Genomic DNA, 64,371 nt, shown 5'->3' with positions numbered 1-64,371 from the left:
CCTGGCTGTCTTGGCCCACCTGGAGGTGGCTTTGGGGGCTATTTTAGACCCAGACTCTCTGTGAGTCTGCCGAGGTTGGTTGGGCCTGCGTGACAGCTTGACTTCTCCCTGCCTGTTTATACTTGCCATCTCACTTCTACAGGTATTGGTACCATGGGGAACTCTGTAGTCAACATCCTGCATGCTAAACTCTATCTCAGAATGTGCTTCCGGGACAACTAAACTACTGTGGACAAGAAACTGATTTGCCCCACCGGAAATCCTGGAGTTTTTCTGATGGTGGTGGTGGTGGCTGACAAAGGGGACACTCAGCGGTGGGGCAAAGGAGGCACTCAGGGCAGACTTGGAGCAGCTCTGGAAGAGCCCTCAGGAGAAAGAGAAGTGGGGATGATATGTAGCCCATTCAGAAAATGTACATGCCCTGGAACCACACTGCCTTGGTTAAAAAACTGAGTCGGGTGACTCAGTCAATTAAGCTCAACTTTAGCTCAGTTCAGTATCTCACAGTTCATGAGATCGAGCCCTGCATCAGGCTCTCTGCTATCAGGGCAGAGTCTACTTCTGATTCTCTGTCCCCCACTGTCTCTGCCCCTCCCTTGCTCTCTCTCTCAAAAAATAAATAAACATTAAAAACAAAACAAAACAAAAAAAACTGGCTCTGTGACTTACTAGTCTGGTTAATGGGCAAGTTTCTTAACCTCTCAGTGTCTCAATTTCCTTATTAGCACGATGGATAATAATGACGATGATATGAGACTTATATGACTTAATATAAAAGGCTTATAGAGGTTCTTTATACATAGTAAGTGATAAGGAAAAGTCTGCCAATAATTAGGCTGTTATTTTTCTGTAAGTGTTCACACTGGGAAGAGTTCCACAGGAGAGCAATTTCTAGGAGGTAGCTGAGACTTGAGCTTTTTTCCTTGCTTTTCCAAATCACTTACAAATGTTACCATTGTTATTTAAATCAGTAAACTTTTAAAACACCTTTTGAGGATGGGGGTTGATAACTTTGATATTTTCCTCAAATGCTACCTCTTAGTTATTGATGGTGTTTTTATGTTGAGTTAACCAGTAACCTGGGCTAGAAAAAGGAAAATCAATAAATGAAAATAGTGTATTTTACTCCTGATTCACTTAGGCTCATTTCAAAGGATTCCAGAGACTTGTGAATGTACATTGTTTTCTTTCTTTAAGCTGAAATCCATATTTTAATCAGACTTCCTTAGTTTGTAGCCTGTGTCTTTTTTGTGTTCTAGGATCCCATCCAGGATATCATGTTACATTTAGTCATTATGTCTCCTTAGGCTCTTCTTGGCTGTGACAGTTTCTCAGACTTATCTTGTTTTGGATGACTTTGAGTTTGGAGTACTCAAGCCTTTTGTAGACCAGCCGTCAATTGAGATTTGTCTCATGTTTGTCTTATAAATCGATTGGGGTTACAGGTTTTGGGAAAGAAGATTATCAAGGTAAAGTACCATTTTCAACACATCATCTCTCAGAGCATCATCTCAAAGATGTATACTATCAATATGACTCATCACTATTGATATTGACCTTGATCACCTAGCTGAGGGAGTGTTTGTCAGCTTTTTCCACTGTCATGTTATTCTTTTTTTGCCCACTTTCCAAACTGTACTCTTTGGAAGGAAGTTACTATGTATACCCCACAACTTAAGATGTGCAGAGTTATGCTTCATCTCCTCGTGGACCGGATATCTACACAATTTGTTTGGAAAGTTTCTGCATAGGAGATTTGTCTCTTCTCTCTCATTTATTTAATCATTTATTTATATCAATACAGACCCATGGATATCTGTTTTACATTTTGGATTATAATCTAGTGTTACGTCATTTATTTTGTTGCCCAAATTCATTTTCTTTTTTGATTTTAAGACAAAGATGTTTAAGTGGAACCAAGATGATTTGTTTTCTGTGTGACTTATGGGTCTTAAAGAACTTAGATAAAGATAGAGAAGGAAGTAATGCATATTGGTGAGTTTTTGTTTTTGTTTTTGTTTTTGTTTTTTAGAGAGAGCATGTGAGCAGCAGGGGAGAACAAAGGGAGAGAGAGAGGGAACCTCAAGCAGGCTCCATGTTCAGTGCAGAGCCCAACACAGGGCTAGATCGCTAGACCCTGGATCATGACCTGAGCCAAAATCGAGAGTTGGATGTTCAACCAACCAAGCCACCCAGGCTCCCTAGACAACTAGCATTTTTAAATAAAGAAGATAGCTTCTTTTAATTGATAATATTTCTTACTGAATTAGAAACTATTTGTATTTTCTCTGTATAGCTCCAAGGTTTGGCCTGTTTGATTTGAATTGTATTTGAAAGTAGCTTTCTTGGTGTGCAGACATTTTTATTGTTTGGAAGAATTAAGTAGCTTAGGCTTTAGTAAATATTAGGGTAATAATTATGAAGTAGTATGATTGAGTCAGTTATCACCCAGGGGTGACTTAAAGTTAAATGTTAAGAGGGATGCTTATGAATTTGATTATGCTTAGTACAATTAACTGGTTTCAGCAGCTACTTTAGAAAGTGTATTATGAACACGTAATTCTAGTCACAGTAGTGCTACAGTTCTGACACAGTCCATGTGCTTGAACATTTGTGTATTGATAATGCAGAAGATATGCATATTTATAAGTGACCCAGGTGGACGCATTGCCACTTTATCAATATCAGTTTTCACACATGCACAAGATTTGTGGAACACCCTGCAATGCTGGTTTTTAATAAAATGTTTTGCACATGGCAGACATATATTCAAGGGTATTTAAGATGAAAAGATATATTCATGAGCATTTAAAATTAAACATGAATGTCTGTTTCTATGAGGAGATAAAGCAAAGCTCAGTTCTGGTGGTTTAGATAAACACAGCTCACTAGCATTATTTGGAAATTATCCATAACTCTGAGTGGATGAACCTCTTTTGGTTTTATAGATATTGAAGTAGTTACAAGATTTCAGTGCCCCCAAACATTAATGGTAATGACAATAACATTTACTTTTGTTTTTGAGTGTCTTAAGATGTGTTAGGGACTCCTGAGGGCATTTGCAAATGAAATCCCCAATGATAATTCTGCAAAATTGGCATTATTGCTATTTTCATCTCACATCTGAAGACAGTTGTCACTCAGAGAAAAACGCCGCGGCTTTATTTATTTTCTTTAAACACACCAAACTGGTTTCAACTGAGGACCACTGTGCTGTTCTCTTTGCTTTGAATAATCTGCTCCCTCCCAGCCTTTACATGCCTGGCCCTCCGTGTCATTCAGGTCTCACCTGGGGCATCGTCTGCCCTTTGAGGTCTTCACTAACCACCTAAACATATTTCCCACTCCAGCCTCCCTCCACTCACTCTCTGCGGACTTAAGGTTATTTGAAATTATTTTCTTCCTTTATTTGGTTATTTCCTTCTCTCCACTAGAGGGAATTTAACCTAGAGAAGTTAGCCTTAACAAAATAGGGACTTTGGTCTCATTGCCACCACCGTATCTGCAGCCCAGGGTAGCTGTATGATACATATTTGTTGGCTGAATTAACCGATAAATCCTGTAGACCTAGTGAAGGATGAAGCTGGATTTGAATCCAAATCTGTTTGGCTTCAGAGTCTATCCACTTCCCACTCTAGCACGTTGTTTTCCAGCTGGGCCTAGTGTTTAATATCTGAATAGATAGCAAATATCCAGGCTTGATGCAAGATATTTGATTAAAAACACATTTAAGTTTTGGCAAATAATTGATTCTACTAAAAATAAAAGCGGATTGCTTCAAAGATTCCATAATATTGTGCTTCTCTTTGCCAGTGAATAAGTGACCCCAGTTAACAGTCAACTGTCATGCTAATGCTAAATATTTGTTATATTTTTATAGACTTACCAGATATTTCACTGACTTGGAGCACTTCAAAAAGTGATTCTTTGTTAGGTTAATTTGAATTGTTGTAGATATATAATAGTAGGAAAAACAAGTACTTTGTTTTTAAAGAAATCTTTCACAGTCCAGCGTTTTCCCAAATTTGCATTATCTTTCCCAACGCTTAGATGGAATTATTGAGGCTTCACTGACTTTTTAAACTTTTTCTCACCAACAGATGTGTACAGTTGTCTCTTTTTTGGGGGTATGTAAGCCATCATGATTTCAGGAAACAAGGCCATGGTTGAGACATTTGAAGGAAAACAAAGTGTTGAAGAGCAGCTGACTGCATAACTAAGAAATCAATCATTGCCCAGGCTGCTTTATTGGCATAATTGGCAATGATTTATAGAATGATGGCAGGAGTCCAAATGGGCATGTGTATCCTTAATACCATTATAGCACTCTGGCATGGATCTTATTCAACACGACATAACTGGACTGGGGACGAAGTTTTAGAGACACCTATTTAAATTAGCTAATAACCAAGAAGAAGATATTGCCCATGAGTTTATTTTGTCTAATAGTGTGAAAATTTGTGAGATATTTTAATGGAATCCTGACCCTGAACTGCGCTTAAAGCAAATCAGTCAGAAAATATCTCTTGAATGCTTGTGTAATATCTAGTGTTTTGCATATATCTAGTGTGATATTGCTTTATTAATCAACATTGCCACATGAAAAAAAGTTATGTCCAGGAAATAATTATGGCTGTTGAGCGCCGAGGACACAGGAAGGGATTTAGAGGCAGTGAGTATGCAATTGGCCAACTGATAGATTTGGTTCATTTAAAAGGAGTAATGGAAGGTTTATCTACTGTGCTGCATCTTGTAACTTACTTGTTAAATTTATTCAGGAAAGATGGCTTTAGTGATTTTTCTGGAAACTAACTAGTGGGTTGTGAGAGATAATTAACAAAACTTCCTGTTTCTTCTCTTGGAACAGATGGATATTTTTGAAATGCAGCAGAACACTGAGCTCAGTTTGAGGGCATGCATAGTTGAGTTGCTTCTATTTGTATAATGAGGTGCTACTTGCCTGTATTCCAGAGGTCTACAGCCTTTTATCTGCAGAGTCATACAACTGGTTTCCACGGAACTAAGCAGCTAAATGTAGCAGCCAACATTGGCTTCAGAACCTGACTTTTAAGGACACTGCCCCAAAGCAGCTTTTTTCCCCCTGTTGTTTTTTTCTACCTGATAAAACACATCTCGTCTACCTTATTATCCTAGCTATATGGGTGCCAGCATTTGAAAATGGCCTAGCTCTCTGGATGGAACTTATTGAAAGGGCATATATGAGGCAAACGTTCATTGCTAAAGTGTCAAGGTGTGGAATCTAGAATCAGTAAAATTGTTAAAATATGAGGTGGGGGGAGAGAGAGAGAGAGAAAGGACAGGCTGTGCACAAAAATTTCCCTGTTGATTCAATATTCAGGTGAAAACTGCTCCCTGTGATAAGTCAAGGTTTTGGCAAATGTGGATGATGATAGCAGAAAGCAGGGGATTTTAATGGAGTTTTCATGTTTCTGATAGATTTCTTACACCCAATGTAGGCACACATTTGGTTAATAACTCTTAAAGTACATTGCATGTTTATATATTTGTCCTTCCTGAGAGGAGAATTTGCCACGAAGCTAATAAAGCTTGGCCCTTTATTTGTGAGGATCCCTTCCAACTTCTTACAAGGAGGAAAGCTAGGAATCTGTATATAATTTTGTATTCTGTTTTCTTAAAGAGTCCCTTTCCTCTCCCAAATGAATGAAGTTCATGTCCAAACAAACTGAATCAGCTCCTGTTTGTAAGAAGGAGGTAGAAAGAGTTTCTGGTTTTTAGAAGATAGTGATGTCTCAGTAGTTTCCCTGGGAGAAGGAATGCGGGTCAACTTAACCCACTGTCTTTAACTTAGCTTGTTCATTAAATAAGAAGCCCAGAGGAAAGGATGGAGAGATGTACAGCCATGGGATTACCATGAAATTTGATGGCTATTCCATTTCACTGTCATTGAACAGTAGAGAAAAATATGATGGGGGCTTATGAAAACTGCTTTGGGTCGTAACTTTGGACTACGAGCTCCTTGAGGGCAAGTTGAAATGAATGTTCCATTTGTATTTGGAGGGGTGGTGTCCAGCATCAATATTTAAAACAAGCCATTGTGGCTCGTTTAGGTAGCCTAGGTCCTTAATTAACTAAAAGAGAAGTAGAGTTTAAATTGCTTCAAGCCAAGTGATATATTTTCCGACTTGTGCACTGTAATAAAGAGGAGGAATACACATTTTGGGTAAAACGCACACAGAGTCCATTTTCTTGTTCCGAAAACTTGGATAGCATATTTATTATTTAAAGTCCAAGTCCTTACTATGATATAAGCTGTAACATAACTTTTCAGTTTTTTTTTTTAATTTTTAAAAAAAGTTTATTTATTTGAGAGAGAGAGCAAGCACATGAGCAGGGTAAGGGCAGAGACAGAGGGAGAGAGTGAATCCCAAGCAGTCTTGATGCTGTCAGCACAGAGCCCAATGCCAGGGCTCCATCCCACGAACAGTGAGATCATGACCCGAGCTGAAATCAAGAGTCAGACACTTACCCTACTGAGCCTCAGAGGTGCCCCTGTAACTTTTCAGTTTTATCTTCTGCCACCCAGCACTCCTGCTACCCAGGTTCCCTTCTTACCAGGATACACAGCAGTTCCAAATATTCTGCTCTGTTTTCACACTGATTCCTGAGGCTGAATGCTATTACCTCCTACCGGCCAAGTACAGTATCTTGCACGCAGTGAACCTGTAATGGAAGTTTGTGACATTATTATTTCACCTATGAAAAAAAAAATCAGAACTTGCTCAAAGCGAGTATGAAGGATTTGCTTCTATACTGAGCATAGTTTTTTTTAATGCTTGTTTCAGAAGGAAGTCCACATTCTTAGATATGGAATACTGGAAATAGTTTTGAATCTAGTCTTTGCTTCCTTCTCCAGTTCCATTTCTTACCATCTTTGCTTGTTGCTCACTGCTCCTGGCCTTCACACGCATTGTTCTGAACACCTGGAATGTTCCTTTTATCCCATCTATCTCAACTTCCTTCCCTTTGCTAATTTGTGCTGGTCCTTTGAGGATCACTCAGCTCAGGAGTCACCTCCTCAGGAAGCTATCTATCACCTAGATTCCCCCTCTGCCTCCATGGGGTTCACTGTTCCATTTATATGCTTTAATGGCATCTTATGGTTACTCTACAATAGCAATGGTGACTTTTTTTTTTTTTGAAATTTACTGTTTACTTAATTGTATTTCTTCATTAAACACAATAGTTCCTGAAGGGCGTGATGTCTTACTTACTGTGGTATCCCTGGACAAAATATGGTGTTCAGCTCTAATATTTATTGAATAAATATATTTCAGTTATCTATAAACAACTAGTTATGAGAGTTATAGAGAAATATGTTTTGCCTACATATCCTTGAGTTCATCAGAAGAAGCTTGCTAAAGTGGAGAAGTGTTACTATAGAGCACTTATGCTGCCAAAAGTATAAGTTAGATGTCAAGAAAATTCTCATACAAAGTGTAGGCACACATCCCTTCTATGTCTCCTGAGGAAGAAAAAAGCTGTCTCCTGCTGTTGCAACTCTTATAGTAATACGTTAATATCGCAGTGGGTAACATGTCTTAAAAGAATCAGAAATTGGTCCAAGGACACAGGGAAAATTGCTACTGAAAATCATTTAAGTTTTTGTACAGAGAAGCTTTTATGATATCACCTAAATGAAAAAAAAATGTTTTTAAAGCTATATATCAAGAGCTGCATTCTACATGAAAATGAAAAATAACAACAGAAGAAGAAGAATAGCACTCTGTTCAGTTTTTTTTCAAAGAAAAGAAAACCTGGGTGTATTTTGCCCTTTGTATCCTGTTTTATAGTGATAAAATACTTGAATACTTAAACTTGTGCTTTGGTGTTACTTACGTTGTACAACATATTCTTATATTTAAAAATAGTACTGCTGAGAGTATGGTGCAGCAGTTTAATTTCAACTGTGTTACCCAAGGTAAACTTCAAGTTTTCTAGCAAGATGGCAGACTGAACACACAGGTCTGAAAATAAAATATAGTAAACACAAAAGAATAAACCAAAAGAAAAGGAGGGATGCCATCTGTAGATGAGTTATTTCAACAAATTTCTAAAAGATGAAAGGAGAATAGAAGGCTGTTGATGGCTTTTTTTTTCTTTTCCTTTTTTCTTTTTGAGAGAGAGAGGAGCAGAGAGAGAGGGAGAGAGGGAGAGAGAGAATCTTAAGCAGGCACCATGCCCAGTGCAGAGCCCGACACAGGGCTCAATCCCACAACCCTGGGAATATGACCTGAGCAGAAATCAGGAGTTGGCTTAACTGGTTGAGCCATCCAGGTACCCCCTTTTTCTTTTTTTAATTGAGAAAATACCAACCCAGGACACTTAAGCAGGGACTGTGACAATGGAAAGAACTGACTTGCCAGGAAAAACTCTAAAGGAACTTCAGTTCAGAGTTAGCAAATACAGTGCACCTGTCTAGTTATTTAACCTTAACTAATGGGTGTTTTTGAAAGACAGAACAGAGGGAAGGAAATTAACCAAACATTAGAAGAAAAATATCCAGAGCTGAATATTTGGTCTTGAAGAATCCCACCCAGGGGCACCTGGGTGGCTCAGTTGGCTAAGCATCTGACCCTTGATCTCAGCTCAGGTCATGATCTCGTGGTTCTTGAGTTTGAGCCCCACCTCAGGCTCTATGCTGACAGCGTGGAGCCTGATTGGAATTTTCTCTTTCTCTCTCTGCCCTAAAAAAAAAAAAAAAAAAAAAAAGAAAGAAAGAAAGAAAGATCCCACCCAATGTTGAGATGATTGCAAAAAGAACTACCTGTCTAAACATAGCATCATGACACTTCAGATATCAGAAATAACCAGTATGTCCGAGAAGCTTCCAGAAAGAAAATATAGGTCAAAAACAAAGGAAGAGGAATAAGGCTGATAGGTGGCAATCCCAAATGTATGGGGTCTTGAAGACAATAGAGCAATACAAAGCCTGCAATGTTCTGAGAAAAAAAAAATTAGAACCAATCAAAGTATGAAGAGAAAACAGACTTCTTCAAACATCTAGGGGCCTGGAACATTTACTTCCAGGCACTCTTCTTGCTTAGAAAATTATGGTGTACTCTAGAAAAATGAGGGTAAATATCCATGAAAGAGAAAAATGGTCATAAAAGAAACTGTGGCATTAAACCAAGAGTCTAGGGAAAAGACATTGCAGCATGAGAGTTTGGCTGGAAGCTTCTGAATCACCCTGGAAGCATGACTCAAGTAGAAGAGACACATCTTAAAGATTAGAATGGGTTAAATGCTGATGTCATGAATGACCAGGTGAAGCAGGCACATCTCTTCTCTTTTAAGAAAACAGAAAAGAGAATTAGAAAAGGGGAAACCAACCAACCAACAAACAAAAAACAGGAAAGTCACAACCCAAATAGGAAGCACACTAAAATGTAGCATGATTCTATCTCTGTAGAAATAGAAGAATGTAATGCATTTGACTTGCGTGTTATGAATGTTTTCCCTTGAGTTGCCTGGGATATAATACTGGATCCTGTATCATATGGGGTTTGGTTACAAGTAATAGATAAATATCAGAGGTTTAAGGAAGATAGATTTATTTCTCTCTTGCATGGAAGAAGGAACTTTAGGGCTGATCCAATAGTCTCAAGATCATTGAGAAACCCATGATCTTTCCATCTTGTTGCTCTGTCAAACTCCACCTATGGGTTCCATGTAATGGTGATCGTGAGAAAATCTCACATAATAAACTATTAAAAGAGGATGCTTCTGGAATTAGAGCTAAGATGCAGAGTGTCAGAGCAGCAGTTATTTCTTATTATAAACTGTTCATTATATTTTTATTTTTTTTACCATGTACAAGTATTATTTTGATTAAAAGTAATACAGAGGATGAAAGATTAGTAAAGGGAAAGGCTCATTTTATATTCCTTTAGTTCTAATGCTACCTTCTCAAAGAAATCATGCTGATTGCTTTTATGAAATGCCACACTCTAGTTACCACCAAGAAACTCTCTAGTTCATTATCTTGTTTTTATTTTTTTTCATTAGCAGTTATCCATATCTGCAATCTTGAAATTTTATTTATGTGTAAATTGACATCTCCTTTAGAATTTAAGTTCTATAAGGAAAGGGAAATTTTACAAATTGCTCATTTCTGGGACACTTGGGTGGCTAAGTTCGTTGAGCATCCAACTTAGGCTCAGGTCATGATCTTGCAGTTCGTGAGTTTGAACCCCACATTGGGCTTGCTGCTGTCAGCCTGTCTACTTAGAGTCCACTTCAGATCCTCTGTCCCCCTCTCTCTGCCCGTCCCCCACTTGTACTCTCAAAAAAATTGCTCATTTCTGTGTCTCCAAAGCCCGTAATAGTGGTTTGAATATAGTAGGCATTTAATACGTATTCATTGAATAAATAAACTCCCAAACAAATATTTAGACGTTAGTAGATTCAGAAGGAGATAAATAAGAAGGCTGGAAAGGAATTTTATCAGTAAGGAACCTATAGTTAACATTGGTATCAAAAAAACATTGTAAGAAATGGCTTAGCTCCAAGTTTCACAAGATATTGTTTTGGTTGTTGAGCTATTTTTGCAAAATGGTCTCCATGACTGAAACAAATTTGGAATGCTATATACAACATGCTATATATACCCTAGAAGATTTATAATATATATTGGTATATAAAAAAATTCTGATAGGAATTACCATAAATAAATAAATTTGCTTAACCCAGCATTGACATTAAACTCTTTTATGTCATAATCATTTTATTAACATGTTGTAGAGCTAGACCTCTATGGAACATATTTTCAGAAATGCTGCTAAATGTGTTACTTAAAGATCATGTAAGGCATACTTTATCTAAGTTTTGAGGAATTCAAAGAAATATGAACAGTACAGATTCAAATGTGGTGGGACAGTGATCGTGGGGTTCTTGTCACTACATGTGAAAAAAATATGAAGTTTTGAATTTGTCCTCATATTTCTGTCTACGGACCAAGGGTTGTGCTTGGAGAGAAGAGTTTTGGGATGGAACTGCATGGCTGGGTGTAGAAAATGGCTCGTCTTTTTCACATATCCAGACTGCATGCTGTCAGCTACTGACTATACTCAGAAGAGAAGCTCAGGGTAGTGCAATGCACAATTTTATCCTTTCATTGTTAAACCCACAACTTGGAGCACACCTAGTACAGTTGAGGCTTTATAAAGACAGGAGAAATTCAAAAGCAATCAGAAATATTTAACCATTGCAGTATACTTCGTACTCCCCAGAAACACTCACAAAGGTCTCCCAAGCCTATGTTTATTCCCAAAGATTATCAAATGAAGTTAATGTGCTTTTAAATTATATGTCTCTTTGATTTTAATTTTCTTAGCATATGGTGGGTTTTTTTGGTGACAATTCAAATAGGTGGTTACCTTGTAAACTCTGCCACAGCCTTATTATTATGTTATACTGATCATAATTCCCAATCATTTTGGTCATGTTTTTGTGGATATCTATTTTATGGATCATAATTATAGTATTAAGTACTTATTAAGTACTGCTTAAGGATTCTTCTCATTACTTCTAACTTCTGGGGTAAATTGAGATTAGTTTGTCTACTTCACAGTTTAGAAAACAAAAATCTTCAACCGTTCCAGTGAAATTTGGTCCATTAAAAAATCCACAACAGCTTTATCCAGTAATATCACATGTCTTCTTTTTAAATTTTTTTTTTTCAACATTTATTTATTTTTTGGGACAGAGAGAGACAGAGCATGAACGGGGGAGGGGCAGAGAGAGAGGGAGACACAGAATCGGAAGCAGGCTCCAGGCTCTGAGCCATCAGCCCAGAGCCCGACGCGGGGCTCGAACTCACGGAGCGCGAGATCGTGACCTGGCTGAAGTCGGACGCTTAACCGACTGCGCCACCCAGGCGCCCCAGCTTAAAGACTGTCCTATTTAAATGTTATTAACTAATTTGCATAGCAGCTAAAAGACAGCCCAGATAAACAGGCGTTTCTTAGTTGTTTGCTGAAGAACTGAAGTGGTTGACTCACTTAACAGTTAGTGATACTACTTTCCTGGGATTTTACATAAAAACATTATGTACATGGAAAAACCATTTGAATCTTTAGTTAGGGCTCATTCTAGACTGGCCTTGAATCAAATCCCTGACTTGGGTTTTGCAACGAAATTTTTCACTCTGAACAATGCATATATATACAGCCATTTGAAATTCCCATTTTTTTTTGTTGGACAAAACTGGTTGATTCTCAGCAACTTATTATGTCCAACCTAATAGAGGCAGAGTCCAAGAACCCTCTCAGTCCTATCTGTCCCTAGGGCAAACTAGTCTCACATGTCAGCCAGGTCTAGCTGATATCCATTCAGGGAGCATATTTAACAGTTTCATAAGAAAGGAGTGGTAGGACTTCTGGTGTAAAGTGGTAGGTAATTTTCTGAGTTTAGCAAAAAGACAAAACAATGTATTCATTTGGTGGATGAGTGAAAATGGAAGCCTAATGGTGTGACCAACTATCAGATCTTTGAATTGACAAATACCGCTTTTGACTGTTGTGCTGAAAAAACCCAGGTCAAACACCTTAGAGTACTTTAAAGAAAAACTTTCCAAGGCCTATCTTGTCTTTCTTTAGGCTAAAAAATATTTTAAAATCTGATTTTATTGATGAGTTACATTCTGCTTGAATGTCTTGAGTGTGGCAGAAATACTGCTGTGCAAATTCCTCCAAATTCACCGGGGTTGCTGATACGTCTGCACATGGGCTTGACACCAGGTTACATGAAATATGAATGTCCTGTCATGTTATTTTAGCTAACCTCAAGTAGAAAAGCATCTGAAGCATCAATATTTTTGGTCAGCCTTTCCTAAGTTTTGGTCACAGAAGTGAATGTTTCACGGTCCCTCCATAAATTATTCCATACATATCATGTAAATTATTACATAAAATATTACACATTGCAAGACTCCATGAAGCCTTGCAGCTCCACAGAACAAATCTGGTGTGTGAAGAGTGGAGAACAATGTCCCTTATTGCTGAACAAGAGAATGGCATGATAAGATCTCAACGGGAGCAGTGAGAATAAGAGACTGAGCCAGAGAGGGATTTGAGCAAGTACGTCAGTGTGGCACATTGTATTTTACAAACATGGAAACAACAATATCTTCCCACCCAGACTTCTTCTATAATCATGCCATGCCCCCATCAAGAGGTGGAGTGCACATTCCTCTTCGCTAGTTCCCCACCCCTAACCTTTGAAACTAGGTGAGTCTCTATGACTTTTTGGACTAATAGAGTTTGGTGAAAGTGACTATGTGACTTCTTAGGACAGGATAGAAAAACGCAGTGCCCTGCCCCCATAGGAATCTCGCTCTTGGAATCCAGACGTCATGGTGTGAGGAAATCCAAGAAACCCATAGAGAGGTCCACAAAGGAGAAGAACTGAAGATCATTGCCAGTGGTCCCAGTGTAGCTCCAACCAATAGCCGGCACCAACTTGCCAGCATGCGAGTGGAGCATTGTGCAAATGGATCACCTGGGGTGAGCTGTTACAGCTGATGCCACACTGAGCCACAAAGAACCATCTTCACTGAAGTTCTGGTCAAATTAGAGATTCAGGAGCAAAATAATGAATTATCATTGCTTAAAACACTATATTTTAGAGTGATTTGCTACATAGCAGTAGATAACCAAAACAGCTAATTTTATTCAGCCTTAATTGAGGCACAGACAGTGTAAAAGGAGCAAACTGTGCATCTTCCTCAGTATATTTCCCCCTTTGCTTTCTTTCACTGGTCTAAATCATCCCAGTTCTCTTTGCCTTTCCTTATATCACCTACTTATTTTTCATTGTTTTGATTACTCTTCCCTAAATCCCCTCTCAGGTTTTAAGACCCCGAGCTAGACACATTATGTTAATAAAGGCTTGATTAAAGCTGAGAGTAATTAGAGGATTAAGTGTAATTCCTACATTCTATTATCTTATTTATAGAACTTGATGGCAGGCTCTAAATTTCAACAGCAAGTGCTGAATTTAGGACTTAACCTGACACCAAGTTCTTCCAACTTCAACAGGCTTTAACATTTTCTGTTTAAATTAAATATTGCCAGCACCCAAAAAATTATATAAGACATGACAACAAACACTCACCTAGTCTGTCTTGTATCAACTTTTAACCTTCTATAGATTAAAAAGATAATAATGAATTGTAGATACCATTGACTAGACCTCTGTGATACTGTTCCCTCCCCCAGAAAAAATTACTGTTCTAAATCTTTCCCATGAATGTTTCATACAATTATGATATATGTATATATCAATAAATAATATATAATATTGCTTTGTTTTAAACTTAAAAAAATGCGTATTTATTTAGTTTGAGAGAGAGAGACAGTGAGACCGGGAGAAGGAGCAGAGAGAGGAGAGAAACAGAATCCCAGGCAGGCTCTACACCAACAGCATGGAGGCTGTTATGGGGTTACATCCCATGAACCGTGAGATCCTGACCTGAGCTGAAATCAAGAGTCAGACACCTAACTGACGGAGCCACCCACGTGCCCCTGTTTTAAACTGTTATAAATGAAATTCTTATACACCCTTCTGTGTCTTAGTTTTTTGATATATCCATTTTAGTGCCTATATACTTTATTATGTGACTGTAACCATACTTAATCAAATCTGCTGTTGATGAACATGTAGGTAGAAACAGATTTTTGCTGTTACAGATCATGCTCTACTGCACGTTCTTGTACATGTCATCTTATGCACACGTGAAGAAGTGTCTCCAAGGTTCTACCTGGAGGATGAATTGCAGAGTATAAGGATGCACACAACTTTGACTTTAGTAGGTATTGACAAATTGTTTTTTTTTTTTTAATGTGTTTCTTACAATTCAGTTTCCATCAGAATTGTTGGAAGTTCTTGTTCCTTCAAATTCTTACCAAAGTGTGGGATTATCAGACTAGGAAGTATGATAATTTTTGGCAATCTAATGAGTATGAAATGCAATTTTAAAAGTTTTGCATTTTGGGGCACTTTGGTAGCTCAGTCAGTTTAGAGTCCGACTCTTGATTTTGGCTCAGGTCATGATCTCATGATCCGTGAGTTCGAGCCCCTCATCAGGCTCTGTGCTGACAGCTCGGAGCCTGGAGCCTGCTTTGGATTCTGTGTCTCCCTCTCTCTGCCCCTTCCCCGCTCATGCTCTGTCTCAAAAATAAACATTAAAAAAATAAAAAAAAATAAGTTTTGCATTTCTTTGATTACTAATGCTGTTGAGTATTTTTTGTACATTCATGTTCTTTGTCTATTTCTCTAATCGATTTTTGTCCTTTTCCTATTCATTTATAGGATTTGTATACAAATCTTGCATATTAACTTTTTATTCATTATGTGCATTGCAAATACTTTCTCTCAGCTTCATAGATTGCATTTTAACTTTGGTGTCTTTTTTTGAACAGAAGTTTTAAAAATTTAATGTCAAATTTATTTATCTTTTCCTTTATGGTTTGTGCTTTTTTCTGTCCTACTAAATGGATCTGTTCCTTCCTGGAAATCATTAATTATCTTCTCTATTTTTTCCCCAATGATTGATTATTTACTTATTCATTATTTATTTATTGAGAGAGGCAGAGAGAAAGTGAGAGAGAGGGAGGGAGAGAATGAGAATGCCCGTGAGTGGGAGAGGGGCAGAGGGAGAGAGAGAATCTTAAGCAGGCTCCATACCTAGCAAGGAGCCTGCTGTGGACTCAACTTACTATTGTGAGATCATGACCTGAACTGAAATCAAGAGTTGACATTTAACTGACTGAGTCACCCAGGCGCCCCTCCAAATGTTTTGACTATTTACTTTTTACATTTGGATCTTTCATTTTTTTTTTCCAATTCATTTTTGATATGATGTAAAGTAGGAAGCTATCTTTTTTCCTACTTGGATAACTTATTGGTCTTGATCATGTTTTCTGAATAATTAATCCTTCTTCATTGATTTGTAATACCATCTCAGACACAAACAACATTTCTATGTAAGTGTTTGTCGGTTCTGGTCTCTTTTTTCTGCTCTCCTGTTCTATCTGTCTAGACCTGTATATCTTAATTAATATAACTATTCTAATATATTATAGAATAAGTCTCTACACCTTAGTTTTCAAAATTATGTTAGTGATTCTTGGTTCTTTCCTTTTCTCTTTGAATTTTAGGATCAGCTTGTCATGTTCTTTAAAAATACTCCTTGGGATTTTGATGGAATTAATTTGTAGTAAAATTAATATCTTTATAATTCTGAGTCTCCCTATTCATGACCATATTCTATCTCCATTTACTTAGGTCTTTTTTTTTTTTCCTTTGGTCCCCTTATAAGGTTTTATAATTTTATCCATAAATACAGTTGGTCCTCATTATTTGTGGATTTCATATTTGTGAATTTGTCTACTTCCTAAAATTTATTTGTGATCTCCCACATCAATACTCACCGTGCATTCACGGTCATTGGCAAACACGTGCAGAGTAGCAAAAAATTTGAGTTGACTAACATACACCCATGTTCCCAGCTGAGTTCCAGCAAAGCAATGTTTTGTTTTCTTGTTTTAGTTCTCATATTGTAAACATGAGTGTCCTTTCTGCAGTTTATTTAGTGCCATATTTTTCATATTGTTCTGCCCTTTTCCAGTGATTTAACTGTTTAAAATCCCCCTCAAGCATAGTGCTGAAGTGTTATCTAGTGCTCCTAAGGGCAAGAAGGCTGGGATGTGCCTTTCAGAGAAAATACATGTGTTATGTAAGCTTTGTTCAGGGATGAGTTATAGTGCTGTTGGCTGTGAGTTTAGTGTTAATGAATCAACAATATATAGTAACCAAGGTCTTTTAAAACAGAAACACACATGAAACAAAGTTATATATTGATCAGTCAGTGAAAATGTGACCAGAAACTTGCAGGAACCCTTCCCTGTATTTCCCCTAGGAGCAATGGTTCAGTATTTGCTACTTTAGTGTATGTGGCAACTTTATAGAACATAATTACCACGAATAATGAGAATCGACTGTAGCCTAAACATTTTTTATTATATTTATTTTAAGGCACCTTGTATTTTATGTAATTGTAAATAGTATCTGTTTTTACATTACATTTTCTAACTTGTTTTTACTGGTGTTGAGTGTATTGATTTTGGTATGCTGATCTTATGTCCCAGCTTTGTCATTTTACTAGTTGTGTGATTCTTGGCAAGTTTATTAGGTTGGTAGGGCAGCCCTAACAAAGTACCACAATCTGTGTGGCTCAGAACAACAGAAATTTATTATCTCACAGTTCTGGAGGCTAAAAGTCTGAAATCAAACTGTTGGCAGGGTCACGTTCCCCCTGAAAACTGCAGGGGACTCCTTCCTTTCCTCTTCCTAGCTTCTGATGGTTGCGAATCATCTTTGGCATTCCTTGGTTTGCAACTGCATGCCTCCACTCTCTGACTTTGTTGTCACATAATGATCTCCCTGTGTGTGTCTGTGCCCCAATTCCCTTTTCTTAAAAGGGCATCAATCATGTTGGATTAGAACCCACCCTAACGGTATCATCTTAAATCGATTACATCTGCAAAGGTCTGATTTTCAATAGGGTCATATTCACAAGTACCAGGGGTTAGGGCTTCACCGTGTCTTCTGGGGAACACAATTCAACCTCTAACAGTAAGTTCCTTAATCTTTCTGTACATCAGTTTTCTTTGGAAATAGTAATTGTATTATTGTCAGAGGGCTGTTGTATTAGATTAGTTAATGGATTAGTTAATAATATATGGAAAGTACCTAGAACTGTGTTTGGCCCACAATAAGAATATAATATGTGTTAGCTGGTTAAATTACTTTTATCTGTCTGATCACTTTGCTGAACTCTGTTACTGGTTTAAAAAGTTTGTAGATAATTTTGAATATACTCTATAGATAGTCATGTTGGATGGAAACAGCAGTTTTATCTTTCCTAATTTTTATACATTTTATTTTACCTTCTTACCTTATTATTGTAAAACACCCATGATAATATTGTATAGAAGCAGTGATAATAGGATGGTGGGCATCTTGTTTTGTTTGTGATTTAAATGGGAGTTATCTATAATTTTATCATTAAATATTATGATTGCTCTAGCTTTACAATGATGTCATTACTCAGGTTAAGAAAGTTTATCTCTAGCCATAATTTTCACAGGGTTTTAAAATTAACGTTTGAATAAGTATTAAATACTTTTTAAATGCATTTTTTAAGAGAATTATGTTTCACCCTCCCCCTCCCCCCCTTTAATATCAAGCCTGAAAGGATAGGAATCAGCAGCAAATGAAAGTCTGGGCTATGAGTCAGGAGGTGAATAGAAACCAGTTGGAATTTACCCAAGGGCTACAGGAGTGCTGATGCATAGGGGCACTTGTACCCTAGTGTTTATAGCAGCACTTTCAACAATAGCCAAATTATGGAAAGAGCCTACATGTCCATCAACTGATGAATGGATAAAGAAGTTGTGGTTTATATATACAGTGGAATACTACTTAGCAATGAGAAAGAATGAAATCTGGCCTTTTGTAGCAACGTGGATGGAACTGGAGAGTGTTATGCTAAGTGAAATAAGCCATACAGAGAAAGACAGATACCATATGTTTTCACTCTTATGTGGATCCTGAGAAACTTAACAGAAGACCATGGGGGAGGGCAAGGGGAAAAAAGTTAGAGAGGGAGGGAGGCAAACCATAAGAGACTCTTAAAAACTGAGAATAGGGGCGCCTGGGTGGCACAGTCGGTTAAGCGTCCGACTTCAGCCAGGTCACGATCTCGCGGTCCGTGAGTTCGAGCCCCGCGTCAGGCTCTGGGCTGATGGCTCAGAGCCTGGAGCCTGTTTCTGATTCTGTGTCTCCCTCTCTCTCTGCCCCTCCCCCGTTCATGCTCTGTCTCTCTCTGTCCCAAAAATAAATAAACGTTGAAAAAAAAATTAAAAAAAAACAACTGAGAATAAACTGAGGGTTGATGGGCAGGGAGAGGGAGGGGAAAGTGGGTGATGGGCATTTAGGAGGGCACCTGTTGGGATGATCACTGGGTGCTATATGGAAACCAATTTGACAATAAATTTCATATTAAAAAAAAAAGAAACCATTTGGAATCAGACTGGGTTGGCAACAAAGGAAGAAACACAAATTATATTTGAATCGCTGTTTGTCTATATTGTTTTGCAGGTGCAAAGTGTGTGGTTGTGGAGGACGAGCTTTAGGTTGGTAATAATAATTAATAATAATAGTGACAACATGGTAAGTGATAGTTAACAATAACATTCCTTACCAAGTCCTTCCAACACAATGGAAATAAGAAGACATACATTTCTTCTTGTAGTTTACAAACTAGTTATTTTGTGAGCTCTAACAAAGCACCAGTATTAAAAAAAAATTCTGAAATAATGAAGGAAAAAGTGTTTACAACACTCTGACCCAGGAGACGGTGTAATTTCAATTTCATGCTTAGTCACAAAATCATCCTGAATAGCTTGTTGAATTCAATCTGCAGTGTGGTATGGATTCTGTAGGGGGCCAGCTCTTCCCACCTTCCTCAGGCTCTGTGTGAGTCACAGGAGGCTCACCCTCCCGCCCCGTTCTTTCTTCTAATCAAATAATTTTTATTGTTATTTGAAAGTTCATTGCACTGAGATAGGTCATCTTTCTGGGATACCGACAAGGTAAAAACCTGGCTCTGATCCATATAAAGCGTTCTGAAACCTGTTTGTGATGAATGTTTGGACAAGCTTTGTAGCTGATGTGTCTGTTTAGATGACAACTGAGGCCCGGCCTGGACCTTTGCACTCACCTTCTGTTTATACCATCTATGAGTAATCTCCTGTTGTTCACACCTGGGTGGTGGGGTGGGTGCTGCTTGCCTTCAAATCCTCAGAGTGAAAAAAGCAAAGGAGAAGTAAGGAGCTCATGGTATCTGGAGCCGTTTCAGAGTTTCTGTGAAGTGAGGAAAAGTTGGGGTCATTTCCTTTAACTTCTGAGCTATTAGTCTTAGTTGTCGGCAGCCGGGTTACCTGTGATTGAAGGCCACAAGTGCAAATATTCAAAAGGCAATTTAGGCATGTTTCTGGCTGGGTGTGGGACCTGCTTCAATAAATTCCAGTGGAAAAAAAGGAATAATGCTGTCTGCTTAACAGCTTGCTTTTCGGGTTCTTAAAATGACTGACAAAAGAGTAAATGCTCAGTAAAAGTTTTAAATTACACCAAAACTCTCTTCCTTTCCTCGTTCCTGCCAACACGCCAACACACACTTCTTAAATTTTTTTTTTAATGTTTATTTATCTTTGAAAGAGACAGAGTGTGAGTGGGGGAGGGGCAGAGAGAGAGGGAGACACAGAATCTGAAGCAGGCTTCCAGGCTCCGAGCTGTCAGCAAAGAGCCTGACGTGGGGCTGGAACCCACAAACAGTGAGATCATGACCTGAGCTGAAATCAGATGCTCAGCCAACTGAGCCACCCAGGCGCCCCTCGCCAACATACACTTCTTAAGTGTCCATTAGATATGTCAGAGATGGATGAGTACAAAGTACTTAGCACAGTTTTCCCGTGGATGGTAAGTACTCAGTGAGTGACGAGTACTTATCCCTATTTAGTACTACTCCCAAGGAGATCATTGCAAATTTTGGTGTGATTTGTCATCTTGTGCAGTGAACGCCTTACCAAGAAGACGTTTTACCATGATGCCTTTTTCTGGTCAGAAGCTGATGTTTGTGATAGCACAGTCCATTCATTGGTCAGAACAATGACAACAACGCATGTATGCGAAATCCGTTTTCTAGGGGTTTCTACAGGGGTGGTGAAACAAAATCTGTCTGAAAGCCTTGATCCAAACATTGGGCTAATGAGGACATGTGGCCTTAGATGATTTGAAGACTGTGTAAAAGGTTAATGGGTTACTATTTAAAAACATACGTAAAGACTTTTTTTTTTCTTCAGTTTGGAGGGCTGCGTTTTCTAAGTTCGCACACAAATTCCTTTTTATAGTGGGTAGGCTGCCTTTCTCAGCTGCATACTGTCATTCCTAAACAATCCTAGAGCTAAAAATTTTAAGTGCTGTCACCCAAAATTGCTAGACAGAACTTACTCTTTAATTTGTCTGTCACTCTGTCTGTCACTCCACTTGCACTTTGTGGTGATGCACTGGTTCAACTGTCATATCCTGTGCTCTTTTACAATAATAATAATAATAAAAAAAAGAGGCCCCAGTTGTACTCCTGGGATGGCTGGAGCGGTCACCTCCAGCTGCCCAGAGCTCTTCTGACCTAAAACTTTGGCAGTGAGTTCTGCTGACAAAGTGCAAGTAAAGTAACAAATCTTTACTCTTTTACATGAATGATCCCTCACCTAGAAACTGTCAATTAGTAGCAAAGACTCAAACACTGAGCGGCAGAGGATGGGGAGAGATGTAACAACTGGTCACCCCAACCTTTTACTATAAGTGTACTGTAAGCAAATGACTTGCTGTAGGTGCCAAGCTCAGCAATGCTTCACAGAGGCAGGTAAGAAGTGCATTCACCTGCCTTTTTCTCACTGTCTGAGCACGGAATTTCTGGAGGGAGCTAGTTGGTTTGACTATGGGGATTCTGTTTGGACTCCACATTTCGATTTGAACGCTCACTTAGGTGGTGTTCAAGGCCGTGACAGGTTCCACAGGGGAAGGAGAGATGGTGTCACAGTCAAGTCTGTGTGATAGGGTCCCAAGAGGAGTCAAAAAGTAAATTTTGGTTTAATCTCTACCTCCTGACCCAAATCCTTTCTGATTACTGCAGGAAGTCTTTGGGCGGGGGTAGAGGTAAAGAAAGAGCATCTCCTGCACTCCAATGTTACGACATGATCTCTTACTGCTCCCAGCTGGGGATCCTTGGCCCCTGTCAGCGTGGAGGCATACCTTCTTCTCACCTGTGTCAGCCCTGGTGTTAGGCCACCAAGCACATTCGGTATGTGTGCTGTATGCTTACAGAGACCTGAGTGATACAGGGCTTTGTTCTATATTGCTTTTCACATACAAGATTCTTCTATCTGTGATTTTGGCTTTGTCCCAAGGGGAAAGGATGGGGTGCAGGTTGAGGACCATCCTGTTGCTCTTCACTGTGTTGTTCTAAAGCCACACTCTTTTCTAGCCCCTGCCCTAAGGCTGGAACTTAGCTTGACCCCTGTGCCTCCTTGACCTTCCATCTACACTGTCCTGTTCTCCTCTGAGCTCATCTACACGCTGGGGGATGAAGGGGTGAGGAAGGTGATCTCCAGTCCCACTGCCTATCAGACAGAGCCCCAGATGGGTTTGATTTTGCAACAAATGCACATCTCGGGCCTCTGTTCTGGGACCTCAGCAACAATAATGACCTGTATCTTTTTTTAGTTTTTTTAAGTGAACAACTCGATTTTAATTTTATTTTTATTTTTGAGAGAAAGAGAGGCAGAAAGAGAGAGAGGGAGAGAGAGAATCTTAAGCAGGCTCCACGCCCAGCATGAAGCTTGATGTGGGGCTCGATCTCACGACTGTGAGATCATGACCTGAGCCAAAATCAAGAGTCAGATGCTTACCTGACTGAGCCACCCAGGTGCCCCAACAACTTGATTTTTAAAGGAAAATTATTCAAGGAAAGAATATTAGGAAAGGTTGGAGGATGTAAAACATTTTAAATACTCCATCTACTGATGATTTCCTTTTTTTAAAAAATCTGTGTTAAGTTTTGGAAGTGGGAACAGGGAGACTTTTTCTGGGTCTTTAATGGAAGGATCAACAGTTGGAGAATATATACCTGCCTCTGCAAAAGTTATTTTTTTGACAACTCTGTGGGAGTTGACGCTATCAATTCTCTGTTAGTCTTTTCACGCAGAAATGTTCCAAAATAGTAGATGATGCCCACAGCTCAGTTTACATCTGTCCCCTGACCTCCCAACCTTCCTCCCCTGTGAGGAGCTACTATTTTTCTGATTGGCTTCCTTTCTCTCCTTCTCCTTGAATTTCAGCTAAAGTCCATTTTGGGAACTTGTGCCTATAGTTTAAAAAACTTTATTGATGAGAGGCTTTGCTCTAATATATAATTAATGAGTCAGAACTTTATGTCCAAGATGCTTTTTAAGTGCCAACAAAGTGTTTTAATTTACATACTAAAGTCTTCATTTTGTTCTGAAACCTTTTGGACTTGCTTAATACATTTATCAAGTATGATTCTGAAAGTTCTTACATGGGCAATGTGCAGTGTGTGCTTAATAGATAACATTAATAAACGCACACTCAATCACAACACTAAAAGCCACTTCCATCTGGATTTACTGGCAATAAAAAGAGACATTACAGAACTTTGGGAATTTGATCAAGGCGCCAAATACTAGTCTTAGATTACAAAACTGTAGACTCTAACTACTTGGGAAAACAAAGCAATCAAGGACAGACTTTTGTTAAAAGCTTTGCACTGTAGATTAATAATTAATGTGTTAAATGTACTTTGTAATAAACTCTATCATCATGGATTACTTTTGATAGCTAAATTGGCAATGATACCCCGACATGGCTTCATTGACTCCGGCTTTCAATTTTACTTGCTAGATTTATTGGGTTAAACGACAATGAACCTATTCTAGGCCTATTTTAACTTGTTTAGAAATCATAATTAATTTAAAAATATTGACGGAGACCGCAAAAATTATACAAAAATTGGCAAAGTTACAAAAACTAATAATGGGAGAAGGTCTTTAAAAGAGAAAGTGGCATAATCTACTTTTAAGGTAAATAAGTAGCTTTCAGTAGGGGAAAAGCAGTTCAAAGGAACCAATTAATGGTTTTCATTCAAGAGACCATTGAAGGTAGTGTTATCTGATTATTATATGTGGATAATAAAGATGAATAATGCAGTAAGTTAGTCTAAAAATAGTCAAATGTTCCGGACACAAGTAAATGCTAGATTATAATTATATATATTGTATATAATTTATATTATGTAAATTATAAGTTACATCAACTTTGAGGTCAGGAATTAGAAGTAGACTTAAGCATCAAATGTTTAGAAAACTGAGAAAATATCTTTTGTGATGTGTTTAAGTCCAGAACTCTCGGCACTTTTTTCAGAAATTGAATATAAATCCCACCAGAATCCTTTAGAACACACAGAGAATAACAAACCAAATAGACCATCTCTTAGAAAAGTGAATTTTATTTTCCTCAATCTTTGCCTTAACCTTAAGGAAATTGCATTTATTTCTATTTTCATAGGGCACTCCATTTTCAGAAGAGGGATATTCAAGGGTCATGCTGGAGTTAAGGTACAGGGTTACTGCAAAAATCTGTATTTCATCACTTGTTTTGAGAGTCCCTTATTCCCCACCCCCAAATAACAATAATCTCACACACACTTAGAACCTTACTTGTTGCAAAGGGTTTTTGTTTTTCAGTTGTATGATGCTGTTCATTATTTAAAAACTCACATGAAACAATAGTGTATTTGTTACAGGTATATGTAAATAGATTATGTGGGAAAAAATATACCATTGACAACGCTGCAGACTTCTGTAGAAGGAATAAAGATTGAGGTCTTCATCAAAGAGGACTGGGCCCACAAAGCACTCTCTCACACACTGTTTCTCTTATCCTTGAAACACGTGTAAGTCCAGTTTGTATAGGAAGTTCCTCTCTATTCATCTCACAAACAGTTGAGAACCTACTGTGTTTCAGCTGCTTGCGATGTATCAGTCAACAAAGCCCGTGACTTCAGAACCAAAACCCTTGTTTGATACTCTTGTTGATAAAAAATAACAGATGTAAAAAAACAAGTAGATTAAATAGGATGTTAGAGGGTGATAATTAGTATAGAAGAAGAAAAATAAATTTGGAAGGACGTGAGGGCTTATCCATGGGGATATCTGGGTGAAGGGCATTCCCAGATGAGAGCCCAGTCAGATCCTTAGGAGGAATGTGCCTGTCCCTCTGAGGAAATGCAAAATGGCTCGTGTGGTTGAAGCAGAGTAATGAAGAAATGAAGTCAGACAGACAATACAGACCACTGTAATGTCTTTGGTTCTTCCTTAAAGGGAAGTAGGGAGCTATTGCAAGAGTTTGAGCAACAGAGTGACACAATCTCACGTGAATTTTAGAAGTTCCACGCAGCTGTTGTGTTGAAACAGAGTGTGGATGACAAGGTTCTCAGGCAGACCAGCCAGGAGGCTCACACACTAATTCAGGAGAGTGGTGAGGTGGCTCAGACCCAGGAAGGTCCTGGGGAAGTAGTGAGAAATGGATACAATTTGAACATATTTTGAAGGAATAGCTGACAGGATTTCCCGAGATTGGATGAAGGTAAAAGAGAAGGGCATGTGAAGAAGGACTCCAAGGTTCTCTGACCTGAGCGCCTGGAAGGGTGGAGTTGCCATCAATGGGTATGGGGGAAGGCTGCAGGTAGAACAGGTTTTCGGCGGAAGGCTGGAATTCAGAGGTAGATGTGTGAAGTTTGATACTGTCTTTAAGTATATGTAGGCCAACTGCCAAGTAGGAAATTAGATTCGAGAGTCCGGAGTTTGGGAAAGGACTCTGGAGTGGGTGTATGCCTGCATCTGGTTTTGGGAATTGTCAGTATGGTGATGGTGTTTAAAACCCTGAGGTGGATGAGACTGCCAAAGCTGTGAGGCTGGAGAGAGACAAGAGGACCAGGGCTGTCTTCATGCTTCAGGCATTAAACACATACTTAATGAGCTAAAGATATAATTGCAATAATAACAAAGTTCTATGAAGGAAAACCTCATGGGGCTCTGGTGGAAGACGGTCAGCTCAGGGTGAGCCTCCCACAGAAAGTGGCACTAATTCATTCATTCATTCATTCATTCATTCAGAGAGCACAAGTACCAGTGGGGGAGGGGGGCAGAGGGAGAGAGAGAGAGAATCCTAAGCAGGGGCTCAGTGTCAAGCCCAAAGTGAGAGCTTGATCCCACCACCCTGGGATCGTGACCCGAGTCGAACACTCAACCGACTAGCCACCCAGATGCCCCAGAAAGTGGTGCTTTCAAGGAGACCTGAAGGAGAAGTAGGAAGGAGTCAGCCAACTAATACAGAGCAATTGTCTGAGCAGGCAACCTGGGGCGGCCAGGGGCAGGTGCACACTGAACAGAGCACGGGCAAGTGGGGCAAGAACATGGTGTGCCATGGGAGGGTGATGTGAAATGCAGTTGAAGGGAAGGTAGGAGCCAGATTGCGTAAGGGGCCACGTGAGGATTTTGAACTCATGAACAGTGGGAAGCCATTCAAAATGCTAAGAAGAAAAAGACTATAAAGCAATGAATTAAGATCTTTTAGCTGGAAAGAAGTGAATAATGAAGGGCTTCAAGGACGGTAATGGAAGTTTCTGCTTAAAATGTGTATTAAATACAAGGGGAGAAAGCAGGATGAATGAATGGCAGAATTGCAAAACAGGCTCTTGAGGTACAATGACTGAGACCAAAATAAGGTGGGATTGTGAGTAATATTTAATTTTTCAGTCATTTTATTTTAAAAACAGATAAAAACCTCATAAAAGCTAGAGAGGAGTCATAGAAACCAGGTATGGTATGGCTGGCGGTGTGTACCCAGACTGAGAGTTGCAGAAGCCTTTTTTTAAGTTGGAAAGAAGAATGCAACTGGGCATGTAAAATAATGAATGCTACAGAAGAGACCAGGTGGCCAGACCTGTTTGTCCTTTGCTGTAATGTTAGAACAGGGCATGGTTAACGAGTGGTGACAAGCTATAGTCCGTCTACAATGAAAATCCAAAAAGAAAAAGAAAAGCCTCTACTAAGGATTGAGGGATATCGGAGGAAGAATGTTTTGACATTATAACACATGATAATAAATGTTGTGGGCTTGCCTTTTCTGAAAGTCTTTAGAAGCTGGGCAGACCAAAGGGTGACAATGTTCAAAATTAGTTAACTATGGTGAATCTTAGGGTGCTTTGCTAGTTGGACTTCTTAGTTTTAACTGCCCCTAACCAGGAAACCATTCACGAGGTGAGAGTGATGAGACTTAGTTAGCATAGAGAGACAGGAGAGGGACTTGGCATTTTGCAGGAAGAGTTACTTGGGGCCAGGATGGGTAGCTGAAAAACAATCATGTATCATTCAGGGAGTTCTGTGGGTTCTCCTCACACAAGATGCATTGTAATTTGCAAATTTGCAAGGCAGATTATCATCTGCTTGGGAAGGTACTCAAAGGGGGAAGGACACAATTCTAGCCCCTGTTTTTGTGAATACAATGGGCAGCTAATCCTGAATCAAAGGGAATAGTTTAAAGACCTTTTAAGAACTATGAGATTACTTGACAGTCAAATACTAGATAATCTTACAGAAATATTTTAAAGAAATATCTCATTAGCTCACTCATTTGTTCATTCATTCATTCACTCATTCATTCATTCATTCAAAAAATGGTAATCAAGCTCCTCTTTGTGCCAGGAGAAGCACTAAATGCTTGATTGGCCTTTATCCTTACAGAGTCTCTTTTAATGGGGAAAACAAATAGTAAACAAGGAAATGAACAACTTTGATTTGTCCTGTGAAAGTAACACACCAGATGGGGAGGTAAGTAATGGGTGTGGCTAGGGTAGGAGAGCCCTCTGAGATCAGGTGTTTAGGGAAGTTTTCTCTGGGGAGGTTATCTGAGCCACTGATAGTCTGGAGCATTAGATCATCTCCACTCACATGCCCGGTGTTAGGTCACGGTGTCTTCAATTTAATTTGTCCTTTTCAAAAATCTCCTTATGTGGTGAAGCCTTTATGTCCGTTTATGACAACTTTTAGAAAGCTTAACGCCTCTGCCACTAAAGTTATAGCTTCCATTTACCTGCAGGCATAATTCTTTATTAACATCTATTTTCAACTATGTTAATGCAATGGAAGCTTGGTACCTACAACACTGTAGTTCCCAGGACAGGCTTAAATAGGAAAAGACTCAATTACTAAATAAAATGTTCGCAAACAATTTGTATGTTCAACTGTAGGGGGAGTTAATATTGCTAATAGGAAAAATTCCACTACAAAAATGAATCTAATGGTTACTGGGGATTTGGAAACTTGGAAATATCATCAAAATATAAATATTGGTATAATGCCAAGATTGCATATTATTCTGTATTATTAAATCATAAAAAAACTCAACTTTTATCGCAATCAGGTTTGGAATGCTCAACATTCTCTTGCCATTTAACTAGAACACATTTTTCTAGATACAAATGGATATATTAATTTCCATAAAAGTGTTATCTTTTTACAGTATATTTAATTCAGATCCAGTTCTATTTCCACTAAAATAATTGCTTATAATACACAGACTCGATTTTATATGACTAATTAGAACAGTGTATGGGAAAAAATAGGTTTGCAGGTAATATTGAAATTAAATATGTTAATCTGTACCTCTGTGTGCACATTTTATATGAGCTTTAATTTGCCAAATAAATTATAGTTCTGTGTTTATAAGGTGCCCTTGAAAGAGTGTCCTATTTTTGAGCACTAATACCATGGGGAAACAAATATACAAAGCTTTTAGCTATAGGGCTACACTTGCATAAATTAAGGCAAGAGCTGTTGGTTGGTAAGTAGAGCTATGGTATCCTTAGCTTTTTAAACACTCTGAATTGTTAACACATTTTTTTTTAGTATGGTTACTAATATTAAGATAATAAATAATATTTAGTTTCAATATCGCACCCTTCAGCCAGGGCATAAATTCATTTTGAATGCTGTGTTGAATTAATGTATAATAAACATACTGCAGTTTGCTATCAGGAATTCTCAATGAAATGCAGGAAGTCAGTTCTTTGCTTATGCATTAGCACTGCCAGTCTTGCTCTGTTTAATTTTAGCTATTTATAAAATTGCTCTACTGACAGTCCTCTATTTTCACGTGATTGTTTTAAGGTTAACCAGAAATGGTATGGTGTGTTTTCTGAAGTTGGTTGTAGTGCTGATGTAGGAAGACGGGTCCTTAACAAAAATTCTTTTCACAATTAGCCACCTGCAGTGGGGACATCCAGCTGCCTAATTGGGTGAATTGTGGGGTTTCCTGTGGGGCAGGTGGGGGCCTGCCAAGGAGCAGTGGAGTGTCTCAGAAGGGAGTTGGAGCACAGGGGACTTGGGAAAATAATGTTGCCAATGGAAGTAGAATCTGGAATCTGATAGCGGTTGTAGCAATTGCCATTTACTTCTGAGACAAATCAGAGCTGTATCTAAAAATGTTATGTATTATTGTCTAATAGATTGGCTCCTTTTTAGGATATCTATTTAAATAAATTCTAGGACTTTTCCCTTAAAAATGGCTCTGAGGCTTGCATCTTGATGGAGTACGGTGAATTCCCCAGTAACACCCAAGTTTGCAACCACAGAAAGTGGTAAGGAAGCCTTCAAAAAGGATATAGCTAATGTTACTCTGTATCAGTCAGCTCAGGCTGCCATGACAAAATATTACAGATTGGGTGGCTTGACAGAAATTTGTTTTCTCACAGTTCTCTAGGCTGGAAGTCCAAGGTTAGGCTGCCAGCATGAGACGTTCTGGTAAGAGCTCTCTTTCTGGTTTGCAGATGGCTACCATCTTGCTGTGTCCTCACTAGCAGGGAGAAGGAGTGAGCCCTGGTATCTCTTGTTATAAGGATATTAATGTTATTGAACCAAGGCTCTACTCTTATGACCTCATTTAACCTCAGTTACTTCCGTAAAGGCCCCATCTCCAAATACAGTCACATTAGGGGTTAGGGTTTCAGCATGTGAATTTTGGGGGGACACAATTCAGTCCATAGTATACACTAAATTATTTAAATATGGGGCTTTTAAAATTGGGGTTCATAACTTCTTTTGGTGCCAAAGAGCCCTTTGGCAGTTTGGTAAAGCCTGTGTATGGACTCCCTCTCAGAACAAAGTGTTTAAATGCATGAAGTAAATTATATAGGGTTACAAAGGAATCTAATTATACGGAAACGCAGTTAGAAAATATTAAAATGCTGTGGTCTAGAAATACGGTTCTTTTTTATTAACAATTAGTTAACATGCTCTAGTAATGGATAAAAATGATATTTTGAAATATTTGCAGTAACTATAATATAATTGGAAAATGTTTGTGTTTTTTATTGGTGACAAAATCACAGGTACTACTAATACTATTGTGGTTGGTTCCTAACATCTGTAATGAAAGGAAATGTAACATTTTAATCAGACCTGGAAATAAAAGTGAAATTTTTGTTTTTATCCAAATTCAAAGACTTTCTTACTTTTATGAATGGACCACAGTCAAGAACCCCTGGATAGGTCACTTTTTGAGATGTGTTTGCAATTTTAAAATCTGTTTTTATATTAGTAATGCTTATAATCATAAAAAATATGTCAGCTTTTATTATACTTAATAACAGACTTATTCATAGTTTTTGTTATAGTGGAATTTGGTTTTAAAGAATATTTTAAAAGTTGTGGTTTTCAGCTGGGGCTAAAACCGGTGTAAGTAAGGTTAAAGTGGTAAAATTACTTTAATAACTAACTCCATTTATAAAGAGATTTTACAGGGGCACCTGGGTGGCTCAGTCGGTTAAGTGTCCGGCTTTGGCTCAGGTCATGATCTAGCAGTTTGTGAGTTCGAGCCCCGTGTTGGGCTCTGTGCTGACAGCTCAGAGCCTGGAGCCTGCTTCAGATTCTGTGTCTTCCTCTCTCTCTGTCCTCCCCCACTCACACTCTGTCTCTCTCTCTCCAAAATAAATAAACATTAAAAAAAATTTAAAGGGATTATTACAACATGAGGATCCACTTTTAAATTCACTTGCCAAATACAGGCATACTTCCTTTTTGTGACTGACTGATTTAAGAAAGCCATATATTTTATGGGCATTGCTAAAATTCCCATCAAAGAAAAAAATAAATCTGGGTTCAGGCCATATGAAATAGTGCATCTATGATTTTATCTCACAGTAGTTTCTGAGCTTGGTCCTTTCGGAAAAGGAAAATATGTAAGCAAAAAGCAAAACTATTTTCCTTACTGAAGACAAAAGACTGCTTCCCAAAAAAAGCCAACCTAAGAGGAAGCAGTATCTTCAGGAAGAATGGTTGGAATATTGAGAAGATCTACTTGAGTAAAAGCCCTAACATGCCTCTGGGGAGTTAAGCTCTGGATAAAGAATTCAAGGTACTTAAAACTTTTTTTTAAAAAGCCAGCCCATTTTAAGGGGCAGAAGTTCTGATGATCTGAATCACTTAAGAAATGCTTTAATCCCAGAGGCATACCCAGGCTGCTGTTTCCTATAGCACAAGTTCCAAGATGGGATATATTACAAGAAAAGCAGCCAGGCCTATTCAGGTTAAGTTTGAGGATACAGGGTCTTTTCAGTGAAGTGAGCATTTGGTATTTATGACTTCCTGTTCTGTGTTCCTGTTTCCAGAATCCATAAAAAATATTTGGCTTTTTAGATATTTCATCACCAAATAGAAGAACCTGTCGTTATCATAATGATAGTTTGTAGGACACCCCAAACTTGCTTAAGAAACGTATTTTTACTGTGCTTCCTGGTCAGATGATAAAATTGAGATTTCAGAGGTTTAGTGGTTTGTCCAAGACCACAGCACTGCGGATGTTGTGGTGTTCAGATCAGAACCTAAGTTATTTGTGTCTGAATTTCATGTTCTTTTTATTGGACTCTGTGGCCTTATTAAAATTTTTTTAATGTTTATTTACTTTTGGGAGGGGGAGGGGCAGAGAGAGAGGGAGACACAGAATCCGAAGCAGGCTCCAGGCTCTGAGCTGTCAGCACAGAGTCCGATGCGGGGCTCGAACCCTTGGACTGTGAGATCATGACCTGAGCCGAAGTCAGATGCTTAAACTATTGAGCAACACAGGCACCCTTCTGTGGCCTTATTTATAGCCTCTTTAAGGAAGGGACAGTGACTCACAAGAAATCACATTTCAATAAATATTCAATAGATCTAATTATTGAATATTTAGTCTACAAATATTAATCAAACGGCTACAGTGTGACAAGGTGATATGCTAGGCACTGACCTTATAATGTGAAGAAAACGGACATGGTCTCTAAGTGAAGCTTACAATCATGTGGGGCAGGCGTGAAATGCATCATTATAGTAAAGTGTGATGATGTAAGAGTTTATGGTACTATGTAGGAGGGACTGGGCCTGCTTTCATGTACATCAGTATCTGAGCATACTGGGTTGTGTCCTTCATAGTGTTCTTCACACTGCATATACACATACCATTCTCATTCAGAATACGAGTATCGGAGTCTTTCTGCCTGGGTTTTTGAGTCCTTGTTTCTTCATATACTTGGCTTGTGTGATCTTGGTCAAGGTTCTTAACCTCCATGTCCCTCAGCTTCGTCATCTGTACAATGGGATAACAGCAGTACCTACCTGAAAGACTTAGTGTGGAGATGTGAGATGATCGTTCTAAAATGCACAGAATGGGGTGCTTGGGTGACTCAGTCAGTTAAGCGTCTAGCTTTGGCTCAGGTAATGATCTCACGGCTCGGCTCGTGGGTTCAAGCCCTGCATCCGGCTCTGTGCTGACAGCTCAGAGCCTGGAGTCTGCTTCACATTCTGCGTCTCCTCCCTCTCTCTCTGCCCACCCCCCTCATACTCTGTGTGTGTCTCTCTCAAAAATAAATAAATGTTAAAAAAATTTTAAAAATGCACAGAATAGGGGCACCTGGGTGGCTCAGTTCGTTGAGCGTCTGACTCTTGATTTTGGCTCGGTCATGATCTCAGGGTTTGTGGGTTCGAGCCCCATGTAGGCTCTGCACTGACAGCGTGGATTCTCTGCATTGGATTCTCTCTCTCTCTCTCTCTCTCTCAAAAGTAAACATTAAAAAAAATTTTAAATGCACAGAATAGTCCCTGATACACTGTACGTAAAATGATAGCTGTTATAATTTTTTGTGGTTTATTCCTCCCTTAGTGCGTGACAAGTGTTCCTTTGAACTTGTGCTTATAGCTTGCTGTGGGTTAATGTCCACAATTAATGCTTGTTAATCCTGATGCCATCTGCCACCTTGTCCGGGCCCTGATGTTTTGACTTCAAAGTAGAGTGTCTTTGCGAGTTTTCTATCAGTGTTGATCTGGTCCATTTCATAAAGCTCTGCCTAATACCCGTGTTAAGACTCAGCTTTCCCCCTTTAGTCTTAAAGGAAGCAGAGATGGGCCTCATATCTTTGTTGAAATTCTACAAGGTGCAATTTGAAGTTGGATTGACCTTCAAGCTGACAAAGTAAAATAAACAGTTTTATAAATGAAAATGGCTAATCTGAAATAGATCACAGCTAAGAACTTCATTTTTTATTCATCCTCTTCATACAAGGTTGATATCATACAAGTGAACATCTAATATTGTACTTCATTGTGGGGCTCACCAAAGATGCAGTTAGAGGAAATTGAGGGCACAGTGGACTTGCAGAGAACAGAGAATATGTCTGTAGTCCCTTATTTCAGAGAGTTATTATATTTAAATGTAGACATGCCTAATTAAAAAAATAGTTACTAAAATTTTGCTGTTGAATTCTTTTTCTTTTGAACTGTTCTGGATTCCTAGAAATCAACTTAAACTGGCATGTCTTAAAACAGGTTTTTTTTTTTAAGTATGGCAAAGCATCACATAGTTCAGGAAATCTGCCTGAAGTTGTGGAAGATTAGTTGCTTCAAACTCATGTCCTTTAAAGAGTGCTTTGTAGCAATTTCAGTTTTTTCAGCAAAGAAAATCTATCAATTAAGAACACACATATTTACCAGAGAAAATATAGTATAAGAAAAAAAATTTTTAACAGTGTGGGGAATAAATCACAGGATCTATACATCTCCGCATACTTCCTGACAGCTGAATCTAGTGCCTTTGCACAAAGGAGAAGCTTTACTACTGGTCTAAGGGCTGCTTCCTGAGATTCGCTGAGCAGTCTGAGCAACTGGCCCTTGTTCCGGTTCTGAAGCTCAAGTTCAGGGAAGGGAGTGGACCCGGCTACATTAGTGGGGAAAGCCTGAGGGTGATAGGTAAGCACTTGCTTGGGGTTGGCTAGACTGTATGGAAACTGTGCACTCGTGTTATGTATGGTATAACACCAAGATTGATGGCCTAGAATAGGTGGTCCCCTGAGCATTTCCAGAGCAGCCTCTAAGCCTGTTGCAGATCCTTACACACACACGTATACACATGCATACCTAAAGCTGAGCTTGTAAGAGACCATTTGAACGTTCTAAAGATCTGAGACCCTATCTCATTCATATATTATCACCTTGGTTCTTGATTTTTGGCTCCAGAAGTTTACAGCTCCCACCATCCTAGGAAACACTGTTTATCTCTTTGTTCTAATCTTCTTCTGTGTATCTTAGAAATGTAACTCTTTTTGATTTACCCAAGAGGTGCTCACGACTAGTCTTTCTACCAAGCTGAACATCTCAGCATTTTTAGTATGGTAGTTTTGTGACTTTACATATAAAACTTGATAAATAAGGGTTTATTGAATTGAATTATACATGGCTTAAAGTAAAATGGGTTCAAAGGATGCGCCATCTACACCCAGCAGTGTTAAAAGTATATCTAACTACATTAAATCCAAAATGCATAACAATGGAAAAAATAGGGGGAAATTTTAGAAATGACATCACATATAGAGATGTATCCAGTTATTGACTTAAATTCATATTAAAAGTCCTACCTTCTTATACACTCTTGGTGTTCTTAGAACACTGGGTTCCTGTGATGTGTTGTTTTTTCCTTTCACTTTTTGTGTTAATGTTCCAAAGGGAGCAACCAAAATATCATCGTTGATTTAAATCTCTCCGGAGACACCCAGTACCACTGATCGTCTCTTTCCTCTGATTCTCCTCTGCAGAAATTCAGTGTCCAGATGTTTCAGAATCCAGATGGCCTATGAATCCTCTATCACCCAGAAAGGAGGAAAATATGCATGAAAGTGGAACACTGAAAAGAAAAAAAATAATTTAGTGTTGGCAATGTAATGGCGACATACAGGGCTCAAGGAAAAGCTTCCTTTCCTAAAGCAGCAACTTAATAAAGTGCATGTTGTAGGCTCTATCAGCAAGCCAAATTTTCATCCCTGCCTCTTCTTTCCATCACCATTAAGAGGCTTGCAGAGATCCACACTGTTTAAAGGGCAGACAGCATGGAAGAACTATCATGTACAATTTAAAGTAGCAGCTAAAATTGGAATGGTCACAAGAAAGCCTGTTTCTTTGCAATTAAATTGACAAGCTGTCTATGATTACCCTAGGGAACTTGGCAGCTGAGTGATAAAAAGACTGCAGAGTGTTGAAAGGTCTAACACAACATACTAGGTGGACAAAGACCACATCTGCTTAATATACTGATTGGGAGAGTTCTGGAATGTACTTGGCTAAATTAGCCGAGGAGGGATACTAATGATACTTTTTCCTCTCTAAGATCCTCTGCTCAGAACCCATTTTAGAAATTACCCACAAATATTTGGAAGCATGCCTTATAAATAGTATAGTGCAATACCTGATGTTATTTAGCATGAACCTATCATTACAAATCACCAGAAGAAATGAGCAGAAGTTTAGAAAGAAATAATAATAAAAAAACTCTTCCATCAAATGTTTTTGAAATATGTGTACACACACACACACACACACACACATGTTTTCCTATAAAAATTAGTCTCCCAAAAAAAGATTTATAATGATATCAAGGACTAAAGAGTTGAACAACCATAGGTAATTTAATGCAGAATATTAAGTGAGAATTACATGGTATTTTCATTGTTGAGTGTCCTTTGTGTTGGGCAAAGCTGGAACTTAGGTTACAAAGGAGAAAACAATAACCAGATTTTTGATGGTATCAATTTGTGAGGACTAACACACCCATTTCAGCAATGTCTTCTTAATTTTAGTTAGTGCATTCCTTAAAGGAGAAAATGCACATACATATGTGAAGGTTTCTTTGGATACATTTCATAGGTATTAATAGTACTCGACACTAAATAAATAAGTGATGGCCATATCTACTTGCCCACCTGTCCTTTCTGAAGGCTAAGGACCATTTACCTCAGCAAACTTGGAAAGTAGTTTCCATTTCCACAGTAGGATTACCCTAAACAAAATTTCTGAAGCAGAAGTCCATTGTATACTACCTTGGCACTCACTTAAAAAACCAGAGAATGCCCAATTAGCTTGTTAATGCTGTCTGGTCTTTGAGACCATGTGATACTTCAGCAAAATTATTCAAAGCTCAAAGTCACTCAAATGCTCAATGACTCCAACATTAGATAAAGATTCTTAACATCACTAATTATTAGGAAAATGCAAATCGAAACCACAATAAGATATTGTTCACATCTGCCAGAATGACTATTATCAAAAAGGTAGGAAATAACAAGTGTTGGAGAAGATGTGGAAGCAAAGGGAACCTGTGAACACTGTGGGTGGGATTGTGATTGATGTAGCTACTATGGAAAACAGTATGGAGATTCCTCAAAAAAAAAAAAATTAAGAGTAGAAACACCATATGGTCCAGCTGTTTGACTTCTGGGTATTTATCTGAAGAATATTAAAACACTGATTTGAAAAGATATATGCACCCCTATGTTCATTGCAGCATTACTTACAATAGCCAAGTTATGGAAGCAGCCCAAGTGTCCATCAGTAGATGAGATGAATGGATAAAGAATATGTGGTATATATACACAATGGACTATTACTCAGCCATAGAAAGAGTGAAGTCTTGCCATTTGTGACAGCCTGGATGGACCTTGAGGGTATTATGGTAAACAAAATAAGCCAGATGGAGAGAGACAAATACTGTATGCCTTCACTCATAGGTGGGATCTAAAAAAACCCTATGAAAACAAATGAATGAATAAAATAAGACAAAAGCAAACTCATCGATACAGAGAACAGACTAGTGGTTACCAGAGAGGAATGGGTTTGGAGGTGGGCCAAATAGATGAAGGGGTTAACTGTATAGTGGTATTAACTAGACTTGGGGTGGCAATGAGTTTGTAGTGTATACAGACGTTGAATTATAAAGCTGTACACCTGAAACCTATATAATTAGAAAAAAAGAAAAAGAAAGAAAATGCCACTTATGAACTGGTAAGAATCTGTAGAGGAAACATCAATCTAGGGGAGTCCACTCATGAAATTGAATATGGTTCGAATACCATGTTCAAAGATATGGTACAATAAGATAGCTTATTATGACATAGATCTCCATTTGCTGATGTTTGGAAAGTTGTTACAAACAGTATTTATTGTTTGATTGCATTTTTATAAAGCTTTGGGTATATTAAAAAAAGATTCCTCAACAGTATATTTGGATTAATGAAACAATACCTTATATTACTGTAACACATTACACTTTACAGTTGCTTCACAGAGTAGACAGTGTTGCCCCCATTTTAAAGATGAAGGAAAGGAAGCCCAGAAAGGTTAAGTGAGTGATTTTCCCAAGGTCACATCAAAATCGGCAGAGCCATCTCTTTGTACTTCAGTCAAAGGAAGATTGAGACAGGGTCTGATGTGGGACATAGCGTGAAACATTTAAAAAAAAAAGTCTTTAATTTGCAAAACCTAAGTCAACACATTTGTGTAAATTGAACATTCAAACTTCCCTTTTGGGATAACTGGATGAGATGATACATGTCGGCTGATGCCTTCAGCCAGACTCCTAAGAATCTGAATCTAATTATTGAGGAAAAAACTACTTGTACTCTTTCCTCCCGTCATGTTGAAGGTTATACACTTATGTACTCATTACTTGCTTTTTCTAAGAAAATGTGCATGTGGTGAGAGGGCTGCTATAACATTCCTTTTTCCAAATGTCCCTAACTGCTACCAGCTAGTACAATGCCTTGCACAAAAGTAGGGTGGAATAAATGCTTTTTGATCTTAATTATGATTTCTGACAGATAGCAACCAAATCTTGCTCCAAAGCAATAGTTTCAGATTTATCCAACTCTTGATTAGCCCTGGAAATAGGGAAATAGCATGGATAATTGAAATCCACAGACAAACAAATCTCATGTTACAAATGGCGTCAATCTCTCCCTCAGCAAACCTTTCACTATAGCTAATAACAAAATTATGTTGACTGGTTTGAGTTTTATCATTCTGCCCCCCTCCCCCCTCTGTTCTTGTTGAGGTACTGCTGAGTGGAGAAAGGGTTTACAGAAAATAGGTAACAGGATTAATAAAATCAAGAGTTGATTAGAGTAAAACATCTCTTTGTTTTATTTTGACAACTATGATACATGCATGTGGGTGTTTAACAAATGCTTTTTAATGAGAGTGATATATGATGATAAAAATATATCATCCTGTCTCTTCTTTTATCACTGACCTAGATCACAATTCCTGGGGTTGCTCAGAAACCCTCGTACCTGCCTTGTGTATTAAAGCATTACTTAATGTTATGCATGCATTTATTATAAGCCAGCAAATAAACTTCCAGCAGTAAGGACACAAAGCCTTTAAAAATATAGCATCGTGTGAGGTTAAGATCCAGAATGGAGTATATATCTTTAGTTGTAGAAATATTGGGTGTCTTTAAAAATGGTCAGGCCACTTGACACATTTAGAAAATACTTCCTGTTTACCCAAGGAAAATGTACTGAGAAAAGGAGATATGGAAATTATTTGATATGTTTATTTTATGACAGTGCTACATTTTATATAAATATAGGGAAGTTGCATGCATTGGGCTGTAGAGCTACACCTTATAGAATTGGAAAGGCTGAATGCATTGGCACCAGTTCTCTACAATATCTGTGTCTTCTTTTTTCCTTATCAAGATAACTTGGATTGGTTTGAGACTGGGCTATGTGCCAGTTAAAATTTCCCACCTCCCCAGATTCTTTTAAAGCTAAGGTCATGTGACTAGTTCTATTCAATGATATGTGAGCAAACTCTACCAGTGGAGGCTCTTGGCAACCAATTGTTTTCCTATTAAAAGGGACAAACTCAGCTGCTACATACCTTTTGCCATTCCTTCTTTTCACTTGGGATGCAGACACAATGCCTGGAGGTAAAGGGACCATCTTGTGACCATAAGGGGAAAACATACACGCTGAGGATGATAGGAAAGACAGGGGAAATTGAGTCTCTGATGAAATTCAGGGCCATTGAACTAGCCCCCGCCTGCCTCCCCCTAAATGAAAAATTCCTATTTGGTGAAGCCAGTGGAGTAGAGTTCCTGTTACAGACAGGTGAACGATAGAGCGAGATACAACACGTTTGTTAGAGTATGGTCTCTGAGAATATAGGCTCCTAGTACTCTACTTTGGCCGTCACTCCTATGTTTTCTTCACATTTCCCGAAGTATATCATGACGTACTCCAGCCATGGTTTCTTTCAACCAGTAGTCAGACTTGTTGGTCAACGCTCTCAGGCTACAATGTTTGTAATACTATGCATAAAGTTTAAGAACTTCCACCAATTCCTAATTGCCTGATAATTTTTATATTTGGTTTTTTAGACCAATCTCTTAACGGCATCTCAAGTCACCATAAGAGTTGAAGTTTCATATCCAGAAGGAAACATGTATATTCAGGTATACTCATACACGTATTTAAAATGAATCTCATATTTACAACACTCTAAGAAATCGATGCCATACAGGTCAATATTGAACAAGGTATGCTTGGCATATTTTTTTTTTTAACCTAAGTTTTTTGGAAAGGTGAATTCTATGGGAACATTTAGAATCAGAGCTGTGCTTGCTAATAGCGTACTAGAACTATAAATAAGTGATCCTTTTTAATACCTGGTGGAGATGGGGAATTGCAAGATGATGTCTATGGTTGTAAAAAGACCATCAAAAAGTTGGCAAGGAGATCATGGTCATACCATTTCCCCCATTTTTTTTCATTTTATGAACACATCCCAGAGTTTCGGGGCTGGACTAAGAGCTTCTGCACTTGCTGCATTATGTAAACATTATAATCTGTGTCCGTGTAGGTATTCCCCAGGTGTCTTTAAGCTCCTGGAGGACGGGGGTTCTATTTATTCACTCCAGTGTCTGTCACATGCTCAGCACAAGCTGATTAAATCCAATATGGTGAGATAGGAAAAGAGCAGGAGTTAAGGAATTTAGAATTGCAGCCTTCTCCTTTATTTCTCTTTTCTCTTGGCTTTCCTGCTGGAGAGAAGGGTAGAGTAAATAGAAATAGGGCAGATGCAGAGCTTTTGACAGAGGTTAGAGTAAATAGAAATAGGGCAGATGCACAGCCTTTGACACTCGTTTTCAGGGGGTTGTAAATAAAGCCTCAAAAATTCTTCACAAACCAGGAATTATAAATAACTTGTGCTTTTTAGCTCGGGAGGAGGGTAGACAGAAAAACTATCATCAAAAAGAATTAATAACCAGTGGGGAAAAATCCCTAATTGTTTAAAATGTCTATATATCCATAAATTATGCTTTAAATGGCTTATGGGTATCCTACTTAAATATTGCTTTCTTTAGTTTATATGCTAATTTTTAAATAATTTCTGACAATTTTAATAAAACTTTCTGTAAGAAAAGTTTAATTGAATGGGAAAACATTTAATAGTTGTGGATAATCGTGACTGGAAAGACTTGCTATTTGGACCAGGGGCTCACAACAAAAAACATCATTATTCACTAGAGATAAATTATTTGGAGGAAATAATAACTCTGGACTGTGTGCAAATTTCGGGATATAAACAGACAGTAAACATCACACAGTATGAATATTTTAATTTGCCAGATTACCAACAATTTCTGCCTATTGCTGCATATCAGGAGAGCTGGCATCTCCTTCAAAGTTTCTACGAATCAGACGCTGGTTTCTAATGCATGTGGTCACCATCGGTTAACCAGAGTATCCAGGCAACCAGAGCATTACATTTTCTACCCACATGGAACTCAGCTAGATTCCTGGCCTCATAAGGACAGCTCTCGAAGGTGATGAAGAGCCATAAAGTATTCCAGAACCCAGGGTTTCAGAAACACTGCTGCCAAGTTCATTTGCTTAGAGTGTTAGGCCCTTGCCCAAACTCGTCAGTCTTTAAAAAAAAATAAGTAACTAAAAAATAAATAAATAAATAAAAAGAGAAAAAAAGAAAAGAAAGAAAAAGAGAAGTCTGAGAGAAAAAACCCAAGGAGTTGGTTAAAAACATCACCTAATTTTTCATAGCTTCAGTGTTAGCCAGGAATAGACTAAAGCATACCTGTCCGATTAACTTTTAAGACTGGCAGATTGAAATGAATTTTATTGTCACGTTCTGGTAGCCTAGGCGTTTCCAAAGTGTGGATGTCTTCAAGTGACCATGAGGATTGTTCATTTCTTACACGAGAACTGATAAGCCGAGGAACACCGTAGAACACATTCTTACTTTATACACTAGGGTGATTTGGAACAGGAAACCACAAAGAACCCTGAGGGCCTCTGTTCAGGGCCCTTCCCGAATGCACAATTCCAGGTCTTAACCGGGAGAGTGGTGTCCTCCACCGGCAGGCACAGATGGGGATCCGGAAGCCTAAATTCTCTCTGCCTGGCATTGGGCTGCTAGGTGACACCTGCTTTTCATCCGAGGACAGCCTGCTTTTCATCCGAGGGCTGATGGTTTTAGGATACTCTGTCTCTGAGCAGATGAAGCACCCTTGCTGTGGGTCAGGCCCTGACATTCTCATCATGCTCTTGGGATGAAACTCAAACAACTGCCTACAATTCACCTTGACTGCAGCCATTCCTTGTGTGTCTCCGATCCTCCACTAGTTCATTCTCATGAGGCAGTTTGTCACCGTTTCTTCCTCAGAAGCACTGCACAGAAAGAATCTTTTGGACACCAGTGCACTTATCCTCTCCTCCTGCCAGTCTACAAACATTCCTGTGGACTTTTCTGTTCTTCTCTTGACCTAGCTTCGACCCCATGTTTGAGACATCTTAAAAACCACTTACTTCCTCTCCACGGTCCTTATTTTGCCAGATTAGTTTTTACACCATCTCTGCCCTTCCCTGGTTCCTCTACCACCATCTGGCTCCTGATTCTTTTTATCACCTGGATTTATCATTCCTAACCTTTCCCACATCCCATTAATTCTTTACCGCCTTCCCTTGGTTTCCCTGTGTTTCTTGAAATATTGCTCTTGAGTCCCTTTTCAGTTTCCTTCCTTCCATGAGAGGCTGGAGGTGGTGAGAGACCAATGGTCCGGGAGCACAGAGACCTGGAGCTCGAGGTAGGGCCTGTGTGAGAGTGGGCAGTCACTTCACTTCTCTCGGTCTCCGTTTCCTCTCGTGTGAATCAAGGAAGTTTCCTCTGGCTCAACATTGTCTGATGCTAGCATCTCTTTTAGAGAGGAGTCAGGGAAAATTACAGTGTAGTCTTTGCACCAGAAAAATTAATTGCAATGTATGAACCACTTGCTTAGCAAAAAAAGGGAGTTCACAGGTTTATTTGGTGACATGACACTGGGAAAGATGGAGTTTGGGACTCAGGGTGGCATATTGGCTTTTCTGAAGGAAAAGCAAGCTCATGGTTTGTCAAACTGGGTTAAAACTGGTCAAGTAAGATAGAGTCAATTGCGCTCTGCAAATGAAGTAAACAAGAGCTCCTCTCTTTTTTTTCCCAACTCAGTACTGGATTTTAAAGATGTGTTCTCAGATGTCTAGTATTGTAGTTTCCACTCTGTAATAATGGAAAATAACCAAGGCCTTTATTTTAAACAAAAACCACTGTAGAGGTGGATCCAGGATGCGGACAGAAATAATACATTATTTTACGTAGCTGACGTGGTACATTTGAGGGATAAAACACTGCACACACTATAAACAAATGAAAAGCCCCAGTCAGTCCTGTTAGGCCCAAGCTATGATCGATTGCAAACCCAGGGTTGTAAAATAAGTAACAGTCTGGAACCATGGTTTATCAACAGTTTTATTTTCCTGAGACAACTTTATCCTAGAGGGCTGGAAAAGTGCGGCGCCTCGGTTGGAAGAGGATTGTGTGATTTTCAGAGTATTTTCATCTTCTAAGGTTTGCACTCTGCAAAGTTGCTTTCACAAACTCCCGCACGCAATGTATTTGGGCATAACAGCTCTCAGAGGTTTTATTAGCCCCTTGGGTTGGCCCTGAGAAGAATACACTCGAAAATGTAAGTCGCAAACTGGAAAATGCTATTTTGATTAAAAAAAAAAAAAAATCTGAAATGTCCAGCCTACCTTTGTGGGTTGCTTTCTCTCTTTCTCTCTTTTTTTCCTTTTTCCTTCTCTAAGGGAAGGGAATTGGCAGGGTGGGAAGCATTTTTTTATTGTGCCTCCTGATCTTTTCTGAATAGTCATTTAAAAGTGGCATAATAAACTCATCCTTTTCAAGGCCCATTCTTTTTGTGCGTGACGATGGGGAGAGAGGAAGCTGAGCGCCTGCACGTTTACTCAGCCATTCCAGGGTTCCCAGAGAGAGGCTGTTGCCCTCGTGGGCGGACCCGACACCTCTCACCTTCGTTCCCAAACATAAATTCCCAACTGCCCGGAATCCCTATCCCAGCGCCGGCGGTGGGGGGGGGAGGGGTCGGGGACGGGGGGGGCACGCGGCCGACTGGCACTGGAGTCACCCACTCCCTTCCCCACGCGGATTGCGAACGTTTTATTCATTTATTCCGCGTCTAGGCGGTGGGCCGGGGCGCCCCCGCGGAGGCCAGGCGGGAAGCCCCCAGGGCTGGCGATCGGAAGGAGAGGGGGTTGGGGGTGGGGGAAGGGCAGACCCGGGGGCCGGGCAGCCGCGACAAAAGGCAGCGGCGAGGTGGCGGAGCAGCGCACGCGGCTGCGGGGCGCGGGCGGGCCGGGCGGAGGCGCGCTCCGGCTGAGCGGCGCCCGCGGCAGCCCCAGCGGCAGCTGCGGCGAGATGAGCGCGGACGGCGCGGGGAGCGGGCGGGACGCGCCCAGAGACACGCAGAGAAAGGGCAGCGCCGCCGCCTGCTGCCGTCCTCGGCGCGGTTAATCACGCGCTCCCCTCTCGCTGCTGATTTGCAAGAGCAGATTAATCAGAGAGCGCGGCTTGATGAAATTTGCTGTTATTGTGCCCATTTTTAGCAACATCTTTTATTATCTTCATTATTCATTTACAGGGGACCGGCATCAATTATGCAAATGAGTTCACAGACTTTGCAGATTACTTCATTTGCCGCTATTGTTTGTGGAAATTTAATTATTAAATATTATTAAGCTTGCGTTTTCTTCAATTTTCCAAGGCTTAGTTTCATTTGATTTTTCCTCCAGCTGCTCTTCTTTCCTTTCAGTGCCAAAACAGCTCCTCATCAAAGCGGCTCTGGCATGTGAAGACCAAATAAAATCTCCTCAATTTAATAATTTTGATGTTAGTCCCTTGTTCTCAGCTGCTTGCTCAAAGCAATGCAGAGAGGAACGCGGAGCACATTCAATTTAATGAGCAGAAATTGAATTCAAGTTTGTTCGGAATTGACTTCAATTAAGCAGAGTCTTAATGATAAATTAATCTCTTTTCTTTATTCCCTAGAATTTGTTTTTCAAAGTAGGAAATTGGACTACATTGAAAGACCAAATAAAGAATACCAATTTTAACTAGATCATGGAACTGATAGCAAAATTTAATTCTTTATAGTAACGTACTTGGACAAATAGCATTCTTTCTATGGCATGTATTATAATTTATATTCATTGTTACCACTTACACTTCCATGGCATGGATAAAATGGCAGTTGAATTAAATATGGGCTTGTAATAGACTTCAGAGTTTTAATCTTTATTAAGAAACTCTAATTGAATGCATAATTAGCTTTTCAGGCTTTAGGAAATTCGGTTTAGTATCTATGTGAACTGGAAACATTGATCAGGAATTTTAAAGCAATTTTTATAGTTTATTTTGAGGAGGAATTATCAGGCTGTATATAAAATGTCATTTTAAACTGAATAGCACGGATCGGAGAAGCAAGGAATTAGGTTCATCCTGTGTTGCTGCGGACTCGGAGCCAGGCTTCCTAGGAACCAGGGCCAACACTGGTAATTTTAAGTTCCTTTTATTAAAACCTCTAATGTTCCTTCAGGCCACCAAATCCATTATTCCTGTCCAGACCCTGCTGAAAATCAAACTCACAGCTACTTGGGGATTTTAATGAGGGCGTCCATATTGATTGCATGGTTCTACTGTTTGGGTTTGCTGCCACTGTCAAAAATGTACCTGACATTTTTTTCCATCTGAATCATGGATCATCTTTTCTGGAACATGCAGAGCATAATTCTCCATGCTCCAGTCTGCAAAGCACTCTATCTACATATGCCAAATGTTATTATTGCAGTTCCTTCAGGAGTGACCTTAGAAGAGACGATGTTTGTTCCAAAGAACTTCAAGCTGTTCACTGTGGTATATTCATAGTCACAAATTTAAAATACATCAGTGTGAGAAAATACATTTAGGCTGTGTACTGTTTCACAGAGTGTGTGGGTCCCCTCCCCTCTGCTTCCTGCTCCTTCCATGTGCACGTTTTATTACTCTTGGCCACTCAGACATGGTGCGTGCAAATTTGACTTTGCTGTGAATTTTAAATTGAATTGCCCGTGATGGAGATTATCTTCTTTGTGTGACACTAGAGTACGTCATTTCCAGTACTTTTCAGGGTCCACCTGCTCTACGTTCAAATTAAAGATTTATATAATAATAGAATTTTAAACCAACAGGGTGCTTAAAAATCACCTGGTCCAACTCCTATGTTTTATAGATGAGGAAACTGAGGCACATAAATGTTATGTAAATTTCCCAAGGCCACAGAGTCAAGGCCAGAGGCAGAGCCAGGACTGAAACTTGCAGGTTTAACTAACTTTGGGGCCAAAGAAACTCTTTTTTTCACTATTCAAGTCTGCTTCCAAGTTGTGTAGTGACATCTTTGAGTAAGTGGAAACTAGTTTAAAAAAGACAGGAATTAATTTATTGTCTTGTTCAAACTGGGAAATATATTGATTAAAGTGCATAAAAGCACACACAAACTCGGTAAGCCTATTTATCTGGAACTTAGACAATTGGGAAGCCTAAATAACGGGATTGCTTTGTGCTCTACTTTAGTGGGAAGGGAACAAATGAAAAGTTAATAAGGTAGTATCAGGGATTTTTTAAAACAAAAAACCAGGAAGCTTTATAGTACCCTGGGCTCCGTGCACATTAAGTCCTATATTCGACAGTGGGGGTGACAACATTTTCAATTAGTATTTCCAGCATTTACTTATCCCATCCCCCATGAAGTGGTGATATCTCAGACCTCCTTCATTTCATTGCAATGTTTCATTTGTTCAACCTTAATGAGCTGTGAGTACCGGGCAATTTGCTAGATGTTGAAAATAGAAGAATGATAAGCCTGTAGGAAGTTACAGTTTAGCTAGTGGGGAAAACAGAAAGGAGCCAATAATTATTGTATGAAATAGTAAGTGTTCTAATGTGCACGGAGCACTGGGGGCACATCTAATGCAGAATGGGAGGCCTGGGAAAGCTTTTCCATGTAGTGTTCTCTTGGGCCCTACATCCAAGGGCAAGTCACCAAGGTGGAGAGGTTTTGGTGGTATGGGTTGGAGGGGTGGGGGCAAGGGTGGGAGTCTACCAGGTAGAAGGAAAAGCAGGTGGCATGGAAGGGAGGTATGGGATGGAATGAAAGCTATAGGCTTGTGTGAGGACATGCTGGGAGATTGAACTACAAAGCCAGGGTTAAGGCTAGTAAGTGCTTTTTGTATTGAGGACAAATCATTTCTTCCTTTAGTCTGGAAGGCAACTGTTTGTGCAGCTTCTGTGGGAGTACAAATATTCCTGGAACTGTGGTAATCTCATCTGTGTCTCTTATGAACTAATAATGTCTTAGCTATTACTTCAACAGTGATGAGCTGTAACAAAAAGCAGATTAGAGGAATTTGGAGGATGGAAAGGGGACAGAAAACGGGTGGAAGAAAGAAGAAAGAAATGGAGACATTGATGGGGGGGCAGGTGGAAGGAGGCACTTAAAATGAACTGTGTATTCACATCTTTGCCCAGGACCCAGGTCAACATCAGTCCTTGGGCCTTTAAAAATCACCTGTGCATCTTCTATTTCATAGACGATGGCTAGAATTTTACTTCTCTCTTGGTAAACTGTATAATGAGAATTTGCAATGATGAGTTGTAATGTCTGGAATGATGATTTTCTAAGAAGTCAACACCCAATAAAATTAAAACAGATAAAATCTTATTAAGTCTCATTAGAGTATTGTACCAAGTTTCTGAGGCTCAGTTTCCAACTTATGGTGAGTAGGGGGTAGTTCAATTAATGAAAACATTGAGTTAACGAGAATACCATATTTTTCCACCATTCTAAATAAATTACCTTACTAAATCCATTTTATTTGCAGATCTATAAAATTGGGTTTTCAATACTCTGTGTGAGAAAAGTAACATAAATATAAGCATATCATATACAAAAGCATTTCAGATAAAATCAATAACATTTTCTTCCAAATTAAAAGAAAAAATCCTCCAGCAGAATTACGTAATTTCAATAAGAGTTTATCACTATGTGTTGAAAAAAATTTTGAAAAATATTTTAAAGCAGTAGAAATCTGAACAACAGCTGTAAAGAGAAGTGATGTTACCCCATAGTGAAGGTTGCATTTTTTATCTACAGTTGATTCAGTTCAAAGAGAGCTTTATTTGAAGATCTGCTCAAACTTCAGTTTAGTGTGGAAAGGGTGGGAATTTTGTTGTATACCTCTCAACTTAAGCTTAATTAAAATACTGGCTAAAATCATTCACGATCGTCAAGTTATGGAAATGAACTAAGTGTCCATTAAAGGATGAATGGATAAAAAGATGTTTATATCTCTATCAGATGTTTATATCTCTATCTCTATCTCTATCTCTATCTCTATCTCTATCTCTATCTCTATCTCTATTTCTATCTCTATTGAGAAAGGACTATTATTCAGCTTTAAAAGAGAAGGAAATCCTGGGGCACGTGGGTGGCTCAGTCAGTTAAGTGTCCGACTTCTGCTCAGGTCATGATCTCGCGGTCTGTGAGTTTGAGTCCCGTGTTGGGCTCTGTGATGACAGCTCAGGACCTGGAGCCTGCTTCAGATTCTGTGTCTCCCTCTTTCTCTGACCCTCCCCCACTCACACTCTGTCTCTCTCTCTCTCTCTCAAAAATGAATAATGAGAATAAATTAAAAAAAAAAGAAGGAAGGAAATCCTGCCCTTTGCAACAACATGGATGGACCTTGAGGACATTATGCCAAGCAAGATAAATCAGACAGAGAAAGACAATACTATATGGGATCACTTACATGTAGAATCTTAAAAAAAAAAAAAAAGTCAAACTCATAAAAACAGAGAGTGGCAAAGTGGTTACCTGGGGGTGGGGGGAAATGGGGAGAGGCTGGTATAAGGATACAAACTTTCAGTTATAAAATAAAGTCTGAGGAGCTAGTGTAAAACATGGTGACTATAGTTAATAACATTATTGTATAATTCAAATTTGCTAACTGACTATAACTTAAATGCACCCAATAAGTAAATAAGATGATTGGATGTGTTAATTAATTAGATAATGGGGAATCCTTTCACAGTGTATATGTATATTAACTCACTTTGATGTACACTCTAAATATCTTACAATATTATGTGTCAATTATACAAATTGCACAATTGTACAATTATATAAAGCTGAAAAAAATACTGGTCACGAAAAGTTCTACATCTGTTTAAGGCATGTCTGAGTGCAAGATTATAGGCTTTTTAGATGGCCAGTTAATTGTTTATAATGTTAGAACCCCAACTGATAGATGTTGTTTCTTCTCTACCTTTCTCCTGAGGAATTTAGTTGTTGCCTTGTCAGGGTTGGCCAATACACATTTTCTGCCTCATTTATCAACTTTACAATTCCAGATCAACCCACTGGGTTCTTTTGTCCTTGTGTCTCTCATAGGTCCCTCTTGAAAACTTGTTTCTCTTGACCTCAATCTGAAGCAGCATAAGTAATTTTTTTGGATTTAGTGTCTCTTTTCTTCCTGTGATAACCTAGCTGCTTTGCCATTTATTCTTTTAGAACAAGATAGGTTTTCTAATTTACCATATTTTGGTGTTCATCTTACTTCAATGCAACCATTTGTTGAACCCCTCTGTATGAGGCATTATATGAAACATCTCAGGAGTTACAAAGATGAGTAGGATGCTTACTCTGTCCTTAAGCCATTCATATGTGAGGGGTTGAGGTAATGGAGAAGCAAATAATTGTCATCAATGTAATAAATGTTATAATGGAGACAGAGACAGGGCTCTGAGGAAAGAGGTTGAAGGATCACTTAAGTAGGAAGGAAACTTTACCAGAGTGCTAAGGAGTCTGTTGGAGCTTGCCAAGGTGTGGAGGGCAACCATGGAGTAGAGCAGGAAGCGCAGGGGTCTTGGTACCAGATGACCGGGTTAGAATCTGCTATGTACCTGCTGAGCCAGCGATTTCGCCTCTCTGAAACTCAGCCATTGGGATTGAGAATATCCAGCTTGCAGGGCAGGTGCTCACCTATATGCATCAGGGTACGGCTGCACTCCTTTCCTGGTGTTTTTTTTAGATCTTTAGACCTAGGAGGGGAAGAATTCGGCCTCTGGATACTGTCTCCCCTCCCCACCCCCATTGCCTAATTCTTTTTCTTCAGTGTGCCTAGAAGAAAGGCCAAGTCTCAGGTGATGTCTACACAGAGGCAAGGACTGGGGACAGGAGGAAAGCAGACGTTCCAATACTTTAGGCCACTCTGTGGTGTGTGTGTGTGTGTGTGTGTGTGTGTGTGTGTGTGTGTGTAGGGGGTTATCCCTGCTCTTTTGTTTCTTTCTGCACTAGTATCCTCCCAAAGAAAAATAAGGAATAAGTTGGAGAGTAAAAAGTAGAAAAACGTTGCTTACAATCCCTCCTTCTGGCAACCAATTGTTTGTATGTTTTCACTTCCTGGCAAACATTAAGCACTCAGTAAATTTATGATGAATAAATATTAAAAAAAAATAAAAGATTTAGGGAACAAGGCAGATGGAATAAAAGGAGTCTAGTTGGAAGAGGTTCTTAGAGCTTTGGCATTTTTTTGAGGGTAAGGATCATGTATTTTATTCCTTACCTCCTTGCTCCCTATCTTTGGCAAATGGCTTTCAAATAAACAGGCACATCATATGAAGATAAAAAGCATTGTAACTTGACTTCCTTTCGTACCCAGAAAGAGTGATATAAAAGAGTTAACTTTGATTAAAAAAATAACAGGGAACCCAAATATGCTTACAGTAAACTTCCATGCAATATTGTGACACAGCACTGGAGGAGGGAAGTCATAGGATATGTGTGGAAATGAGAGTAAAAAGGCGATGGAAGAGACAAAGCAGGGGTGTGGGGGAGAGGCAGAGGAAGTCGAGAGAGAAAAATAAACTGGAGAAAATGAACACAGGACAGGAGAAAGAAGGAAAGGGAGAGATGGGGGGACAAAGGAGAGGATCATTGAAGAAAAACGGGGGCAGTGTATGGAGTCTACCGTTTGGGAAACGTATTCTTTTCATACTCAGGATTCATTTCTGTGGTGGGTTTCACAGTGTTGTCACCTCATCATCCTCCCTCAAAATTCTCATTAACCACTGTTTATAGCTGTTTAACTGCTGCTTACCTTTGGATTTTCAAAGGCTCGACCCATAATGGGCTAGATAATCATAGTAGCCTGTCACAGGGAAATAATTATTCTCTTGGAGCATTATCTCTGGCACATATCTGGGCCCCGAGAAAAGGCTCTTCGTGTTCTTACATTTTAAGAACTTGCAGGTTTTTTGAGATTGCCTCCTTTCAGGAACAGGATTTGATTCCCCCTCCCTCTCCAAGATGCCATCATATCTCAGAATTAGCTGAGCATCATTTTCTGCAACTTGGTCGCATTTTGGAAAAAGTAAATCGTGCTTACTGTGGTATTTCCTCCTGGGGAAAAGTGTTCTTAAGTCACAGGAAAGCAGTGTGCCAGCAGCTCAGAACACTATAAAAGTGAGAGCTGGGGGTGGGGGCCTTTGCAGGAAGGGCATTTATGGAGAGTTACCAGTTTTTAGTTTTTTCTTTAGAAATATTCTGTTACATTAGTAAGTAAGCTAAAGCAGAATGGAGAAGGGAAAATAATACTGAAAAAGGAAAAGAAAAGTCTGTTTTATGGAGTTTCATGAATTTTTAGGAAATGCCTGGCAAGGGGCGGGGGAACTGGGTGACTTCAGTGCAGCTTTGAAATGTAGGCTGAAACATGGAGATTTTTCTGTTTGTTCTTCTGCTTGTTTCCATTTCCATGAATAGCTTTCTACTTCGGGGACCTTCTCCCACTACAGCTTGTGTGCTTGTTTTAGTTGGCTTTTGAATATCGATATCCAAAGATGTTTACTGTCCTTTAATGAAAAAAAAAATCTTGTGTGTATTTCTTAGGTGGGGAGGGGAGGGTTGCCGACACACAATTTTGGCGCCTGTATTTCAGAAAAAGTTGCCCTTCTTATTTAAAATCGTCCTTCATAATACAAATTGCAAATAAGGCAGCATGCCAGTGTTGAAAAGTAATTTCAATTAAAATTCCCAGGGCTGTTCAGGGGCGACACAGGAGTCAGTCTTAACACGTTGTCCTTGAATCTGGGCACAGCTTACCTGGAAAGCTTCAAAGAGGGACAAGTAATTTTAGTGTCACCTCCCTGTCCCTTCTGCCTCCCCACCGTCCCTCAAGCCATAAACAAAGAGATGAACACCCATTCCACAAAAAAAGGAGGTTTGGTGATCGTTTGTGTGGAAAAGCAGGTAATGGGCTATTAAATAGTTGTTTGTGAAATCACTGCACACTACAGTGTTTACTTGTTTCTGCAAAAGTATTTCTGTTTACCCAGTTCTGGATAAAAAGCAGATCATGTGACATGGCCCTAGAGTAAACAATGTCCAGATAGATGGATATTCCCTCCTGTCTTCCGGTTCAGGCCTCTGCATTTTCTGTTGTTACACAAATGAACGAGGGGATGTGTGGATGAACATGCTCTTAGAATCCCAGCAAGTAGGGCTGGTCCAGTGTGTTGGAATATCCTATAGTAAAGGTTGGAATAGCCTGTCCCAAGGGTCCCTCCGCCCCCTGCCCTAAAGTATCTCCCTCAGCACCTTGTCATGGTGTTTAAAAATCACACACTTCTATTCTCCTTTATGTTAAGGCGGCTAGTGAAATCAGGAGTTGCTTTAGAGGAGTGACATTAGACTGACATCATTAACATTTTAGATCAAATAATACTTACATTTACTGAGTGCTTATTTACGAGCCAGGCACTATGCCAGGGATTTTATCCTTACTATTTACCCTCACAAGAATGCTAGGAAGCTGGTACTATTACTATCTTCAGGTTGCAGATGAGGAGACAAAGACACATGAGGGTTAAGTTATTTGACAAGTCTTAGAGTCGGCAAGCAGAGGAGCTAGGTTTTTACCTAGACTATCTGATTGCTGAGCCCGAGTTTCTTCTGACTTGGTGTCAACAGAGAATGACGTCCAGAAAAAACAGAGTATGGGGTTAAACTTTGACGTGGTGGGCCCGGGAGGGTGTTGTCCAGCAGATGAAGGAGTGCGCATAAAAGCGAACACTAATTAGAGGGAAGGTAGATGTCATGAGCTCCTGATCACTGCTGGGAGCTTGGGAGGGGAAGGACTTGTGGAAACGAACATGGAAAAAGAGGAGGAGCTAAGGAGGCAGAAAGTTCATTTCACAGATTTGCTTGTGGCCCATTTGATGGAATCATTTTTCTTAGCTGTCTCTTAGATCCTGAAAATGCAGGACTTCTGCCCTTCTTTCGTGTTTGTCAGCTACATGGCTTGCATGTAGTGCTGCAGCCATGAGATCCCGTGATCCTCAAAGGCATTTGAGTTTCCAGTGCAGCCGAGGAACCCAAGAAGCAGAGGACTGCTGGCCAAGGGAAGAGTAGAACCCACGTTGTTGGCTCTGAGGCCAGGCCTCTCTCCAGCACCCCCCTGGTAGCCTCCCATTTACTGCCCTGGGTTGTCCTGCAGGTTGCTTCTCTTTACACTCACACAGAACCCTTTCATTCTCTTTCAGCCTCTTTCATCTCTAGGAGATGGTACATATTATACACTCAACTCCTCCAATCTCGATTTGGTATTTGGGTTCTGTTAATTCATTGTTATGTGCAGAATGCCTTCAGTGAACACAACAAGCTGCAGAAAATATAATTCTCTCTTAATGTATATTTACTAAGTGTATTTATTATTCATCAGGATGTGCATTTTAAAATGTGAGTCTAGATTCCCTCACTTTTAATCCCAAACAAATGTTAAAAGATTTATTTTTATAATAATCCCGGAATGAGAGCTAAGTAAGCCTCCCTGAACACGGCTTGCCAAGTGGTGGATGTTAGCTGTATATCCACACTCGATGCTCGATCTGCGCTTGCTATTGTCTCTTACCGTTTCTAGTGGCGATGCACAGAAGCGTACTAGCACACCAGGGCCCATCAATGGTTGCAATTTGTTGGCACGGACTCTAGGGAAGAAGTACTGCAAGGGAAAATGTTAGAGTCTCATTTCTTTGCAAGATATAGATAGATATGGTGGGAGAAATAAAGGCAGATGGATGAAGGAAAGGGAATATGTGGGCCAAGAGATAAGAAAATGCGCAAAAATAAACTTCCAAGACCTCAAGGTGCTATCAACATGCAAATGTTTGAATAGTATATCAAGAATTTAACATGGATGCATTAAACATCCCAGAATGAATGATCCCTCCTTTCCCATCCTACGAGAAGGGAAGGTTCTAGGGCGCAGGTGCCAGTGTGAGGCTAGAACAGCAGGGGATTCCTAGTAATAGTCAAAGGCCAGTTTACATGACAACTCAATGGTGTGATTGCTGTCCTCTCGTTAGGTATGTTGGGGATCCATTTGAACAAGGCTGTTCAGCTGACTTTGGTAAGAATCTTTACTCCTTAGTGGTCTTTATTACAATTCTAAGTGGCATCTCGCACATGCCTCAACATCGAGAAGTTTTCTGCTTATCAGTTGCAGAATCTTTTCTCATTTGTAAGGACTAGTGAAGAGCTTCCTTCCCACCCAGATGTTTTTGTGTGTGTGAACTCATAATACCCACAATACATTAATAACCAACAGTGAAACATGTGTTAAAATGGTTCTGTTTAAAAAAATAGTTCAAGTGAAGACGTCATTCAGTATAAATCTAGGAATATTTTCTTCTTTGGGGTTGAGCATCACTACATGTAAAACACCATCATGGACAGCTGTACAGCTAGAGTTATAAACATAGAAAGAATAGAAGCTAATAAGAGAGTGGTGCAATAGTTTTATCCGACAATTCTTATTTTCTAACATTGGGTGGAGTCAATGAAGCCAAAGCAGACACTGATCCCTGTGGTTTTGAACACACTTTCAAAAGACTAGGGGCAGAGATGGATGAAAAGGCATTCTCTTGTCCAAAAGACAGATGCAGAGTCCTATAAAACCCATGCTGTGATGATAAATTCTTCAAGTAAAATTTCAATGGGGAGAAATAGTTTGGGGAAATATTTGCATTGCATGAAAACTATATAGCGCACAGTACAGGGAGGGAAATTGAACATGGTTTCTACCTATGTTTCAAATAGAATCCCATTGTGCGTATAGGGCTGGTATAAAATTCGATAATAATTAAGGTTAAAGAGTCAGATTTATCTAAAGAATCACTTTTACTCATGTGATATGACAATATGAAAAAACAAGTAAAACAGTTTTAAAGAAATAGTAGAAAATAGCCACTTTATAAAAGAAAAGAATGACAGCAAATCAAGTCAGCTGTTTGTAGTGGTTAAATCTTGGCCTCTGTCTCAAGCCTCTCTGTTCAATGCCACCGTTGCTTCTTCTCTAAAAGATTTCCTGTTGACCAATGCTTTTGTTGACCAGTTAGCTCATCCTACGGGGAACAAAACCATCCTCCTCGCTGTAAGATACTAACTAAGTGACATGCCCTCTAAATTCTTGCCATAGGCTTTAGCATTTGATAAATGAATTAAATAGAAATAATTTGGCATCTTTTGCTGAACTTGATGTCTGTAACAAATGTCACTGGTGTCATACAAAACAACTTATAAATTATTTTGAAAAGAATTGTTTCAACTACAGAGCAGGCAGTGAAGGAGACAAATGGAAAGGATTTGCGAGAGGGCATTTCTCTAATGACATCATAAGAGCCAAGAGGATTTCAGTAGCAATTCTATTCATGCCACAAAGAGGGAAAAAACAAAGCAGTGGGCTCAATGTTTCTATAATTTTTTAATCCTGTTTTCTTTACTTTTTTCCTACCCTGTATTGGGTGATTGGAAAGAAAATAAGAGAGTAGATGGTACAGAGACTTCAAATCAGCTTACAAATTAGTGTTACTTGTGCGAATTTGTTACCTACCTATTGACTTTCGTGAAACCCCTTTGTTAAGCAACAGAATGGTCTGGGACAAGATGACTTGGATTTTTACAATCCTTTGTTTCAAAATAGTGCAGATGTGGAAATAACAATAGTTAGCATGGCATGCTACACCAAACAGGTTTTACATTTTTAGTAAAATTTTCAAATGAGCATCGTATCACTGAAATATTGTCAAAGGTTATGTTTAGTCCATGAAACAGGCTCAAAAAACAATGGAGTTTTTCCCTCATGCAAATTCCCAAGATGAGAAAAAATTAAAAAAGCAAATTAAGTGGAGAGAAGTAAATGAGACATTATTTCTCCAAAGTTGTTTTATTGCCTGCCAGGAAAATATCTTCAGGAGATGGACTGAATAGGAAAAGACTTTTGTAGTGAGCATCTGAGCCACAGCAGATTTGTGGGTATTATTGGCTCTTTCAGACATCAAAAGCAAACTGTGTGAAAGATGATGGAGGTGCTCAAACAGGAATGGGGAATGAAAATGAGCAAATAGAAGATCATGCTCAATAAAAACACAAAATGATAATCAGAATAAATGAGACTATCAGTGCACAAGTAGAAGAAAATCAACTAGGAACATCTGTTCAGGTGAGGCTGAAATTAAGAGAATAATCAGACTCTGGTCGTGTGCATTTGGAAAAAGTCTATGAAAGATATGATGAGTAGCATCTCATCCTTCGCCCATGTGGAATAATCGTATACTACCTTTGTACTTTCATTGAAATTGGGTTTTGTGGCTCTGGATGTGATACCTTCCAAGAAATGTGGGTTTGCAGCAAAAACGCAATTGGGTGCATGTTGCAGATTAAGAAAATTTTAACGGTGAAATGAAAATCTTTCAGAGAAATATGCAAAGATATAGTAGTCATGAAAAACATTTCTAAGCAAGCCTCCCAATGAATGAAGTCACTAGAGTGTCAGGCCACAAAAATCTTAGGAGAAATAACATACATATAACATAGAGTGTTAAAATCAAATATGTTGACTTCTGATTCTGGAAAAGACAGGACACACACACTTCTTCCCCTTCTTCTTGCTAAATACTGTTAAAAACTCTAGATATTACATATAAAACAAACATGAGAAAATTCTGAAAGATGGACAGAAGAAGGCAGATTAGTTAGGGGCCTTGGGATCTGAGGAACAACATGGCAATGAGTTCCTTGGGTTTTATTTTTGCCACTTACACCCCACACTGGGTGCTGGAGAAGCCAGAAACCTAGAAATGCTAAAATTGCAAACAAACACATAGAAAGCCCCAGTAAATGAATGATTTGATCTCCAGCCAAAGGAGCATGGAGGGTCAGCCTAACAAGACAAAAAACTTTTAGAAGATACCCACTCCGTACTCCAGCCAAACACAGTGGGAAAAAAAAAATGGTGGCCTGATTCCCTCTCTTGTCAGCAAAGGCTAAATGTGGAACCCGGACATGTACCCTCACCTGGAAGTAATGAGACATCTCTCTCACTCCTCACTGAGGTTGTGTCAGAGAGGCTGAATGGGGGAATCTGGGATATGCACCTACTCCTAGAGTTTGTGAGTCCCTTCAACAGTGGTGTCAGTGGAGGCCATGTGTGGGGCCGTGATGAAGCACCTCTCTCTCTCCCAGCCAGGGTGATGTCAGTGGAAGCCTAGTAGGGAGCCTGAACTTGGACTCCCAGCCAGCAGAAATGAGGCAGCTCCCCTCCCCCAGCCACTGCTACATCAGAGGAGATCTGCCAAAACAGAAGACTTAACTAAGATCCAAAGTCTCATAATACACACAATGTGCAGAATACAACAACAACAAAATCATGTGTCATATTGAAAACCAGGAAAATATTACCTTGAACAAGAAAAGACAACAGAGGCTAACACAAGGATGACATAAGTGTTGGAATTATCTGACAAAGATTTTAAAGCAGCCATCATAAAATGCTTCCATGAGCATGTAGTTCCATGAGTACACTTGAAACAAAGGAAGAAATGGAAGGTGTCAGCAAAGAAATGGGAGATATGAGGAAGAACCAAATGGGAGTACAAGAACTGAAAAATACCATAACCAAAACTAAATCTTATTGGATAGGCTCAACAGTGGAAGGGAGAGGACAGAAGAAAGAATCAACAAACTTGAAAATAGAACAATAGAAATAACTCAGTCTGAACAAAAGAGAGAAAATAGATTGAAAAATAATTAACAGAGCCCCAGGAATCTATGGAACTATAACAAAAGATCTGACAATTCTATCAGCTGGGTCCCAGAAGGAACAGAGGAAAATCGTGGGGCTCAGTACATATTCAAAGATATAATGGCGGAAAAAATTTTAAGTGTGGCAAAGGAAACCTACAGATTTAAGAAGCTGAGTTAATCTCAAACAGTATAAATCCAAAGAAATACACACCAAGACACATCAGAGGAGGCAACCTCAATGAGCAGATTGCTTCAGTGCTCATAAGCTTGCAGAAGCACATGAGCACACGTACAATATCCTTCAGAGACTTCATACGCCGGAAATACTAAATGCTTCACAGGCAAATTTCTGAATTGTGTTATCCCTTACTCTCCAGTTGTTAAATAGTACGTAATCTGTGTTGATCACATGTACACAAATGTTTTTAAATGACTTTTTAAACAAAAGGATCTACCTTAAAAAAAACATCAAATTAAATTATTGTATAGCTCCTATTATGTGCAAGGCATTGCGATTGCTCTCGCCTGAATGTTCAGTGTGTTGTTTTTGGGGAAATCTCTGTTTTGCTAGGTCAGGAAGTGAATACTGGTGGTGTTTTGTACTAGAAGCCTCATGTTGTGAAGAAGAAAGTGGGTATAAAGAACAGAATTGAGAGATGTCACCATTTCAAATTTTGCCCAGCTGTCGTGACTAAAAAGTCCTGCTACAGAATATGATCACTGCAGGAAATTCTCTGTGAAAAAAAAATGGTAACTGGTACACAAGCCTCTGAAAAAAATCACTACTAAAGCTGTTACATAGTAGATATGCAATAAATATTTTGTGAATGAATAAACAAAGGCAAGAATAAGTGGCACACTTAGACATAAGGATTTACTTTTTTTTGGACAATACAATTGTGAAAACTAGACTTGCCTATTATGTAGGAGTACTCATTTATCTTGTGCCTTATGTTTAAGTATGTACGTGAATTTCTAAAAAAAAAAAACCAAACCTTTCCTGTCCTCAGGTAATAGACGTTTTCTTCTATATTTTCCCTTAGTTGAGTATTTTGATTGTGTACCTGCCTGGTTTCAGAGTAAACCTTACCTAGCAACTTTCCAAGATTTCATAGAGAACCTTAAGAGTCCCATGCAGGGGCTGGGTCTATGAGTGACCTCAGTCTATCTACCCATGTGGTTTTCTCAAGCCATTGTGGTGAATGGTAATTGCAATAATACTAACTTACATTGCAGAGTGTTTTCTAAGATGTGTTCTGAAGAATGCTAGTTGTGTGGGTTATTAATTGATATTACTCAAAACAACATGTGAAATAAAGGGATTAAAAGTTAAACCCATATGTTAATGTAGAAGTTATCACCTTTAATAGAGTAGTTTTAAATCCTCTGACATAACCATACATCAGAAACCCTTCGATACTTCTAAAAAACAGATTTATTGTCCTCACCTCAACAAGTATATGCTCTTCTCCAGGATGAGTCTGGATCTGGTTGCTGGGTATGTGGGGGTGGAGGTGTGGGATTGTATGTTCATTTTGATAATTCTCTCCAGGTGATTTTGAAATGTTTCTACCCCTCTCCACCAGTCTCCTCTTCAATCTTGAAAATCACAGTGTTAGTGCGTTAATGTGCCAGTGATTCTCCAACATGGAAAAGGTTTCCCAAACTCATGCAAGCTCAGAACCCCATTTTTATGCAGAGCTGGGGCCAATTTATGGAAACATTATTTGGGAGACTCATACAGTGGTTTTAGCTTTGACAAAGTTTTGCTTATATCTAAATTTATTTGATTCTTACTATCCATGTGATACAAACATTTTTTATCTCCATGTTAAAAGCAAGGAAACTAAGTTAGAAGTGAGGGGGCTAGGACTCAACTGTAGATCTTTGAAATCTAAGTCTGGATCTCCTTCAGTAGCCAAATCTCAGACTGAGCTAAGCTATTAGTGCAAAATTGGTATGATGGAATCAATAGTGCTAACGGGCCTTAAACCCACCTCTTCCAGATTTTCATGAAGTTAAAACTCCATGAGTGCTATGGAGAAAAACGATATAGAAGATATACTACAAAGGTTTAGTTAAGTATTACAAAGCCCTATATCAACATGAACTCTATAAAAATTCATCGTTCTCTTCTCAATAATTGAGATCTGTTTTTGAAAGTGCGTATTTATATAAAAAAAGAGAGGAACTCTAAAGCTGGCATAATACTGTCAGCTGTTGGCCATATGGAAAAATTTAAATTGTCATAGAAGCTGGCCAGTTATAAAATGTTTTAGATAGATTTTTTTTTTAAGTTACATTTTAAGCGTTTGAGCAATATGCTCAAAAATACATTGGTGAACTCCAGTAGCAATTGCTTTGGCTGTAATTTCCATGGTCCTTCCATATGCAATTATTATTTTTTTATCTGACCTGTGTAACAGGCAATGAAATATGTTTTAGATGGGGATAAAGATGTTAAAATGGAAAAATTTCCAAAAATATGTTTCTTAACTTTCATCTGTAGATACCTGTGTGTAGCATTAACTGGATGTAGTTAGGCATCATAATTAGGTATCATTTATTGAACATCTACTACGTGCAAGGCCCTATGTCAAACCCTGCAATGCCGATGGTCTTATATACATAAAGAGACAGGATAAGAAAATTGTGTTTGAACTTAATTTCAAACCCTGCTTAGTCTGGTTTCAATATATATATTTTTGTATTTAGCTTTTAAATGAATATCATTAAAATTACCTGACCTCAAGAGCAATGTCTTTTTATTGTAGAAGATTTGGAAAAAAATATTGAAAAATGGCAATAACAAAATATTGAAAATACATATCACTTGCAGTCCCACCAGCAAGAAATGACTGCCATTAGTATTGAAAACAATTTTAATGTATGTTTACCATTGAGAGTGAGAGACAGAGCGCGAGCAAGGGAGACACAGAATCTGAAGCACATTCCAGGCTCTGAGTGGTCGGCACAGAGCCCAACGTGGGGCTTGAGCCCACGAACTATGAGATCATGACCTGAGCTGAAGTAGGACACTTAACTGATGGAGCCATCCAGGCACCCAAGACTGCCATTTGTATTTTGAAGTATTTTCCATTCTTTCTTGTGAATATGCATAATACACTTTTTTTAAAAAAAAATTTTTTTTTTCAACGTTTATTTATTTTTGGGACAGAGAGAGACAGAGCATGAACAGGGGAGGGGCAGAGAGAGAGGGAGACACAGAATCGGAAACAGGCTCCAGGCTCCGAGCCATCAGCCCAGAGCCTGACGCGGGGCTCGAACCCACGGACCGCGAGATCGTGACCTGGCTGAAGTCGGACGCTTAACCGACTGCGCCACCCAGGCGCCCCCATAATACACTTTTTTTTAAAGGGATCATGCTGTTTTGTGATTTTCTTTTTAATTGACAGTATTTTCAGAACTGCTTTTTTATGTTATTGAATACTTTTTTGACAATTTTTAATAGCTGCATAGTGTTTCATTTTATGATTGTTCCATAATTTAATTAATCACTCCATTACTTTTGGATACATAAAGCATTTCAATTTTTTAGTATTATAAACAACTCTATTATCTTTGTCAATAAACATTTGTGCCCATCTCTGATTATTTTCATAGAATCAATTGGTAGAAATAGAGTTTTTGGATTCAGGCTTATAATGTATATTGTAAGTTATCATCCAAAAATGTACCAATTTACATTTGTATCAGCAGTAGATGATTCCTTTTTTATTTTTCTACATTTTTACTAACACTGGATATGAAAAAAAATTATATATTAAATTCACAATTGTTTTATGCTCCCTCTGCACATTCAAATTTCAGGTATCTACATGAAGCATTTTAGATAGTTATCAATCATCCTGAATTTCATTTATTTATTAATTCACTACTAAGACTTCTGTTTAGTTAGTGTGTTTGTGGTGAACCTATGATATGTGCCAGATTCTGTTTTAGGTTCTGGGGATTAAATGGTGAATGAAACCAAGGTTCTGCTAGCAGAAGGAGTACATTCTACCATGCTCATTTTGCTGAAGAATCATTCCTAGTAATATAAAACAGCAAATATTTAATACTTTGGCATATCCCTTATCACGTACAATATCATTTTTAATTTAATCATTGTTTTGCTAAGCAGAGAGATTCATTGTCAAGTCTGGGTTATACAAATGTATAAAAACTAGTGTGATAAATTAGATTATGCCTTGAGTTTAATATAAGGTTGTCAGGGTCATACTAGAAACAGGTTTCATACATGTTTAGTGGCTTTATAACATGCTTTTCAGTGTTACAAGTTATTTGGTGCATTAGGTGTGCAATTTTAGTTAAAAATATACAGAATCGATGGGAAATTTTAGGCTTTTGCAAAAACGCAATTTTGGGGCATGAAAAGGAAATAAACAGAAAGTGTCTTAGAGAAAAAGAGAGAAAGGATTCATGAACTTTACAACCTCCTAGTGCTACCGATCAGAACTGTCTGTAACTGGGTCAAACCATTTATCATAAATAGGACTCCAGCATGAGAAGAAATCAGGGTATAAGAATGCTGTGGTTTTAGTCTAATGTTGTCTGGCTTAACTAAGTGTTTCCGATTCTACTTTTTATTTAAAAAAAAATTTTTTTTTAACATTTATTTATTTTTGAGACAGAGAGAGAGAGAGCATGAACAGGGGAGGATCAGAGAAGGAGGGAGACACAGAATCTGAAACAGGCTCCAGGCTCTGAGCTGTCAGCACAGAGCCCGACGCGGGCCTTGAACTCACGGACCACGAGATCATGACCTGAGCCGAAGTCGGCTGCTTAACCGACTGAGCCACCCAGGTGCCCCTCCAATTCTACTTTTTAAATATCTCTGTGACTAAAATCACATAGGGACATAAAAGGGACAATGACACTGTGAATGTGTTCTATTTTCCCTAACAAGGAAAAAAGAAATCATCATGGACAGAAAGACCTGTCTTTTAATTTGTTTTGTTATTTTCAAAAAAAAAAAAATTCCTTTAAAAAAATGTGTCTTCAGAGTGAGAACTAGTTTGTTTTAGGGAAAGAGATCTAATTTGAAGGAAATGTTCCAATGTCTTTGCTACCTTAAAATGTAAAACATGTTTAGCTCTGTTTTCCTACTTTCCTCTACATGTTTGATAAATGCTAGATGGTAAAGTGATGTATTAACTTGGGACCGTATTTTCTATCCCGATGATTTGGCTTCACTCAGCAAACATACTGTACACCAGATTTTACAAACCACAGGAAAACTGGCACAAATTTTGAGTATTTTGCTTTATAAAATGAGACACTGTATTTACTAAAGTTTAAAAAATGTTTTTTTTGATATTGTTTCAATAAATCTCTGGCCTTGAAACAAACGCAAATAAAATGTTTAAGCTTTAAGCATTTGCTATAAGTACAATTTGCTATGCCTTTCAAATAATCAGGGACAATGTGGAGATGGAATTCAATTAAAACCCAGTTACGTCTTTAACATTGCGGATGCAAAAACCATACAAGTCTTGTTTGAACTTAGAAAACGTTATTGAAGTATTTGGTTTATAGATAGAAGTCATGAAAAGATAAAATTCTGGTGTTGCAGTTATATTTTGAAGACATATCTAATCTGTAGTGGCATGAGAAATGTAGGAGAGGTATATGTTGCTGAAAATCACTGTAGCATCACACTTAAACACTTAGAATCCAAGGCAGTTAATATAATTTATACATACATAAACTAAATTATATCTCTCCTAGAGACTTCTGGATAGAAACACTTTTACCCAGTATTTTAATCAAGTATGCTATCATTTCTGCTCCATTCGATGCATGCAGCACACAAATTTGCTGATATGTGTTTCACTTAATGGATGTAATATGTGTAATGTGCTATTAATGTCTATTAGAAATACATATAATAGTGAGGAGGCACTTTAATCAGAAAGAGTTGCTATTTCTTGAAATCAGAAAGATCACAATAACAGTGAGGTAGGGTTCTGTTTTTTTTTTAAATTTTTTTTTTTCCAACGTTTATTTATTTTTGGGACAGAGAGAGACAGAGCATGAACGGGGGAGGGGCAGAGAGAGAGGGAGACACAGAATCGGAAACAGGCTCCAGGCTCTGAGCCATCAGCCCAGAGCCCGACGCGGGGCTCGAACTCCCGTACCGCGAGATCGTGACCTGGCTGAAGTCGGATGCGACGCTTAACCGACTGCGCCACCCAGGCGCCCCAGGTTTGTTCTGGTTTTTAAAGGGATAGTGCTCCCGTCTCTGAATTGAATTAGGACCGCACTCCTATTCCTATTCTGCATAAATTTGCATGACTAATTCCCAAAGCTCTAATTTGAAGTAAGTAAAATAAAAGGATGCAAACTTCTTATAACTGTATGCGTGCCCTGATATTTAGAGAAAGCACGCATAACAGATTTTTTAAAGAATTAACTTGTTTACCTTTCAGGTCAAGGGACAAGGGAAAGTAGGAAAAGACTGGGTAAGAGCAAGAGTGAGTGAGGGAGAGAGAGAGCACCAGGGTGCTCATTAATGAGTGTGTGTGTGTGTGTGTGTGTGTGTGTGTAAAATGGCTTTATTAAGATATAATTCACATACCATGAAATTCACCCTTTAAAAGTGCACAATGCAATGGCTTTTAGTCTACTCACAGTTGTGCAAGAATCGCACTAATTTTAAGGCATTTTTATCATATAACCATTAGAGGTCACTGTCCATTCCCTCCTTCTCCCGGATCTGGGTAACCACTA

General features: G+C 38.9%; 2 long non-coding RNA genes across 2 annotated transcripts; one reads left to right on the top strand and one right to left on the bottom strand.

Moving 5' to 3' along the window:
* Nucleotides 1-6,459: 6,459 nt before the first annotated feature.
* Nucleotides 6,460-34,883, bottom strand: LOC116738260. Its single transcript, XR_004343978.1, has 4 exons — nt 34,682-34,883; nt 19,826-19,968; nt 6,595-6,702; nt 6,460-6,483 (listed from the first exon to the last, which is right to left on the bottom strand). It is a non-coding gene; the product is annotated as an uncharacterized LOC116738260 (long non-coding RNA).
* On the top strand, nt 24,727-34,946 carry LOC115521225. Its single transcript, XR_003970995.2, has 3 exons — nt 24,727-25,326; nt 27,486-27,572; nt 34,859-34,946. It is a non-coding gene; the product is annotated as an uncharacterized LOC115521225 (long non-coding RNA).
* Nucleotides 34,947-64,371: the final 29,425 nt, after the last annotated feature.

This window comes from Lynx canadensis, chromosome C1 (genome assembly GCF_007474595.2).
Source record: "Lynx canadensis isolate LIC74 chromosome C1, mLynCan4.pri.v2, whole genome shotgun sequence".
Lineage (NCBI taxonomy): Eukaryota > Metazoa > Chordata > Mammalia > Carnivora > Felidae > Lynx > Lynx canadensis.
Note: the sequence above shows the minus strand (reverse complement) of the source record. Positions and strands in the feature narration are given on the sequence as shown.